Below are 60,948 nucleotides of genomic sequence, written 5' to 3'. Positions count from 1 at the left end.
CATCGGTAGTGGGGAAACTGCTAGAGTCAGTTATTAAAGATGGGATAGCAGCACATTTGGAAAGTGGTGAAATCATTGGACAAAGTCAGCATGGATTTACGAAAGGTAAATCATGTCTGACGAATCTTATAGAATTTTTCGAGGATGTAACTAGTAGCGTGGATAGGGGAGAACCAGTGGATGTGGTGTATCGACAAGGTCCCACATAAGAGATTAGTATACAAACTTAAAGCACAAGGCATTGGGGGTTCAGTATTGATGTGGATAGCGAACTGGCTGGCAAACAGGAAGCAAGAGTAGGAGTAAACGGGTCCTTTTCACAATGGCAGGCAGTGACTAGTGGGGTACCACAAGGCTCAGTGCTGGGACCCCAGCTATTTCCAATATATATTAATGATCTGGATGAGGGAATTGAAGGCAATATCTCCACGTTTGCGGATGACACTAAGCTGGGGGGCAGTGTTAGCTGTGAGGAGGATGCTAGGAGACTGCAAGGTGACTTGGATAGGCTGGGTGAGTGGGCAAATGTTTGGCAGATGCAGTATAATGTGGATAAATGTGAGGTTATCCATTTTGGTGGCAAAAACGGGAAAGCAGACTATTATCTAAATGGTGGCCGATTGGGAAAGGGGGAGATGCAGCGAGACCTGGGTGTCATGGTACACCAGTCATTGAAGGTAGGCATGCAGGTGCAGCAGGCAGTAAAGAAAGCGAATGGTATGTTAGCTTTCATTGCAAAAGGATTTGAGTATAGGAGCAGGGAGGTTCTACTGCAGTTGTACAGGGTCTTGGTGAGACCACACCTGGAGTATTGCGTACAGTTTTGGTCTCCAAATCTGAGGAAGGACATTATTGCCATAGAGGGAGTGCAGAGACGGTTCACCAGACTGATTCCTGGGATGTCAGGACTGTCTTATGAAGAAAGACTGGATAGACTTGGTTTATACTCTCTAGAATTTAGGAGATTGAGAGGGGATCTTATAGAAACTTACAAAATTCTTAAGGGGTTGGACAGGCTGGATGCAGGAAGATTGTTCCCGATGTTGGGGAAGTCCAGGACAAGGGGTCACAGCTTAAGGATAAGGGGAAAATCCTTTAAAACCAAGATGAGAAGAACTTTTTTCACACAGAGAGTGGTGAATCTCTGGAACTCTCTGCCACAGAGGGTAGTTGAGGCCAGTTCATTGGCTATATTTAAGAGGGAGTTAGATATGGCCCTTGTGGCTAAGGGGATCAGGGGGTATGGAGAGAAGGCAGGTACGGGATACTGAGTTGGATGATCAGCCATGATCATATTGAATGGCGGTGCAGGCTCGAAGGGCCGAATGGCCTACTCCTGCACCTAATTTCTATGTTTCTATGTTTCTAAACTCTCACGCCCTCACGCTCATCGGAAATTTCTCATGCTCAGTGGTGAGAAATGTTGTGATCATTTTGTGAAAACTCGGATAAACTGCATGGTCCGCGAGTGTTGGAGAGCAGGGGCTGCAGGAGGGATGGGAGCAGAACCAGCGGCCGGAGCAGATGCGGGGAGCCGGGACGGACGAGTGTTTGCCAGGGCCGGCTTGTCGCTCGCTGCAGCTCTGGCCATGGAGCACCCCGGGCCGTGCGAGTGTCCCGGGCGTCGGAGGCGTTGCGCAGCTGCCGCGAGAGTCTCTGTGCCGAAGCGCAGGGGGGTGAAAGAGAGAGAGAGAGAGAGAGAAACGGTGGAAGATAGTGGACTTCAAATGGGGGTGGTTGGAGAAAGCATCCTGCTTGCCTGCTAGATTTTCACTTACTGTAACTGCAGGAAAAATGTTCCCGATGTTGGGGGCGTTCAGAACTATGGGTCACAGTTTAAGAATAAAGGGGGGGGGGGCAGTTAGGATTGAGATGAGGACAAACTTTCTTCACGTAGAGAGTTGTGAATCTGTGGAATTCTCTGCCACAGAAGGCAGTGCAGGCCAATTCACTGGATGTTTTCAAGAGAGAGTTATATTTAGTTCTTGGGGCTAAAGACATCAAGGGATATGGGGAAAAAACAGGAAAGAGGTACTGATTTTAGATGAATAGCCATGATCATATTGAATGGCAGTGCTGGCTCGAAGGGCCGAATGGCCTATTCCTGCACCTATTTTCTATGCTTGAGTATATGGCAATAAAACTCGAACACTTGATTTTGAAGCATTCATGCATGGTGGAGGTATAATGTGGTACAGTGTGAAAACAGGCCCTTCGGCGCAACTTGCCCACACCCGCCAACATGTCCCAGCTACGCTACCTGCTTTTGGTCCATACCTCCAAACCTGTCCTATCCATGTATCAGTCTAACTTTTTCTTAAATGTTGGGATGGTCCCTGCGTCAACTACCTCCTCTGGCAGCTTGTTCCATACACCCATCACCCTTTGTGTGGATAAAGTTACCCCTTAAAAAGTTACCTCTTAAAAATACTTCATACAAAAAACATTGAAATCATACTTCTACAGTGCACTAAAACATGATTTTAATACATCAAATTTCAAAAAGTTCCTACCCTTCTTCCACACCCTCTCCCCACTCGGTTCCTCCCCCCGCCGGTCGCTACACTCCCTCGGGCTTGGTCTCTCGCAAATTTCTCAAACTCTCACCCAATGTTGGCAGCCCTGGTGTTGTCCTTTCTTTCGCTGGTTGTTTCTCGATGTCGCTGGCAAAGATATTGGAGCAAGAGCTACGATCTTTGGTTGGTCGCCAGCGCAGGGCGGCGGCGGCCGTTGCCAGGGGGAACGGGGCGTGCCCGGTCACCTGACCACTGCGTCACTTCCTGCCGGCCCGCGCCTGCGCGCTGTCCGCGGTGCCGTGAGTAGAGGCGGAGGGGCCGATCCGTACGTGAGGGGCCGAGTGGTGCTGCCTGTCGCCGCCAGCCCGGACAGCCCGGACAGCTTTCCCGTGCTCATACACTGGTAAGAAGTGTGTTCGGAGCCAGCGACCGGAATGGACATTGAACTGCGACCGGAAAACGGTCCCAAAGCGGGGAGGCCGTCAAGTTGAAAGCGCACAGGAGGCTTCCTTGTGGCCCTCGGCAGCGCAGGCGTTCAGTCTGCGGCCCCTCGCTCAGTGTCGGCGCCAGTCAGGGTGTGAAATCAAGTGGTTGGCTGTGAGAAAGGGAAACTTTCTGGGCAAGACCGAGGAAAGGTGTTGTAGCACATCTTTGGGTGAGAAGTGATTGGGGAGTTGGGAAAGCGCCTTCCCGGGAGAAGGGGTGAGTGGTGCTGGCTTTAAACACGATTCGCTGTCAGTGTTAATCAAGGATCTTTGGTGTTAATTGCCATCATCTACTAGAATCTTGAAACGTTCATTTAACTTATGTTCTCTGTTTGCATCTCCTGAATTTCTCTGCTTCTGTACTATTAGTTTTTAGTGATATTTTCCACGGCAAGGCTTTTGAAATCTCTTCCTCTTAACCATGATTTATTTTCAATTACGGTTGATAGGGTTTCATCTGTATTCATTCCATTTTCTGCGCCTTCCACCCAGATGAAGAATAGAATTGGATTTTTTCTTTCATTTTCCTCTCCACATTAAAAGTATGGTAATTTCTACCACCTTTAAATGTGATTCTGCTATTAGAACACATTTCCCCCACCATCCTGAGTGAGCCTTCTCAATAATGCTTTGATTTGCTCTTCCATTCCTCCCATCTACCCTCCTCATGTCACCTCCCCATACAAGAACAGGAAATGAAACACTGCAGTTTCACTTCCTCATTTTTCACCATCCAGGGACTCAAACATTTCTTTCATGTGAAGCAGCACTTACCTTGCATTGGTGTATTCTGTTTGTAGTTTGTTTGGTTGTTTGTTTGTTTGTCTTTTTGCACAAAGTCCCCGAGCATTGCCACTTTTCATTTCACTGCACATCTCGTATGTGTATGTGACGAATAGACTTGACTTGCTCCAGAGGTGATCTTCTCTACACTGGCAGAACTAAATGGGTGACCATTGTGGAATATTCCCATTCAGCTTGCAAGGATGAATCTTGCCAACCATGTTAAATTAGTTCTCCACTCCACTCCCTCTCTGACTTTTTTGGGCCTTCCACACATTTCCAAGGAAGTCCCAATATAAGCTTGAAGAAGAATGTCTTGCTTTTCAAGTATCCCACAGGATTTAACAGTGAATACAATTACTTTAGTTAACCAACCAATGCAATATGTATCACAATCGGCCAATTCTGATTAGTATTAGGTCATCAAGGTCTAACTATTTTCCTCCCTTCATACCGACTGTCTTTTTTTCCAACATTATTTCTTACCTGCTGAATTGCAATGTTTTGTCCCATAATTTTTGTCGAGCTTTTCTGCATTCCCTCTAACCCCCCCTCTTTCATCTCATCTATACAATTATGTTATCAGGCTTCTGAACTTGCCTTCCAGAAGCCAGGCTTCCGAATTTGTCAATGAAACTGATGTGCTGCATTGCTAAGAACTATTTGCTCTGTGTATCTTTCACTTTACTCTATTGTACTTGAGTTTGACTTGATTGTGTTTGTGTGGTATTACTGATCTGTTTAGATAGCATGCAAAAAAAAGCTTTTAACTGTCCCTCAGTCCACATAACAATAATAAAATTAAGCCTTCTCTTCACTCCTTCCACTTGTCTTTCTAACCAATTCAGTTCTGATGACAGATTATCAATTAGGGTGTCATGAGTGTTTCTGTGTCTGTAAATTATAGACCAGTTAGCCTTACATCGGTAGTGGGGTAGATGCTTGAGTCAATTATTAAAGATGTAATAGCAGCGCATTTGGAAAGCAGTGACAGGATCAGTCAGTCAGGATGGATTTATGAAGGGTAAATCATGCTTGACTAGTCTTCTGGATTTTTTTGAGGATGTAACAAGTAGAATGGATAAGGGAGCGTCAGTGGATGTAGTGAATCTGGACTTTCAAAAAGCCTTTGACAAGCTCACACACAAGAGATTAGTGTGCAAAATTAGAGCGCAAGGTATTGGGGGTGGGGTATTGACATGGATAGAGAAATGGTTGGTAGACAGGAAGCAAAGAGTGGGAATTAACAGATCCTTTTCTGAATGACAGGCAGTGTCTAGTGCGGTGCCGCAAGGCTCAGTGCTAGGACCCCAGTTATTTACAATATATATTAACGATTTAGACGAAGGAAGTAAATGTAACATCTCCTGTTTTGCGGGTGACACAAAGCTGGGTGACTCTGAGCTGCATCGAGGATGCTATGAGGCTGCAGGGTGACTTGGATCGGTTGGGTGAGTGGGCAGATGCATGGCAGATTCCGTATTATATGGATAAATATGAGGTTATCCACTTTGGTGGTAAGAACAGGAAGGCAGATTATTATTTAAATGGCGTCAGATTAGGAAAAGGGGAGGTGCAATGAGACCTGGTTGTCCTTGTACATCCGTCACTGAAAGTAAGCATGCAGGTAAAGCAGGCAGTGAAGAAAGCAAATGGCATGTTGGCCTTAATAGCGAAAGGATCTGAGTATAGGAGCAAGGAGGTCCTACTCCAGTTGTACCACACCTGGGGTTTTGTGTGCAGTTTTGGTCTCTTAATTTGAGGAAGGACATTCTTGTTATTGAGTGAGTGTAGTGTACATATGATGAAAGAATGGGTGGACTGGGCTAGTATTCACTGGAATTTAGGATGAGAGGGGATCTTATAGAAACTTATTAAATTCCAAAGGGATTGGACAGGCTAGATGCAGGAAAATGTTCCCGATGTTAGGGGGGGGGGTCCAGAACCAGGGGTCACAGTTTAAGAACAACTGGTAGGCCATTTAGGGCTGAGATGAGGAAAAACGTTTCCACCCACAGTTGTGAATCTGTGGAATTCTCTGCCACAGAAGGCAGTGGAGGCCAATTCACTGGATGTTTTCAAGAGAGTTCGATTTAGTTCTTAAGGCTAACGAAACCAAGGGATAGGGAGTAAAAGCAGGAATTGATTTTGGATGATCATGTTGAATGGCCAAAAGGCTAAATGGCCTACTCTTGCACCTATTTTCTATATTTCTCTGTTTCTATTTGAAGTAATTTTGGTTGTGACCGCCCAAATTGCTTCAAAATGCAAGCTAGGTGTAATATTGGGTGCACCTGTTTAATTGTGTGTTAGAGTAAAGCTGGTCTAATGCAACTGTACAGCTGCTGTTTAGATCATCCAGTTAATCGTTACTAATCTTTTTTCAAATTTAGCTAACGTAAACAAAATGAATTAACTATGGCCTCACAATAAACTGTTAGTTCATTGGGAGGCAGAGGAAGGAATAAATCGAAGAAAGGCAGTTGAGTACAACTTGTCGGTTTGAATTTGGTAGCTTGATTATATGGCTCGTTAGGGTAGTTAGTGTTGCAAAAATGACGGTGATATGTGCACCTTTCATGACCTGAACATCCAAATGCCCTTTACAGCAAAATAAGCATTGTCAGTGTTATAATGGAGGTAATGTGGTGGCTGTGGAACATGGCAAAATCCTGTAAAAAACAATGTGATGACTGGCTAAGCTGCTTCGGTTGAGATAAATATGTGTTGTCACAGTGGGGGAAATTATCCTTCCTCTTTAAAATATTGACATGCCATCTCTAATGGGTATTGGCCTAACTATTCCTTGAACACCAAAATATGCTACTTATTAAGAGCTTGGATATTATGAAAAATTTCTGGGGTAACTTGAGATCATAACCTTATTCGGATCAGAGTTGCTTTTGATGTGGGAAATGTGGTTTGTAATCAATTTACTGCGAAGAGTTAAGAGACAGTTACGCTGAACACTTAATTTGCGTATATATAAAATCTGTAATTTGTTTCATAAACTTTAATGTAATGAATTCAAAGATTTGTGGTAACAGATTGTAAGAAGACATAAGCAGACTGGTGAAATGTGCATATACATTATGATGCTTAATGCCTTTGTAGGTGGTTCCTTGGGATCACGGATTACTTATTTTCATTCTGCTTCTGAGGTGAATGAAGGGGTCAATGTGGGACCTGCAAACTGTCACTGATGATACCTGATGGGGTGGGAGATTTGTGTGTTAGCACTCCCTCTGACATTCCCTCTGGACCCACGTGTGCTCCTGATGTTAGTTTTCTCAATGGATGCAAAATCCCTATTATGAGTGGTTGTGGCCAGCAGTTTGCCATAGTGGGAACAATGCATTAAAAAAAATAATATAATAACAATAATAATAATACCTTTTATTCTCATTGCACATCAGTGCAACGAGATTTAGTATGCAGCTTCCAACCGATGTAAAAATAAATAAATAAACTGTGCGACGTGACCATCCGAGGGAGACAGTCCAGGGGGGATGGGGGGCACTCAACAGGGCCGGTTCAGAGCTGCTATAGCTCTGGGAATAAAGCTGTTTCTGAGTCTGGAGGTTCGGGCGTAGAAGGCCTTGTAACGTCTGTTGGAGGGAAGTAGTTCGAACAGTCCGTTACAAGGGTGTGAGGAGTCTTTATGGATGCTGACGGCCTTCCTGAGGCACCGTGTGTGGTAGATGCCCTCCAAAGCTGGTAGCTGTGTCCCAATAATCCTCTGCGCTCTGTGGACGACGCGCTGAAGAGCTCGCCTCTCCGTCTCCGTGCAGCTGAGATACCACACAGAGATGCCATACGTTAATATGCTCTCTGTAGTGCAGCGGTAGAAGGTTGTCAGCAGCTGTTGGGGCAGACCAGTCTTTTTTTATGTCCTCAGGAAGAACAGTCATTGCTGTGCCTTCTTGACCAGCGCAGCGGTGTTGGTGGACCATGTGAGGTCCTCTGAAATGTGAGTGCCCAGAAACTTAAAGCTGGACACTCTCTCCACACTTTCCCCGTAAATGGAGATTGGGGCGTATTCTCCATTATGGGACCTCCTGAAGTCAATAATCAGCTCCTTGGTCTTGGAGGTGTTTAGTGACAAGTTGTTACGTGCGCACCAGTCCGCCCGGTTCTGCACAAAAAGGAGTTTTTTAGAACATTCATGAGTCCTCGTGTGCTTGATAATATGAGAGTTTGAAATATAGTGTCTTTCTGAGCTGTCTTGTGTCAAGCATGTCCACAAGGTTGCTGACTGGAGGATTTGAAGATTTGTGTAGACAGTTGGTGATGCCTCTCCAGTATTTTGAAGTGCAAGGGTCCTTGCAGATGTCCTTGTGTTTGTAGAAGAACAAAGCATGTTCTACAACATGTTCAGAATGTGATACAATAGTTGGTGCCATTCTTGCCTCTAAAATTTTTAGAGGTAACTAAAAAGTTGAAAAGAATAACAACTTTCGACAATTACTAGCATTATCAGTGGTCGAGTTGAAAGTATTTACAATTCACCTGTTTTCTCCAATTCCTTAAATTCCTCATCAGTAGACTTCAATCAGTGCAGATTGGTAACACCAATTTGGGTATCTTTATTCTTTACACCCATGACTATGTGGCTAAACACAGCCCCAATGCCATCTATAAACTTGCAGATCGCACCATTGCCAGATTTCATTAATTGATCCACGGTGGACACAGTTCCCAACTTCAAATTCTTGGGGGGGTCATCATCTCATGTGATCTATACTGGGGCCCATCCACTGATTTAACCACGAACAAGGCATTGCAGCACCTTTGCTTCGAAGTTTAAAGACAGTTGGCATGTCACTAACTATTAACAAACTTCTATAGAGGCATTATAGAACATATTCTGACTGGTCGAAAATCATTTCCTAGTGTGGTAATTCCAACGCATAACAATGCAAGAGGCTGCAAAGAGTGGTGGTGTCTGCCCTGTCCATCATGCTCCCTCCCATTGAAATATCTACAGAGGGCAACATCTATCATCAAGAACTTCAACCCATGCCCTCTTCTCACTGCTACAATCGGGCAGGAGTACAGAAGTTCTGCACCACCATTTTCGGGAACAGTTACTGTCCTCCAGCTATTAGATTTTGAACCAACCTGCACAGCCTAAGCTCAGCAATATAACACCAGAAACCAACTGTTTTCCAATCGTGCATTTTTGTGTCTTAATTGTTTGCAGTCTTTTTCGTTTCACTGTATTGTAGAAGCTGTGTAATTTATGTATAATTTCTATTTTGTGTGTTATCTGAGTCTATACGCCTGTGATGCTGTGGTAAGCAAGATTATCTGTACCTTACTGTATTTGCGCATAGGACCATAAACTTCACTTGACAATGCATGCTCCAAAGATGAGTGTAATAATGGACAGAGGAAAAAATTGAAGAATTTAGTTGGTATTTAGAAAATTTAACGAAAAATTACAAATTGGCGTGCAAGTAGTGTTTGAAAAGTTAATGCTCACACAAGATTTTAGTGTGAAATTAGTGCGCTTATTGGTTTTGTATATTTAGAAACCTAGAAATTAGGTGCAGGAGTAGGCCATTCGACCCTTCGAGCCTGCACCGCCATTCAATATGATCATGGCTGATCATCCAACTCAGTATCCCGTACCTGCCTTCTCTCCATACCCCCTGATCCCCTTAGCCAGAAGGGCCACATCTAACTCCCTCTTAAATATAGCCAATGAACTGGCCTCAACTACCCTCTGTGGCAGAGAGTTCCAGAGATTCACCACTCTCTGTGTGAAAAAAGTTCTTCTCATCTCAGTTTTAAAGGATTTCCGCCTTATCCTTAAGCTGTGACCCCTTGTCCTGGACTTCCCTAACATCGGGAACAATCTTCCTGCATCTAGCCTGTCCAACCCCTTAAGAATTTTGTAAGTTTCTATAAGATCCCCTCTCAATCTCCTAAATTCTAGAGAGTATAAACCAAGTCTATCCAGTCTTTCTTCATAAGACAGTCCTGACATCCTAGGAATCAGTCTGGTGAACCGTCTCTGCACTCCCTCTATGGCAATAATGTCCTTCCTCAGATTTGGAGACCAAAACTGTACGCAATACTCCAGGTGTGGTCTCACCAAGACCCTGTACAACTGCAGTAGAACCTCCCTGCTCCTATACTCAAATCCTTTTGCAATGAAAGCTAACATACCATTCGCTATGCAGTGGTAAACATGGGTTATTAGAGAAATAATTTAAATCTCGGTTGAAGTGGTTCAAGAGTCAACTTGGTAATCGTGGAATATGAAATTGCAGATTTTTGAAGGAGAATAATTTTAGCCTGGATGTAGTGATATGGCATAAACTCTGCAGCTCAAGTCTTTCGTAGCATGATCAGATGAATCATCTGAATTGCTGACGTTTGCAGTTCATTGTATGGTTGCTCCGAAGAAATCAACCAGAAGCTAAAAGCAACTTGTATCAGCTGGAAAATGTACACAATCTTCAGAGTTTAGAAAAACACAGACAATGTACGCTAAAATAAATTGCAATGAAGTCTAGGTTAAATATTTTGCTTATCTATTGAATAGAAACCATTTCAGCAAATTACAATCAATTGTCATGCAAGGTTGATATGTTTATATGTGGCTGTTTAAGAAGTTTCAATGCACAATTATACACTGCAGTCCTCTGTGTTGGTACAATTCAACAATTATTATCCAACGTTCAGTTGTATAGACTAAAATTGTTTGCTGAACATTATAATCCGACAAATTTTTTTTAAACCTGATTTGAGATGCAGAGAGCAGACATTTACTGGAAGAGCACTGCAATTTTGGAGGATGAATCAAAGATAATGCATTTTTTGGGTCATCATCTCATCCCTGACCCAATTTTGGCATTGCTTTGTTTTCTAGACTTTAAATAATATAGCTGCTCATTTGTTTACACATTTGTCTTTTTGAATTTTCTTGCAGGTATTCAACTCTCTCAAGATATTGGACCAATCATACAAACTCGTTTATGTCTCAAATTATCGTCTCTGATAATAATTGTGACACATTTTCTTTCAACATATTGCAACCTACGACATGATCGAACTGAACATCCTTTCCATTATCTAAACATTGCCTTTTTACTTTTTACGAACTATCACTTGGAATAATACATCTCTCTTGTACTCTCTTCCTTTCAATGACTTCCCCCCCAATTGCCAAATCCTACATGAAAATTATTCTAAAGAAAGTTAATTTGGATAGTGACTCTAATTATCGAATGGGCTGAATGTATTATTAAAACTCATTAAATGATTACTAATGCACAGCTCGGGACAGGCTGTAGTAAATTCCTGTTTGACATTGGTACTTAACTAGACTAAGTGGGACCCGTTGGGTCCCAGCATCACACGGGAGGGCAGGTCACCAACGCAATATTCCACCTCCACCAATTCCAATACTGCTCGCCAGTGTGGTGTGGTGGGGGGGGGGGCCTGTCTGTTGCGCTAGTATGGGTGTTGCGGGCTGAAGGTACTGGTTTCCATTGGGCTAGTATAGACATTGTGGGCCATATGGATGCTTGGGCAGGCATCCAACTGTTGCAACGATTTTAAAAGCCAAGCCAAGGCAAACAATTGGGCTGCAGCTACCCGACAACCAGAATTCATTTTGTGAACACAAACTTGTCAAAAAGGAGAGGCAAACAATTGGGCTGCAGACACCCGACAACCAAAATTCATCTTGTGAACACAAACTTGTTAAAAAGGGCTGCAGCCACTTTACAGGTGACTCACCATGGAGTGGACGTGCGTTCAGTGTTATTCGCAGCTCAGAGAACCGTGACCTTCTCGCTTCCTGGTCTGGCAGAGACTGAATGAGGCACGACACTTCCTGGTTTTATAGTCCCTCCCCCTGCTGCCAGCGGGGGCAGCAGAGAGAATGGGGAATTTTGTAGAAACATTAATATCTCTCCCATTTTTCATCGATGGAAAAAATCCTCCGCACTCATACGGCGGAGGGGAGGTGGCTCTGAGCGAGGTGGCCAAAAATGACGGCCGTAGGTGGCGGCGTTCTCTCGGAAATCTTGCGTCCAGTCGGCCAAAAGCGGTCAAGATCAGAGATTTAGTAATATAGATTTCCATAGCATTCAGGCCATATTGCACAAGAGGCTTACTAAACATTTCATGAGTATTAATACGTTACTATGTCAGAGGTTGCATCTGTGCAGAATTGTGCATTTATGTGTACAAAAAGCTATGAAAAGCAATGAAAATGTGAGTATGTTTGTAAAATGCAGACATACTGTAAAGGGGTTAGATAGTGATCAACTAACTCTAATGTGATGCTTCTAAAGCTAATGGTGAGCTTTTCGCCCCAGGAGTAGTGTTGCTGGTGAAGTAGATAATTCTTCCTTGGTTTTTGAAGGCAACGAAAAGAATGGCTCCATGTTTTGTTCAGCTGCACTGCTGGAGTTCAAATCATAACTGTTGGGGAAAATAACCTATAATTGGACGCAAGATGTTTTTAAAGACCAGCTTGATTTCTATTACACAAGCTGCTTAGCAAATGTTTGTTATTCAGATATAGGTTTGCAAAAAATGGTTATTAAGACTTTTCCTATTTGTGTTCCCTACAGTGGGGATATTTGGGGATCTTTACAAATTAATGGCCACATTATCATATGATACTTTATCCAGTGGTTGTACTCGTATCACTCAATCAAAGACTTTTATTGTAATTCAAAAATACACCAACAAATGCAAATCTGAACAAATAGTGTATTTCTGCCCACACCAGAGGTTCACGTCTGTACTTTAAGTCTCTTGTCTTTGAAACTGGGTATAGAAGTGGGCCATGAATATGTTGCAGAGGTACAAAGTAAATTAGTAGAGGGCCATGGCCAATACCCTCGCTGGTACAAGAACATCAAGTGCTGGAAATGAAAATGGTATAATAGATGATAGTTAGCGCAGACATGGTTCTGACTCTCTTATAGAGAAGGTGGGTGCCTGCAATACACTGCCGGGGAGGTAGTGTCAGCAAATACAATAGCAATGTTTAAGAGGGCTTTGGACAGATGGGTGGACTGGAGGAAATGGAGGGATATGAACCATGTGCAGGCAGATGGGATTAGTTTAAATTGGGGACACAAGGAACTGCAGATGCTGGTTTACAACAAAAAATACACAGTGCTGGTGTAACTTGCGAGTCAGGCAGCATCTCTGGAGAACATTGATAGGTGATGTTTCAGGTCTGGACCCTTCTTCAGATTGTCATAATGGGAGGGAGAAAGCTGGAAGAGAGGTAGGTGTGGGACAAAGACATCAAATAATGGGTGAAGGTACACAAAAATGCTGGAGAAACTCAGCGGGTGCAGCAGCATCTATGGAGCGAAGGAAATAGGCGACGTTTCGGGCCGAAACCCTTCTTCAGACTGATGGGGGGTGGGGGGGAGAAGGAAGGATAAAGGGAGGAGGAGGATCCCGATGGGAGGAGACAGCTCGAGGGTTAAGGAAGGGGAGGAGACAGCAAGGGCTAGCAAAACTGGGAGAATTTAACGTTCATGCCATCCGGACGCAAGCAACCCAGGCGGAATATGAGGTGCTGTTCCTCCAATTTCCGGTGTTGCTCACTCTGGCAATGGAGGAGACCCAGGACAGAGAGGTCGGATTGGGAATGGGAGGGGGAGTTGAAGTGCTGAGCCACCGGGAGTTCAGGTAGGTTATTGCGGACTGGGCGGAGGTGTTCAGCGAAATAATGGGTGAATCCAATCCAAGTAATGGGGGTGGGGGGTTTATTGGGAGATGGTTAGATAAAGGATAGACATGAAAAGACAAAAAGGTGATAAAAATAGAAGAGGGGGTCAAAGTGAGAAGCCAGAGGAATAAATCTAGGTGGAAGGGGAGGGGGCGGGACGTGAGGGGAAGTGGAAAGGGTGAAATGGGTTGCATCCAGCTGATCTACAAATACTCCTTTTCTTTTCTCTACCCCCCCCCCCCTTCTCTTCCCTCTGCTCGACCTGGATGGTCACCCATTTCTCCCTGTCTCCTCTGTCTCTACCCCACTTCATCCTGTCGACTTCCACCTATATTCCCTCCCCGCCTCCATATTTTGTACCTCCTCTATCCTTATTTCACACCTTTTGCCTTTTTATCTTTGGCCTTTTGTCCAACTATCTGCCATAAAAGGAAAATATCACCTCTTTTCCAGCTTTCTCACCCCACTACAATCTGAACATGAATCCCGACCTGAAACATTGTCTATCCGTGCTGCCTGTTTTTTTTAAAGAAATTAACATTGGATGTTTGATGAATGATACCTAAGCCTGCAATGTAGAAAAATAGTGGGGGTAAGTAATTGAATTCAGTGTAGATTTGGTAGTTAAATCGTCTTGCGGGATTTTAATGAATATACAGACGGGTGGGTAAAGAATCTCGAGGCCAACAAGCTCTTTGTGTGGGTTTCCAAAGTTTCATCCATTTGACAAGTCTAATTGCCTCGATGAATAAGAAATTGAATAAAATAGTAAACAGTTAACCGTACCTGTAAAACTATGTTATCTTAAATGGATCTCAATCCATTTTATGTGTTATGTTTAGTTTTAGTTTAGTTTCCAACTACTTACACTTCTTTGCCGAGTCTCTGTTTGGTCCGGATACTACTGCTTAAACAGCTGACGGCAAGCAAGGAGTCTGAGACCGCTGAACTCAGCAGGGTGCACCTTCCCTTCGTCCGTCTACTCCCGTCAGCTGTCCAGAGTATTGGATCTCGGAAACGAGCCCCCAACAGGCCCTTCGGCCCACTGAGTCCGCACCGACCGGTGATCCCCACACTCTTGGGACAATTTACACGTACACCGTCAATTAAAGGGCCTGTCCCACTTTCACGACCTAATTCACGGCCTCTGCCGAGCTTGCCCTTGACTCGTACTCGCAGCATGGTCGTAGGAGGTCGCAGGTAGGTCGGAGGTAGGTCGTGATGCTAGTCGTAGGTACTCATGGCATCAAGTAGGTCGGGCCGTTTTTCTAGGCTGATAAAAAATGTCCACGAGTAAAAAAGGTTGTGAATTAGGTCGTGAAAGTGTGACAGGCCCTTAAAAGTGCTGGAGAAACTCAGCGGGTGCAGCAGCATCTATGAAGCAAAGGAAATGGGTAACGTTTCGGGCTGAAACCCTTCTTTATGCTGAACCTGCAAACCTGGACGTCTTTGGAGTGTGGGAGGAAACCGAAGATCTTGGGGGAAAAAAACCCACGCGGTCACGGGGAGAACGTACAAACTCTGTATAGGCAACACCCGTAGTCGGGATCGAACCCGGGTCTCGGGCGCTGTAAGGCAGCAACTCTACTGCTGCGCCACCGTGGCCACCCTATGAAATCACTTCACGCCGCCTTGCAGATAATAATGGTTCTAACATCTAAAACGGGCCAGAATTTCGCACTGAACTGCCATTTTTTAAATTTTTTAATGTAATAGTCTTTTTAGTGTATCAGTGAGTAGTTACTGTTCAGTTTTTGGTTCATAGTCATTTTTGTTTAGTTGGACCAATTCTGATTCTAGAAAACAAGCAATGTGCATTTTCTTCAGAAAATGTGCAGGTTGGAAACGAAACAGCTAACTTCATGTTGAGCAGAAATCTACTTATTTCTTCAAGGTACCTGCTAACATGGCAACACCACGACTTCAGCGAACGATGTCCCGAACGGGCGAAAGTTTATATAAGGCACTAGGATTGGAGAAAGGAGCTACACCAGAGGAGATCAAAAAAGCATACAGGTACGAAATATAATTCAATTATATTGTACATTATTGTTTGAGATCTATTAATCCTCAGAATTTTCCAATAGTTGTGAAATTAGTCCAATGGATTAGATTAGAATATCATAATTCAAACTTTAAAAATAGCGCATGCTTTATGGTGGATCAATAAATGCAGTTGGACAACCACCTATCCCTTGTGGCACTTTGCCCCTGAAACTACAGGATATGAAAAGTTTGTTCTCTACCTCACCCCCTTATAGAAACATAGAAATTAGGTGCAGGAGTAGGCCATTCGGCCCTTCGAGCCTGCACCGCCATTCAATATGATCATGGCTGATCATCCAACTCAGTATCCCGTTCCTGCCTTCTCTCCATACCCCCTGATCCCCTTAGCCAGAAGGGCCACATCTAACTCCCTCTTAAATATAGCCAATGAACTGGCCTCAACTCTGTGGCAGAGAGTTCCAGAGATTCACCACTCTCTGTGTGAAAAAAGTTCTTCTCATCTCAGTTTTAAAGGATTTCCCCCTTATCCTTAAGCTGTGACCCCTTGTCCTGGACTTCCCCAACATTGGGAACAATCTTCCTGCATCTAGCCTGTCCAACCCCTTAAGAATTTTGTAAGTTTCTATAAGATCCCCTCTCAATCTCCTAAATTCTAGAGTATAAACCAAGTCTATCCAGTCTTTCTTCATAAGACAGTCCTGACATCCCAGGAATCAGTCTGGTGAACCGTCTCTGCACTCCCTCTATGGCAATAATGTCCTTCATCAGATTTGGAGACCAAAACTGTACGCAATACTCCATGTGTGGTCTCACCAAGACCCTGTACAACTGCAGTAGAACCTCTCTGCTCCTATACTCAAATCCTTTTGCAATGAAAGCTAACATACCCGCTTTCTTTACTGCCTGCATCAGGGATCTAAACAGTCCTTCCAAATGAAGCAGGTTCACTTCTTCCAATCTTGCTTCCTGCATACGATACTCATGATGTAGCCTCCTCTGCATTGGTGAAAATAAATGCTGATTGCATTGCAGAGCCCCCACATTCATACTACACAGCTGGCTCGGTGATCCCTGTTGTCTATTGCTTCTCCATTTCAGTTCCCATTCTTACCAACATTTGCTTAAGGAATGCATATCATTGTCAGGGAATGATGTGGCCTCTGGACCGTACCTTATTCTACAATTTCAAGCAACTTGCTTTCTGCCTCAGAACTGCTTATTTCCGCTGCAAATCATCCATCTGCTCATTGATTCCATTCTACTCTCTCCGTTAGCACAGGCTGACATGTTTGGCATGTTCCACAGCCCTGCAATTTGCACCATTTCTGTTCCTTTTCCTTTTTGATTTGATTTTTGCATAATGATCACCAACTGCCCTCACTTCATAGCTTTTGTTAATTTTCTCTCTAATTACCCTCCTTTTAACCAGGCAACTTGATAACCTCAATGACTTATCCCCATAGCCATGTTCCCACAGAGATTATCCCTTTAACTTATTTGTTGCTCTTCAACTTTCTCTGTAACTTAAAATAACTTTTTTTCCTCTTTCGCAGATTTGATAAAGGGTCTTTGATCTGAAATGTTAATTATTCCTCTTTCCTGTCTGAATCTGTCTGGCCTGCTGGAGTGTTTCCAGCAATTTCTGTTTTCTATTTCAGATATTTAACTTCTGCAAGGTTTTTTATGTTCTGACTTCACGATTCTGTGGATGCCCTGGGTACCATGTAAACAAGGTTTTGTACACCGATTGCAGTTTAAGCGAGTGCACCAATTCCCATTTCTTCCAATCCCACATTTACATGATTTCCACCTTCAGGTCACTAATGGTCTTCCATTTTGGATATTTATTTCCCCCCCCCCCCCCCCCCCCCCCCCACACGCGTGGTTTTGATCTCAGCCCCTTTGTAGGTTCTGTTATAGGTGGCAATAGTGTTGTTAAGCCCTTTCACATGCCTGCTTGTTTTCCTATGCCTCAACCCTAACACCTATCTTGCACACTCCTTGTCTTTCTTTGGCATCTTCTCTACACTTTTATCCCTCCGTATTTCACTGTCACATCCTACCTGGCCTTGCCCTACAGTGGGCATTTTGTTAAACTTACCTGTGCTCTGATGCCCATATCTGTGCATTTCTGCTAAAGTTATAGTTCTTTAAGGAACCTTGGTTTAATAAATTTCAGTATCTCATGTCTAATGGTCAGTCATTGCATCTCGGCTTGCGCAGGTGAAATGAGCTATTGCACTACGAGTTAAAAATTAACTGTCAGATTCCAACATTTGCCATCTTATTCACCACATTATGCCTTAGAGATGTATTCTCAATATTACACACGAGAGGAAACTTTTCAAGATACAAATTGCTGCACAGCAGAACACACAGTTCTTCAAAGACAGCTTCCAGCAGTGTTTAACCTAATGCGCTAAGACTTTGTACATTGAGTATGCAATGGGAATTATGGCCAGGCCTGCTTCTTGAACTGCAGGTCACCTTACTGTGCATTTTACATAAATGAATCAAATTATCATGATGTTAATGCTGACAGAATACCAACATTATGACAAGTAGTGTAATTTATTTAGCTTCACCAAAACACCTCTGAAAGGTATCACTTTGGTTGTCGAGTACCTTGTTTTGCACTCATTGAAGCAAATAACAAGATGATCTTTTTAAGATGTGGCATGCATGAGTGTGGAACTGGATACTGGGCAACCTTCCATATTCTCTTTGAATATTGCCTAGAAACCTTATGTCGTTTCCCATGATTAAATTGTATTGATGTTTCTGGTTGCAGTTTTATTTGATTTAAAGAGACTATTTGAAGTTCTGGTTGGCTCTAGATGTAGCACAATTGTGACCAGATTTTAGTTTTGAAGTTTAACATTTGTTTTCCAATTAGAAAACTCGCTCTCAAATATCATCCAGACAAAAATCCAGACAACCCTGATGCATCAGAAAAGTTTAAAGAAATAAACAATGCCAATGCTATTCTGAACGATGACAATAAGAAACGCATCTATGATGAGTATGGCTCATTTGGACTATATGTGGCTGAGCAGTTTGGAGAGGAGAGTGTCAAATACTACTTTTTGATGAACAAATGTTGGTTTAAGGTTGGTTAATGTTCTTAATGTTTTATGTTTATGTTAGAAAACCATCGATCTCTCGTCCTATGGTGGTTATAGATTTCTTCATTCATCTACACTCTGTCAACCAATTTCTTTGTCGTTATTGCCATCATTCCCTTTACTCCCCATATCTGCGGAAGGATGTGACAGCGTTGGAGAGGATCTAGAGGAGATTTACGAGAATGATTGAGTTAACATATGATGAGCATTTGATGGCACTGGGCCTGTATTTGCTGGAATTTAGAAGGATGAGAGGGACCTCATTGATACTTACTGAATAGTGAAAGTCATGGATAGAGTGGATTTGCAGAGGATGTTTCCACTGGTGGGAGAGGCTAGGACCAGAGGCCATAGCCTCAAAATAAAAGGACGTAACTTTTATAAAGGAGACGAGGAGGAACTTCTTTAGTTAGAGGGTGGGAATCTGTGGAATTCATTAACATAGACGGCTATGGAGGTCGTCATTGGGTATTTTAAGAGGCAGATTGACATATTCTTAAGTTGTAAGGTAGTTGGGTTATGGTAAGAAGGCAGGAGAGTGGGGTTGAGAAGGAAAGATAGATCAGCCATGATTTAATGGTGGAGTAGACTTAATGGGCCGAATGGCCTAGGTATGTTCCTATAAATTATGATCTCCCCCAATCCCTTGCTAGGTTTTTGAATCGGATTTGGAATGTTTCCATCTTATTCTGAGGGTATTCAGTAGTTTTATCCACTCCGCCTCGGGTGCTGAGAGAGGTTTTCTGCCTTAAGTGGTCAAGCCTCGTGCCTAGTCATTCAGCTAATCTGCCTCGTAATATAGATGGTGATATGGCTACCAATAGGCTTTATTACTTAGTCATTGTTATTGGCTATAAATATTTTCATCCACATCTTATCATTTGACATTTTCATTGTTGATACGCTTCTTGCAATGCTCCGGGGAACTTAATTTGTTCATTTGTTGACTATGATATTTGATTGCTGATATTTGATCTATTTTTAATGCTGCCCCTTGCCTACAATTGTTCGTGTGTTATTCCCTGCCAGTTCCCATTCCCAACTTTCATCTTTTCTTCACTTCCTAGGCCCCCATTGGCTCATCTTTACTATGGACGTCCAGTACCCTTTTCACCTTCATTCCCCACTAGGAAGGTCTCTGAGCTCTCCGGTTCTTCCTTAAACAGAGAAACAGTTAGTTCCACAACACTAATGCTCTCTTCTGTCTTTCGGAATTTGTCCTCGCCCTCGATCACTTCTCTTTTGATTCCTCGCAAAAGCGTGTAACCATTAGCACTGGTGTGGACCTTAGCAGTGCCTGCCTTTTTGTTGGTTATGTTCAACAATCCTCGTTCTGAATGCACACTGGCACCATCACTTGCCTCTTGCTCCCCTACATTGATGACTGCATCAGGCTGCCTCCTGCACCATGCAGAACCTGTGATTTCATCAACTTTACTAACTTCCAGCCTACCATCAAATTTACCGGGACTATCATTGACACCTCTCTACCCTTTCTCAACCACTGTCTCCATCACAGGATGTAGACTATCAACTGATGTCTACTATAAACCCATTCTGGGAGTTATCTGGACAACACCTACTCCAACCCTGCCCCTTGCAAAGACCCAATCCTCGACTCTCAATTTCTCCTACCTTGTTGCGCCTGCTCTCAGTATGAGGCTTTCTTCTCTAGGACATCCGAGGCCTTTCCTTTCTTTTCTAAAGGTGATTTTTTTTCCTTTCCTACCCCCACCACTGCTGTTTCAGATAAATCTCTGTGCCCTTTAGTTCTATGCCCACTCCCTCTCTCCTTCCATCCCTCCAGAAGGAACAAGGATAGAGTTCCCCTGTTACTTTCACCCCACCGACATTTGCATCCAACGCATCATTTTCTAACTTTCGCCACCTTCAATGTGATCCTACGTCACATTTTCCCATCCCCAACCCTTTCTGCTTTCCATACAGACCACTCCCTGGTTCACTCATTCCACCCCCTCCCCCGGGTACTTTTCCCTGCAACTGCGGGTGATATAACATATACCTACACTTCCTCCCTCCCTTCCAGCCAGGGACTCTAGTAGCCCTTCCAGGTGAGACAGAGGTTCACATGCGCCACCTCTAAATTGATCTACTGCATTCATTGCTCCTGATTTGGCCTCCATTACATCAGCGAGACCAAGCAAAGACTAGGCGACTATTACAATGAGCAATTGCGCTCAGTCCGCCAAGACATGCAGGATCTCCCAGTTGCTAACCATTTTAACTCCCCTTCTCATTACCGCACTGACTTAATTGTCCTGGGCTACCTCCATATTCAGAGTGGGGCCAAACACAAACTGAAGGAACTACACCTCCTATTCCGCTAGCATAACATTGTATTCTCCCGTGTTAGGTAACTGCTAGCCCATAATAGGCAGACTTTTTGATCCCCCTCTCTCTCGACCGTGTGTCCCACTTGCATGTGCACCCATTTCTTCCTTTTCTCCCCCCCCCCCCCCCACCCCCCCCCCCATCCATATTCCTTCCGCTGGTTTCACATGTCATGCCTCATCACTTATTCTTACCTCACACTTTTTGTCATTTCACCTCAGGCCTTTGTTCAACCATCTGCCATTTTAAATTCCCCTCCCCTTAATTGTATCCCCCACCACTTGCCAGACCTTGTCCCTCTCTCACCTCTTTTCCAGGTTTCTTCTCTCTTCCCCCCCCCCCCAACTCCTATTAGTTTGGAGAAGGGTCCTGACCTGAAACGCCGCCTAGCTCTTCCAGAGATGCTGCCTGACCCACTGAGATACTCCAGCACTCTTTTGTGCCTTCGGTTTTTTTAATTTCTGGAAATCAGTAATAGTTTATATTATAGGGACAGGAAGAGTGCAGGAACAAAGGAGAAATGAGGAGCATATTTGGAGGGGCCAGAAAAGGGATGCAGCAAGATGAAAATAAGAATACCTTGAGGAAGATAAAATTTGACCTCCATTATCTTTGCATTTTGAAGGAATAGTAGAGGCCAGTCTTTCCCCCATTTACCTTATCACGAATTTTCACATCACAATCGAATCTCCCCTCAACCTTCTCTGCTCAAAAGGGATCAACTCCCAGGTTGTCCAGGCTAACCTAAATCCCTCTTCCCTGGATTTGGTATGGTGAATATCTTTCACGGGGTCTCTCAGACCAGAATTTGGTGCAAAGTTCAATTTATAGTCTATCCAGTGATGTTCAATCAAGCATGGAATATATGTTTATGACCACCACTGCTATTTTTGTGCACATTATATTTCCTATGTATAATACTGTGTGTCCTGCTTTGAAGAATATGACAGGAGATCAGCAATGTTCGTTTTTCAGCGATTGGCCTATATTTAGTACACAACAATATCCAATAAAACAAGGGTTCCCAGCCTGGGGTAAATTTACCCCAGGGGGTAAATTTTGCCTACCCAGGGGGTAAATGTGTTGATTCTGGATTTGTAAATGTTTTTCTCATTGACTGACTGTTTGGTTCTGGTATCTGTTATCTGTTCATCATTAGTTGTTTATAAATAAGTGAACTAACATTGTTATGTGCTATTAAAGTTGCCGGGGTAAACGGGACGAAAAAAGTTGGGAACCTCTGCAATGAAAATTGAAGGAAAAATCGATAGATAATAGGTTACATTTAAAGTCAAAATATTGAAGGTTTGATTGGAGTATGAAAATGGGTGTGAAATAAGTATTTAAAGAGCTACTACGGTTGAGAAAACTTGTGTCTCTAACGTTACAATATATTTTAACCTGCAGAAACCTATCCTTTATGAAGGTGCATGATTATATTCCCCTTGAAACAGGCTAGCTACAAAATTGAAAATTAAACTGCAGATGCTATATTTAAGAGGGAGTTAGATATGGCCCTTGTGGCTAAAGGGATCAGGGGGTATGGAGAGAAGGCAGGAACAGGATACTGAGTTGGATGATCAGCCATGATCATATTGAATGGCGGTGCAGGCTCGAAGGGCCGAATAGCCTACTCCTGCACCTATTTTCTATGTTTCTATGCTGGAAACCTATAGCAAAAAATGCTGGAAATGCTTGGTCAGGCTGCATTTGTGGGAAGGGAGACACTAAATATTTCAGGGTGAAGAGCTTTACTATAGGTCTCTGATCTGGAACATTAACTTTTTTTAAAAGAGTATTTACAATGAACTTACAGCACTTCATACCCTGTTATAAATGTTATAGATTCTATACTAAATGGCCTTTTACTATGTGACCCTGCAAACCACCAAGTTTCTTTCTAAGTTGGATTTTCCAATTCTTAAAATGGTGATCCTTCAAGTGTTTAAGTTATCTGCTGCTAACGTTAAGAATATTGCGTCTTTTCTCTTTTTTTATGTTCAATTTGATTGTTTCTTGTTTTTATGAAATTGAAATGCTTTGATTCAAATTCATCTTTAAATTTTGTAGCGAGGCGTCTAATGTGAAAATGCCTTCTGCACTTTTTATCTGCATCTTGGTATTTAATTGAATGGCGTGGTCTAATGAGCTAATTTATGCAAGTAAATTGTATGTGGATTTTAACTAAGAATAAGGTGATTTCCTTGGATTGCTGGATTTTTTTTCCTTTGTGCGGCAGGCTCTATTTATATGCTGTGGCCTACTCACTGGATGCTGCTGTTGCTGTTGTTGTTGCTTCTGTTGCGGAAAATGTAAACCATCAGGTGAAATGGAAGATTATGATATTATTAATCCTGAAGATTTGGAAGCACAGATTAAAGCAGAACACACTGGTGATGATGGTAAGTCAATACGGATGGAATCTATTTCAATTAACAGCCAAGAATATTTGTAAGCTATTAACTCGGTTGTGGTGATGTATGATGGAAATTACAGCAGTTAACTTTTGAAATTGGGTAAATTACTTTATTCAGAAGGACATGTTTTGTTGTATCAGAAATTATAGAGTAGTACTTTGTCACTTCCATGGTTGTCATGATGAACAATGGTCATTTTGCACAAAAACACTGCTGTATAGTTTAAATGGTACAGATGGTTTAGATCCATTGAATGTTTTGATTTGCCTATACCTCATGTTGAGGTTTTTCAGTTTCTATAATTAAATTCACAATTTGAAATTTAACCTTAAAAATAGTTGAAGTTGTGCAGCGCAAGCCATAATGCATTTTGCTCCGATTGTTATTTGGTTTTTCACACAGAGAGTGGTGAATCTCTGGAATTCTCTGCCACAGAAGGTAGTTGAGGCCAGTTCATTGGCTATATTTAAGAGGGAGTTAGATGTGGCCCTTGTGGCTAAAGGTATCAGGGGGTATAGAGAGAAGGCAGGTACTGGATACTGAGTTGGATGATCAGCCATGATCATATTGAATGGCAGTGCAGGCTTGAAGGGCCGAATGGCCTACTCTTGCACCTATTTTCTATGTTTTCTGTTTCTATGTAAGAGTGATGGTGAGAGATCACGGCAAGTTGGTTCCAGTTAAAATGAAGGGCAAGTCATGTAGGGCAAAGGAAACCTGGATGATGGGAAAAATTGAGGCTCTGATCGTGAAAAAGAAGCATGGGCTGGTCTTAGCAGCTGGGATCAGAAATCCCTGGAGGAGTTTAGGGGATTGAGGAGTATGCTTAAGAAGGAAATTGGGACGCAGAAAGGGGGCAAGAGAGAGCTCCTTGAGAGTCCAAAGAGACTTTGAGTATCTTAAGGTGAAGAAGGGAACTAGAGAAAGAATCGAACCCCTCAGAAACCAAAATGGTCGTCTGTGTGGAGCCACAGAAGATGGGCAGAGTCTTCAATGAGTATTTCTTTGTTTTTACTGTGGAGAAAAACTTGAAGGCTAGGGAACTTGAGACACTTAAAGGAGATGTCTTTTGGACAGACTTTGTTACGGTTGTGAAGGTGCCCGACTTCCTAAAGTGTAAGAGGGTAGATATCTCCTGGACCTGATCAGATATATCCAGCAATGCTGTGAGAAGCTGAAGAAGAAATTGGTGTAGCCCTAACTGAGAGATATGAATCATCATTAGACACGTCTCAAATACTGTGTGACTGGAGGGTGGCTAATGTTGGGGGTCTATTCGAGAGGGGCTACAAGGAAAAGTCACAGAACTTTCGACCAGTGAGCCTAACCTACGCGGCAGATAAGTTACTGGAGAGGATTCTGAGGGATAAGATATATATGCATTAATATAGATGGGTTGATTAGGGATAGTCACCATGGTTTTATACATGGTAGATTGCCTGATGAATGTGATTTAAAAAAAAAAAAAAGAAATAACATAAGGTTGACGTGGGCAAAGCTGTAAAGGCTGCGTAAATGGACTTCAGCAAGGCTTTTTTTAAGTAAATCGTGGGAACCTATGGGAGGTTAGATTACAGGATCTAGGGAGAACTAGCGAGATACATATTTGGCTTCATGGAAAGAAGCTGAGGGTGGTAATGGAAGGCATTTTTTGAACAAGAGGCTTGTGCCTGGTGGTGTGCCTCAGGGATTGGTGTAGGTCTGTTCCTGCTTGTGGTTTGCATCAATTATTTTGATGAGAAGCAACTCAGCATGATTAGTAAGATGACACTGAAATAGGTGGTATCAAAGACAGCGAAGATGGTTATTGGAAAATTTCAGCAAGATCTTGATCAACTGGGCAAGTGGCCTCGGAATGACCAATGAATTTTAATGCAAATAAGCATGCTGTGTTCCATTTTGGGATGTGAAAACAGGGCAGGACCTATACAGTAAATGGAGAGAATTGTAGACCAGAAGGATCTCAGAGTACAGTCACATATTTTCCTGAGGTAGATTGGGTGGTAAAGACGTCTTTTGATACTAAGCCCTTCATCATTCAAGGTATATTGAGTGTAGACATTGGGACATTATTTTACACTTGTACAAACTTTGTTTTGGCCCTGTTTGGAATATAGTGTTCTATTTTGGTCATCCTTCTATGGCAGGAATGTTAATAAGCTGGAAAGAGCAGGGAAAAGATTTTTGATGAATATTTTGATTGCGAACTAAATGTTACGGTGCACTGAATTGTCCTCAGACCAGGGCATTAACTAAGCTAATCTATTGGTAAAGTGTAAGAACAAAAGTCCTGGTTAGAACTGCAATCTTCAAAGTTTAGGCAATTCATTATTTCAATATCCATTCATATTAAACATGTTCATCATGAAGTTCTAAACTGACCTTAAAAAGAGTTCTTAAAAACTCTGTAGCAGATCAGTAAGGGTACCAATGATAGGTAGACACAAAATGATGGAGTATCTCAGTGGTCATGCAGCATCTCTGGAGAAAATGGATCGTTTACTTTTTGGGTCGGGATCCTTCTTCAGACTGATTGTAGTAATTCTGCACTCAAATTGGAGCAACAGCACCTCATATTTTGCTTGAGTAGCTTACTACCCAGCGGAATGAATGTTGAATTCTCCAATTTTAGGTAACTTCTACAAATACCTCCCACTCCCCTCCCTCTTGCTCCTTCTTACCCCTTTCCTCCTCCACTAAAAGTCAGTTAACCTGTTCTACATATCGCAACAATGTATCCCTCTTGGGCTCACAACTGTTTCTTACCAACAGTCAACCTATCAAGGAACCTCCTTGCCTGAGGTAATCTGTTTCCGCCCCAATAAGTGAGTTTGGTATTCCGAAAAATGCAAGGAATCCTGGGATTTGTCAAAGGTCATTCGCCATAAAGAAAAGGTGAACTGGCTGTGTATAAAAGTGAATTAGACTGTATAAATTGTTATCTTTATTCATAATTTCTGTATAAAATTATAGTTAATCTGAGGAACAGGGGTGCCAGGTAGCGGGAGAACGGGGTGAAACAGCGAGAGAGAGAGAGAGGGGGCAGATGCAAGTGGGAGATGGGAGAACGTGCCCACAGATCTGCGCCTCATCCGCAGCCAGGATCGAACCCGGGTCTCCGACACCGCAAGCAATGCCAAACCGCCACTGGACCGCCTGCCTCCCCTCCCCCAAGTGTCCCATCCCCGCCTGGGGGACGTCCGGGGCAAATCCGGACCGATGGGACGGCAGTGGCCCCAAGCCCACAGCCAGCGGGGGGGATGAAGCCGCAACTCCAGCTCACTAGGATCCCGCTCCGTGACAGGCCGGGGGCCGCCAGTCGCACCCCCTGCCCCACCCAGCAGCCGCCCGCGGAAGTCGAGCACCAGCCATCAATGGGGATACACACAAAGCGCTGCAACAACTCTGCTGGACATGCACCATTCCTGAAGAAAAGGAATGGGTGATGTTTCGGGTCGAGACCCTTCTCCAGAGATGTTGCCTGACTCGCTGAGCTACTGCAGCACCCCGTGTGCATCCCCTCCAGTCACTTGCGCTCGGCTTCCCCCCCCCCCCCCCCCCCCCCCCCCCCCCCCCCCCCCCACCACCAGCTGCAAGCCCGAGCCGGCGCCCTGCCAACCTAGGGCCACCCTGGATAGGGACAGGACACCCGGGAGGGAACGGGGATGGCCCAGCTGCAACTCAACAGCGCCCACGGCGCCAGAGACCCGGGCCCGACCATGACCATGGACCCTGACCCCACGCAGCAGCATGATCCCGCTCACTCCCTGAAGCATAAAAATGATAAAATCGCCGTAGCTTTGTACAAAGGAACAATAAATACAACAACTAATTCATAGTTTGAAAGCAGTATTTTCTTACCTAGAAGAATCAAAGCTGGAAAATACGGATGAAACAAAGTTCCAGCTGCTCAGCTACCAACAATGTTTATGGCGAGTGACCTATGACCTGGGCATGCGCAGTCGGAATACCGAACTCGCTTATTTGTCCTGTGTTTTGTTTTCTTCTTTGGTTCCAATTTCCCCCACCTCACTCTTCCTATAGCAATCAGTCTGAAGGGTCCTGACCCAAAATGTCACCTATCCATTATCTCCAGAGAAGGTACCTGAAACTATTTCCACTGCATCCGCAGGAGATGTAACACCTGTCCCTATACCCCCTTCCTCGACTCCATCCAGTCATCCCGAGAGTCCAATCAGGTGAGGCAAAGGTTCATGCACCTCCTCCAATCTCATCTACTTTATCCGCTATTCTGTGTGGATTCCTATATATCAGCGAGCCCAAGTGCAGACTGAATGATTGTTTCACTGAACACCTTTGCTCAGTCTGCCTTGGCCTACATTATCTCCTGGTTGCCAAACAATAACACCTCTTCCCATTCTAGCTTTTTCTGTCTATCTTCGGTATGAATATTAATTTCTCTAACTTCACAATAGACAGTAGACTGTATTGTCGTAATCCTTGCATTCCCTCTCTCAGTCCCTCCCCCATCCTAGTCATTCTACTAGTTTCATTGTCACCCTGCTTAGTTACACTGTGTGTATCCACTCGTTATCGCCTCTACAGCCAGCCATGGACCATTGTGGACTGCATTTCCTTGATCATCTGGCTGGCTTTGAATTGGTCCTTGCATACCTTTCATTTGTTCTTTGTATCTTTTCATATCTCTAGTTTCCCTCTCCCCCTGGCTCTCAGGCTGAAGAAGTGTCTTGACCCGAAAGGTCACATATTCCATTTTTCCCGATACGCTGCCTGACCAGCAGAGTTACTCCACCATTTTGTGTCTATGGTACAAACCAGCATGTGCAGTTCCTTTTTATTACAACATAAATGTATTCTAGTAAAAAAAAAATTGGCATCTTGGAATAAGCTAGTAAATGAAAGTTAGCATTGATTTGTTTAAGGCAATTTATAAATTTGATAGCTTATTGATATAAAAAGATTTTGTTGCTGTGATATTATGTGTTTATGGTTCTTGGAAAAATGTTTGCAATTATCAGGTATTCATAACTTGTGCCTTACCAGCTAAATGGATGGCGGTAGGATAAGTACAAAGAAAACATACAACATAGAAAATTACAGCACAGGGATAGGCCTTCTGGCCTATTGCGGCAGCATACAATACAATACAATACAATACAATACAATACGGTTTATTTGTCACATTGCACAAAAAGTGCAAGTGAAATGGATATGTCAATGATAAAGAACACACACAAAAACACAATAAAAATTTAACATAAACATCCACCACAGTATTCATAATTGTGGTGGAAGGCACACAATTTGGCCAGTCCTCCATTTTCCCCTGTGGTCGGGACCTCAACCCTCCGCAGCCGCTGCTGCGGGCGTCCAGATGGTAAGGACAAGGTACGAGTCCAGGTAAGTCCAGAGTCGGCTCTTCCCCACCAGAGACCGCGGCTTTAAGTTGGTGTAGGCCGCAGGCCGGCGGCCGAAGATTTAAAGTTCCCTCCACGCCGCAGCCAGAAGCACCGCAGACTGCAGGGCCGGCGGTCGAAGCTCCCCTCCAGGGGTGATGTTAAGTCCATACCGCGCCCGCGGTAGAAGTTGGCCGCGGGCCGGCGGTGGAAAGCTACTTCTTCCCCCGGTCCCCCCCCCCCCCCCCCCCCCCCCGAGGGATCCCGGGCTATAGACGCCGCGCCAGCTGGAGCTGTGCAGACCGCTTCAGGCTGCCGGCTGCTGTGGGCCAACGAAACGGAGCGCTCCCCTCGAGCGAGCCCCAGCGAGGGCTCGCCCGCTCCGCGTTGACAGTCCACGCTGCACCCGCCGCCGGAGCCCCGACCAATTGATCAATCTAACACGTGAAGAAGGTTTGATTGACAGATAATAGTCAGGTGGGGAGGGAAGAGTGGAGATAGCAACAGAAATTGAAAGGTGATGTGGAGAACGAACACACTTCCCACATATCACCTTCTAGCCTCTGTCCTCTCTCCACCCTTCCCTTTCTACCTTATCTGTAATCTGCAGTCAACCACCCTCACCAGTCTCCACATATAACTTGCTAGCTCTTGCCCTACTCCTCCTTCCACCTTTTTATACTGACTACTTCCCCCCTAATCTTTCAGTTTTGATGCAGGGAACAAACCGTAAATGTCCTGACCCATTGAGTTCCTCCAGCAGCTGTGTTTTTGCTTCAGTTTCCAGAATCTGCACATTCGTGTGCCATCAATTGGAACTGTGGTAGTCAGTTCAAACTGAAGTTAGTCCCGGATTGCAGCTCATGCAAAGTTGGAATGAAGAAGTCTGTGACTTGGACATTCTTACATTCATTGGTGGTACATCCTCGTACGCTTTGGCATATCAAATACTATTTCAGATTTCTCATGATGATTATTTAAGTATTCTGCATTTTCGCAGTCTTATTTGAATGACCTAAAGCTTGGCAGAACCTGCTTGTGATGATCATTGTTGATGCATGTTTTATAATGGTGGTCATCTGAAAACAGTGCCATGCTTTGTCGAAGGTGAGCAGTAAATGTAGATATAGCGGTAAAACTTTCAGGAATTTCTTTTCTTGAAAGTTTGTTTCCAAGGGTACATTCATGACTTGTTTCTTTGTTAAACATTGGATTGATATGCAGTTGTTTTATCAATAATTAAATAATTTAAAATGCATTGATTAACAGAAGTAGGTGCAATTTTCTGAGATTGTGTTTTTTTTTTAATTCTTTAGGGGTAAACGTTGTTAACACTCAACCAGAAGCAAGTTCGCCATCAGAAAATGCAAATAAAGAACGGCAGGTGAGAGAGAATTTGAAGGTTTTTCACTATGAATGTCCTAGAGCTTGCAAGCTAATGAATTCTGCATAACAGTACTTTAAAAATTGTATCATTTCCCTTCCACCTATTAATCATTTTGTGACTGAAATGCTGCATCTGTTACAACATGTTTAATTGACCGTGTTATTCTCAAAAATCTGTTTGTACATTGGTAATGTCGTTTATCAAGAATGCATTAGATCCCTCAAATGCCAAGAGTGCATATTTCCTTGACCTCCAATCAGAAATTGTCTGGGTTTTCTTTTATAGATTTCAGACTAAACTTGCTATGTAACATTTTTGCTATTTTCTCTCAATGAAAATCAAAATAGTTCAGTTGATGTAATAGCAAGATGCCCTCTCACAGCACATTACTGCAATTATATTTCTTTAACATGACCATTTTCCTTGCGTACACTTAAGTTATACTTTGTGTGAGCTCTTCAACTCAACTGAACCTTGTTTTAAGCAAACTGTCAAATCTTAAATTCAGATCTAGTAAAGTAAACTGTTTATTATATGCTGATTATCTCTTTTACACCTGAAAGGGTTCAGGTGACGGTAAGACCTAAATATCCTCCACACCTGGAGGGATCACACACTGAGGCGATGTGGATAGAGCTAAAAAAAATTGCTGCAATACCTCTAATGGGATTGTACTAAAGGTGTCCCAATAAGCGAGTCTGGTATCTTGATAGACGCAAGGAATCATAGGATTTGTAAAAGGTAATTTGGGATTTAAAAAAATGTGAACGCAGTGCTGTATGAACTGTGTATGAATTGTTAACTTTTATACCAAGGAATTCATCTAGAATTCTGTCAACTCAATAGCTTCCTTTCTTGTTCTGCTGTTCACACACTACTTACACAGCCCCATTTCTACTTCAGTTCATTAATCTACAATTATGAAATATTCAAAAAGTTCAAGAATTTATTATTTTCATTTAATCCTTAATGTGTTTGCTACTGGAATAAGAAAATATTACTTGTGTTTGAAATATTTTCTTATCTTTATTCATAATTTATGTGTAAAAATATATTTAATCTGAGGCAGGCAGCGACTGTGTCAGTGCGATGTGGGCTGATGCTTTACCTACAGGTGATGTGAATGTACCGTTAAGGCAAATATTCATCCCCGAGGAAAACCGAGTACAGGGTTGGCCCTGTGAAGGAGTCGCCAATCCAATAGAAGACATTTAACTGCAAAATGCCAGCCCTTTACTATTGGATAGATTGAGTGGAGGCTCTGTGCTGCTCCAAGTTTGCGGTAGTTGCGATGTGTTTCCACCAGCCATCTCGCCTAGTGCGCGTTGGCCAGCACAGTTCGCCAGCCCTTGTTAGCAGAGGCTCTTTGTGTAGGTGTTACCCAAAGCCCAAAGGCTTTGTGGAGGTTCTGCGTTTGGATTGAGCACGCAGTGAGCTAGCGAGATGACTGTCAGATCAGATCAGCCCAGGTGGCCGAAGGGCAAATTTTAATGGGTAGTTATGAAACACTTCCATCTGTGTGGCATCGCCAGCCCTCTCCCAGCTCTCTCTCTCCCAGATCCCCCACCCCAACTGTCAACAAAGTCTGACTGAGAAAATGCTCCCACTTATATTACGGGTTGGCTCCACGTTCGCCCACTCGCTGGGGCGGGCGGCACCTCCTTCAAAGTAGGCGAGAACAGGTCCAGACAGCTGGGGAGCTGCGACCCACCCCTGAGTGAAGCCTCTAGTTTGGCTGCGGTTCAAATGACTGAAAATTCGCATAATTATCACCGCCCGGTCACCCGGACCCGGCTCCCAACTGTGTGCCCTGACAGACTGGAACCAACCCCAGAGGTTAAAGAGACAGCATCTTTATTTAAGCCAACCCACCTCGAAAGTTTAATCAGCCTGTTCGAATCCAATCTGAACTTTCCAACCTAACCCCCACACATCACATTCTCCTTGTTTCCTTTGATACAGGAAAGTTGTTTACTTAGGATTGTAATGACTCGGGATTTGATAATTGACAGGTTCGTTCCAGGCATTCTTGCGTTTTCAAGGCTGGTGCTGTATTGAGTCAGCGTTAAATAGATACAATTGTGGATTTGTGCAGCCTGCTGTAGCCTACTACTGACATATTTGACGGATTAATCTATACATAACTAATACTCTGATCTGGTCATCTTCCGGTTTGCGCGGTGTTTCTATTTGCGCAAAAATGGTACACGTTAGTGCTACGATTTTTCGCCAGCTCACCAACCTTTCATTGTGCTGCGAGTGCACCAAGTTTCGTTACGATTGGTTTAATGTAGTAAACGTTAGCGAGCTTTAAAAATCTTAAAAACCACGCGTGTGCAGATTGACCTCTTCTCCAGCCAGTCAGCGCCGCGCGGATTAGTCTCTTCTGTCACTCCCTGGGACGGTCCGCCCCTTCCTGTGCCACTGCGTCTTTACTGGAGCCGAGGATGGCCGGCGGAGGTCTCCAACCGGACACAATTTTCGGAGGGACCGGAGTCGGCCCGGCCCTGCCCGGAGACGGAGATGTCGCCGACGTCGCCAAACGGAAAGTGGAGACTCTGATCCCGGCAGAGAAGAACTACCAGCTAGTTTATTTATGAATCTCATTGAAATGAATACACAGGTCCATACACACACAATAGCTCAGCTGGCGAGAATGTTTATCCCAAATGACCTATGACCTGGGCATGCGCAGTTGTAATACCGTACTCGCTTATTGGCAGATAAAGGAAGAGGGAAGTAGACAGATTATGGAAAAATGCAAAAGAAACAGGGTTGTTGCAGTGGAAGACTTCAACTTCACAATGTTGACTGGTACTTAGTGCAAAAAGCTTAAACAGAGATAATTTGTTAGGGGTATCCAAGAGGTTTTCCTGGAACAGTATGTGGATAGTCCAACTCGAAAAGGGACCATGCTGACATTGTACTGGGAAACGACAATCTTTATGTTTAGAGATAGAGCGGCGAAACAGACCTTTTGGCCCACCGAGTCCACGGTGACCAAACTGTTCACTAGCTCTATCCTACACACTAGGGACAATTTACAGAAGTCAATTAACATACAAACCTGCAACATCTTTGGAATGTGGAAGGAAACCAGAGCACCCAGAGAAAACCCACATGGTCACAGGGAGAACGTACAAAATACATATGGATAGCACCCGTAAGCAGGATCGAACATGGGTCTCTGGCACTGTAAGGCAGCAACTCTATCACTCTATCACTGCAACACTGTGCTATACTTCCATTTATTTTTAAGTAGAAGATTATTGTGGGAACGGTGATCATAATTACATTAGGTTTAAGATGGTTATGAATAAGGATAAGCTGGACCTTTGGGGAAGGTACTAAATTGTGATAAGGCAGATTACAGCTTTATTAGGTAAGAGCTAGAGAGTGTAATTTGGGTGCATTGTTATTGGGTAAGTTCACATCTGACATTTAAAGGCCAGCTGATCAAACTTCAGGGCTGACATGTTGAAGTAAGGAGGAAGGGCATGGATGGCAAGGTAATAATGGAGCCTTGCATGACCAAAGAGGTGGTAAATTTGGCCAAAAGAAGAAGGAATCCTATGTAAGGTATCAAAAGATGAAATCAGATGGGGCTTTTAAGGAATACTAGACTTAGTGGGACTTGTTGGGACAAGGGAGGCCTGGTACCCCAATGCAACCCATTCCCCAATGCAATATTCCACCATGGTGTGGGGGAGGGTTGTTGTGGGGGAGGGGGGCTGGGTATGGGAGAGGGGGCGGTGTGTGGGGGGGGGGGGTGTGGGGGATATAGTTGTGGGGGCGGGGGGGTTGTGGGGGAGGTGGTGGTGGTGTGGGGGAAGTGGTGGGGTGTGGGGGGGGGGGGGTATGGGTGGTGGCATTGGGGGGAGGGGGGGGGTGTGGGGGGGGGGCAGTGATGGGGGGGAGGGGCGGTGTGGGGGGGGGCAGTGTGGGGATGTGAGTGTGGGGGGAGGGACTCCACTTAGTGTCCACCGGCCCGCGGCACCACACAGCACCTCCCGACTTCACACAGCGGTTTTCCCGACTCCACGCAGCAGCTTACTCGACTCCACGCAGCAGCTTACTCGACTCCACGCAGCAGCTTACTCGACTCCACGCTGCGGATTACTCGACTCCACGCTCCACGCAGCAGCTTACTCGACTCCACGCAGCAGCTTACTCGACTCCACGCTGCGGATTACTCGACTCCACGCAGCAGCTTACTCGACTCCACGCTGCGGATTACTCGACTCCACGCAGCAGCTTACTCGACTCCACGCAGCAGCTTACTCGACTCCATGCTGCGGATTACTCGACTCCACGCTGCGGATTACTCGACTCCACGCTGCGGATTACTCGACTCCACACTGTGGATTACTCGACTCCACACTGTGGATTACCCGACTCCACACTGCGGCTTTTCCAACTCCACATAGCGGCTTTTCCAACTCCACATAGCGGCTTTTCCAACTCCACTCTTGCGGACTCCATCAGCACGGCTTGTTTACTCAGCCCCGCCTCTTGGGGCTTTATTTTCCAGTGGGTGTCGGAAGGGGCGTTACCTTCATGGTGCCTGACAGGCGAGAAGACCAATCTGCTGATCTCATGATTTTTTAAACCTTCATACCTTTTCTCATATTTCACCGATCGGAATATAAATTGGTGCACTTGGAGCAGAAGAGAACGGTGAGTAGGGTGGCGAAAAAATCCTAGCAATATGGGGTAGCGCTTTTTGCGCAAATTGAATTACAACGCAGACCAGAAGTGGTCAAGATAATAGTTTTAGTTATAGTATATAGACAATAAGCAGGAAAAAAAAGCCCATGCAGGCAATGGGAAAGCCCAAAAGAGGCTATGAAATTGTAATTTTAGATTCGATTAATAAAAATCCTAAGGCTCTTCGGGCATGGAGAAGGTAGGACTGCTCAAAGATAAAGGAGGGAATTTATGCTTCGACTCGGAATGTAGGCAGGGTATTAAATGAGTACTAAATGCGTACTTTGCATCTGTATTCACCAAGGAGAAAGATGGGGAGATCAGTGTGAGGAATGCCAATATGCTCAGGCTGTTTCAGACCAAGACTGAGATGGTGTTGAGGCTCTTGAAGTGCATTAAGATGGATAAACCACAGGAGCATAATGGAATCTATCCCAAGTTATTGTGAGAGGCAAGAGGAATTGCAGGGGACAACTAAAATATTTATATCTTTACTTTACTTTATTACTTTATTGTCATTGTAGTGGTGCATACAACAAAATCCAGGCGCATTGCCTGAACGGAACGAGATAAAATATAACAATATAATACTAGCAAAAAAGTGAGGAAAATAAAAATTGTTCATACACACGTGCACATACTGTGTTAAAGAGGGAACTGCAGATGCTGGAGAATCGAAGGTTACACAGAAAAGCTGGAGAAACTCAGCGGGTGCAGCAGCATCTATGGAGCGAAGGAAATAGGCAACGTTTCGGGCCGAAACCCTTCTTCAGACATACTGTGACACATACATACAGATTCACACACGCATACACATTATGCCTACGTATGCACCTTTACCAGAATATAAGGTATTGCACTCAGATGGTAATTGTCAGAATATAAGAATAGTATTATAAAAATAAATCTTATAAACGAATATATTAGAATTGCACAAAGGTAGGTATTGTGCAGCATAAATATTAACTATGGGGGGGGGGGGTGTTTCAGTGCAGAGTTCAGTTTGGTGATGGCCTTAGGGTAGAAACTGTTTGTTAGTCTTGCGGTGTGCGCTTTGATGGACCTGTAGCGCTTTCCTGAGGGCAAAAAGGCAAACAAGTGATGGGCGGGATGAGATGGGTTCTGTAGGCAACGAGATCTATAGATGTCTTCTAGGGCAGGCAGATGTGTGTTGGTGATCTTCTGGGCTGTGTTGTCGTCTCTCTGCAGAGCCTTGTTGTCAGCCGCAGAACTGTTGCCAGACCACACCAGGATATCATGTGTCAGGACACTCTCAATGGAGCAGTGGTAGAATGACACCAGCAGCTGTTGTGGCAAGTTGACTTTCCTGAGTGTTCTTTGGAAGTGAAGCTGTTGTTGTGCCTTCTTAACCAGAGAGTTTGTGTTGGTTGACCACGTGAGATCTTTTGAGATATGGGAGCTCAGGAACCTGAAACTGGAGACTCTATCCACTCTTTCTCCATTTATTTGCAGTGGGGGATGGTCACCCTGCTTCTCCCTGAAGTTGATGATAAGCTATTTTGGTTTTTTGGTGTTGAGTGCCAAGTTGTTTTCTGAGCACCAGCTTATTAGCTTCTGTACCTCCTCCCTGTAAGCTGACTCATCACCCTCAGTGATCAGCCCAGCCACTGTTGTGTGGTCTGCAAATTTAATAATTTTGTTCACGTTGTGGGATGGTATATAGGCATATGGGATGGTATACAGTCATAGGTATAGAGAGCGTAGAGGAGGGGCTCAACAAACAGCCTTGTGGAGCCCCTGTGCTCATTCACAGAATTGTAGAGTGGTGGGGCCCCATCCTGACTGACTGCGGCCGGTCCGTTAGGAAGTCCTTTATTCAAAGGCAGATGTGTTTGAAGCCTAGGTCGGAAGGCTTGGAGACCAGTCTGCTGAGTATGATTGTATTAAATGGCATATAGAAAGGGTGACATTTTATTGATAAATATTCCAAGTCTGAAGAGCAGTGGTTATCAATGACCTTTACATTTGATTGTATTAATCAACAAACAGCAGCCGTGCGTATGCTCCCCTTGTTCTAGATGGAGCAATACAGTATGGAGGACAATGGCTCTTGGCTCTGAATGTGTATTGGTGTGGATCCAGTGTGGATGGGAGAGCAGCCTGGATGTGCTTAAGGACCAGTCTCTCCAGGCACTTCATGGTTATTGGTGTTTGTGCGACAGGCCTGTAGTCGTTGAGGCAGGGTATGGCTTCGGAATTGGCACTATTTTAGATGTTTTTAGACATGTGTGGACAGTGCACTGTGCTAGATAGATTAAAAATGTTTGTGAACACGTCAACTAACTTAGCAGCGCAGTCTTTGAGAACCCGGCCTGGAACTCCGTCCGGACCAGCTGCTTTCCGTATGTTGACATTACGGTGCGTGTGACATCGGCAGTCTGTATGATGAGTCTCATGGTGGCCAAAGAAGTGGTTGCGCTGCTCTACCAGTGAGGCACTTCTGCTGGTGGATGTGGTGGTGTTGTTGTTATTGTAATTGGTGATGTGTCGTATACCTTGCCATACACGACGAGGACCTGAGTTGTCAAAGTGGCTCTCAATTCTTTGCTAAAGCTGTTATAGTATTAGCATCTGGTGGTATGTATACAGCTGTGATTATGGCAACCGTGAATTCTCGTGGCATATAGAAAGGGAGTCATTTTATTGATAAATATTCGAAGTCCGAAGAGCAATGGTGATCTATGACCTTTACATTTGTGCACCAGTTGTTGTTTGTATATCCTCCTTCCCGGCTCTTACCGGAGTCTCTGTTCCTATCGTAGCGGTGAGCTGCACAGCCTGCTAGCCTGAAAGCCTCCTACGAGATCATTGGGTTGAGACACATTTCCGTAATGATCATAACGCAGCAGTCCTGTATGTAGTTCTGCCAGAATGTGATAAGTTCCAGCTCTTCCATCTTGTTGGCAAGTGATCTTGCATTCGTGATGAAAAGACTTGGCAGTGGAGGTTTGCGTGGATCTTTTCCTAGCCTAGCATGGATGATTTCCAGTCTGTTAGAATCATTTTCTTGGCTGCCACCATACCAAGCATCAGTGCTTGTTGTTCTTCAGACGTGAAGTACAAAGCAGTCTCTGAGCATCCAAAAAGTGCCAGTTCTGGATCAGGGGGAATATCTTTTCCATAGACCCCTGCGAACCACTTAAATATTTCAGACCAGTATCTTTGTATATGAGGACAGAGCCAGAAAATATGTGTTAAAGAGCCATCTGCACTTTTGCTTGTCACATAATGGAGAATAGATGGATAGATTCGATGTAATTTGGTCTCTGAGTAATGGAGTCTATCGATGACTTTAAACGAAATCAGTTTATACCTGACATTGAACGAACAAGTTTGGATTCTGGTCAAACCTTCATTCCAAATGTCGTCAGACACCTCGAAATTCAGCTCAGTAGACCAGTCTTCTTTCAGATGGTTAGTGGATACAGAGGTGGTGAATAGACGCACAAAGCAAGATATTAGATGTTTGTAGTCAGGAGGAAGCTGCAGCAGCTCGTAGAGTGGGCAACTGTCAGGCATGGTTTGAAAATTTGAAATTTGGTCTTTAACGTAGTGCTTAATTTGGAGATAGCGAAAAAAATGAGTTGGAAAGGGTCAAATGAGATGGAACTGAGTGAAATCCAGGTTAGCCGCGAAGTGGTGTTGGGTAAATTGAATGGATTAAAGGCCGGTAAATCCCCAGGGCCAGATAGGCTGCATCCCAGAGTACTTAAGGAAGTAGCCCCAGAAATAGTGGATGCATTAGTGATAATTTTTCAAAACTCTTTAGATTCTCGAGTAGTTCCTGAGGATTGGAGGGAAGCTAATGTAACCCCACTTTTTAAAAAGGGAGGGAGAGAGAAAACGGGGAATTACAGACCAGTTAGTCTAACCTCGGTAGTGGGGAAACTGCTAGAGTCAGTTATTAAAGATGGGATAGCAGCACATTTGGAAAGTGGTGAAATCATTGGACAAAGTCAGCATGGATTTATGAAAGGAAAATCATGTCTGACGAATCTTATAGAATTTTTCGAGGATGTAACTAGTAGAGTGGATAAGGGAGAACTAGTGGATGTGTTATATCTGGACTTTCAGAGGGCTTTCGACAAGGTCCCACATAGTGGGGTACCACAAGGCTCAGTGCAGGGACCCCAGCTATTTACAATATATATTAATGATTTGGACGAGGGAATTGATTGCAACATCTCCCAGTTTGTGGATGACGTGAAACTGGGGGGCAGTGTTAGCTGTGAGGAGGAGGCTAGGAGGCTGCAAGGTGACTTGGATAGGTTGGGTGAGTGGACAAATGCACGGCAGATGCAGTATAATGTGGATAAATGTGAGGTTATCCACTTTGGTGGCAAAAACAGGAAAGTAGACTATTATCTGAATGGTGGCCGATTAGAAAAAGGGGAGATGCAACAAGACATGGGTGTCATGGTACACCAGTCATTGAAAGTAGGGATGCAGGTGCAGCTTGCAGTGAAGAAGGCGAATGGTATGTTAGCATTCATAGCAAAAGGATTTGAGTATAGGAGCAGGGAGGTTCTACTGCAGTTGTACAGGGTCTTGGTGAGACCACACATGGAGTATTGCGTACAGTTTTGGTCTCCTAATCTGAGGAAAGACATTCTTGCCATAGAGGGAGTACAGAGAAGATTCACCAGACTGATTCCTGGGATGTCAGGACTTTCATATGAAGAAAGACTGGATAGACTCGGCTTGTACCCGCTAGAATTTAGAAGATTGAGGGGGGGATCTTATAGAAACTTACAAAATTCTGGACAGGCTGGATGCAGGAACATTGTTCCCGATGTTGGGGAAGACCAGAACAAGGGGTCACAGTTTAAGGATAAGGGGGAAATCTTTTAGGACCGAGATGAGAAAAACATTTTTCACACAGAGAGTGGTGAATCTCTGGAATTCTCTGCCACAGAAGGTAGTTGTGGCCAGTTCATTGGCTATATTTAAGAGGGAGTTAATAATAATAATAATAATAATCTTTATTGACTTTGTACAAAACAACAAAATTTTGTTGGAGCAGTCCTCCAGCTGCACAGGAATATGAGTATAAAAATATGTTTAAAAAATAACTATTAAAAAATTAGACTATAAACATATAGGAGTATGGGCGGGTGTGTGAGAGAGAGGGGGGGGGAATCAGTGTGGGAGGGGGATAGAGTTCAGTAGTGTCACAGCTCTATGGTAGAAGCTGTTTTTTAGTCTTGTCGTGCGGGCGCTCAGTGTCCTGTATCGTCTTCCTGAGGGCAGGGGGGTGAAGAGGCAGTGTCCAGGGTGTGTGCTGTCTCTAATGATGCCCTTGACCCTCCGGATGCAGCGGGTCCGGTAGATGTCCTCCAGTCTGGGGAGCTGGGTGCCAGTGATCCTCTCAGCAGTCTTAATGACGCGTTGGAGAGCTTTCCTGTTCTCTGCGGTGCAGCCAGAGTACCATACTGTGATGCAGTATGTGAGAACTGACTCGATGGCTGACCTGTAGAAGCTCACCAGCAGCTGTTGTGGGAGACGTGCCCTCTTCAAGCACCTCAGGAAGTGAAGCCTTTGAAGTCCTTTCTTGGCCGTCGCCGTGATGTTGATGGTCCAGGTCAGGTCGTGGCTGATGTTGACCCCGAGGTACCTGATGTTCTGCACAGCCTCCACTGTCTCGCCGTTAATGGTGATGGGCTGCTGGACGAAGGTCTTCGGTCTCCTCCTGAAGTCCAGGATCATCTTTGTTTTCGCTGCGTTGAGGATCAGGTTGTTCTCATGGCTCCAGCTCACCAGGTTCTCTACCTCTGTCCTGTAGGCGGCCTCGTTGTTACTCGTGATCCTGCCTACCACGATGGTGTCATCTGCTAACTTTAATATGGTGTTGGCCTCGTGGGTGGGTTTGCAGTCGAGAGTGTAGAGGGAGAAGAGGAAGGGGCTCAACACACAGCCCTGTGGTGCACCGATGTTCAGGGTGATGCTGGAGGAGACCTGCCTCCCCATGCGCACAGTCTGTGGTCGGCCGATGAGAAAGTCCAGGACCCAGCTGCTCAGGTGTGTGTTGAGGCCCAGGTGGTCCAGCTTGGTGACTAGTTTATGGTGTTAAAGGCGGAGCTATAATCTATGAATAGCATCCGCACATAACTGTCCCATTGGTCAAGGTGTGTCAGGGTGAAGTGGAGGGCCAGTGACATTGCGTCCTCCGTCGACCCGTTTGCCCTATAGGCAAATTGGTGGTGGTCTAAGGAGGGGGGGGATGCTGTTCTTCAAGTGTCCCAGTACCAGACGTTTGAAGCACTTCATCACCACCAGTGTCAGCGCCACTGGCCGATAGTCGTTGAGGGACCTGATGGCTGATTGTTTTGGCACAGGGATGATTGTGGCTGTCTTGAGGCATGTTGGGACGGAGGCCTGCAGCAGGGAGGTGTTAAACAGGTCCGTGAGCACCGCAGTCAGCTCCCCTGGGCAGTGCTTCAGAACCCGCCCTGGTACTCCGTCAGGTCCGGTGGCCTTGTTGGGGTTGATGTGCTGTAGGGTCCGTCTCACGTTGTGGGGGCTCAGAGTCAGCACCGGTGGTGTGGGTCCCTGCTGTGCCCGTATGTTGTCACTGCTGTTGGCGCAATCAAACCTGGCAAAAAACAGTTCAGGTCGTCAGGGAGGGATGAGCTTTGTGTGTGTGTGGAGCTGTTGTAGCCGGTGATGGTTCTGATGCCCTGCCACACGCATCGGGAGTCTGAGCTGTTAAAATGCTCCTCGATCCGCTTTGTGTAGCGGTGCTTTGCTTCCCTGATGCCCTTCCTCAAACTGGACCTTGTTGTTCTGTAGGCCTCTGCATCACCTGAGTGGAAAGCTGCATCCCGGGCCTTCAGCAGACCAGTTAGTGCCATTCATCCATGGCTTATGGTTGGGGAGTGTCAGTATTGTCCTTTGTGTGGTGACACTGTTCATACAGAAGGTGATGTAATCCAATACTGATGAGGTGTAGGTGTTGAGGTCTGTGTGGTTGTTGTGAGTAGCAGCCTGTTTAAAGATGTCCCAATCAGTGTACTCAAAGCAGTTCTGTAGCCTGTCCATGGCTCCTTCTGGCCAGACCATGATGGTGCGAACTGTTGGCTTTGTCCTTGCAATGAGGGGTCTGTATGCAGGTGTTAAGTACAGACTGATGTGCCGTTGTGGCTAAGGGGATCAGGGAGTATGGAGAGAAGGCAGGTACTGGATACTGAGTTGGATGATCAGCCATGATCATATTGAATGGCGGTGCAGACTCGAAGGGCCGAATGGCCTACTCCTGCACCTATTTTCTATGTTTCTATGTTAAATTTTGATTTCAGCTGATTAAACGAAGCAAACCGTTTGTCTATATATAAATCTCTGAGAGTCGCAAGGCCCTTGTCCCTCCAGACAGCAAACGCCCCATCCATCTGTGATGGCAAAAAGGACTGGTTGTGACATATGTGGGTGTAAATAGAGACATTTGACAATGTACTGAAACTTCTTATCTGATTTAAAATTCAAATAGAATTTCTCACCATCCAACTTGTGTGAGGATTCTGGTTTGGAAAAAAGCAAAGTACAGAAGGAGGAATGTTTCACTGCTGTGCTTTCAATGTTTAGCCACAAGGGGGCATTATTATTATTATTCAAAGGTTCATCTGGAAATCCCCATTGCCAGTAAATTAGAGCTCTTGCATTGGCTGCCCAATAGTAGTGCCTAAATATAGGAAGGCCCATGCCTCCCTCATTTTTTGGCTTTTGAAGATGCGCCTTTGATATACGGTGGGCTTTATAGCCCCACATAAATGGAAGGATAATGGAGTTCAGTTTTTTAAAAGAATGATGAAGTAAGAAAAATTGGGAGATTTTGGAATAAATATAAAAATCTAGGAAGAGAAACCATCTTGATAGCGTTAATACGCCCCACTATAGACGGGGGTAAAATCCTCCACTTCTCTATGTTCAGTTTTAACTTTGTAATCATATCAGCGTAGTTGAGTTTAAATATAAGTTTGGGATTTAGGGATATTTTGAGTCCTAGATATGTAAAATGGTCATATACTATCTTAAATGGTAGAGCCTCAAGGAAATCTGAATCTATACTGATAAAACTCGCTCTTACTACAGTTGACTGTGTATCCGGAAAGCTTGCCAAATGGTTTAATAAAATCTAACAAGGGAGGAACAGAGGCTTCTGGATAGGAGAGATATAATAATGTGTCATCGGCGTAAAGCCCCACACAAACTTTCCACGTTCCCCACCTTAATACCCCTGATGTTTGGGTGACTCCTGATACCTATTGCGAGGTGCTCCAGAACAATATCAAAGATTAAGGAGGACAGAGGATCCCTCTGTCTGACCCCACGTTGTAAGTCAAAACGTCCAGATTCATCATTATCAGTGAGGATGGATGTTGTCGGACAAAAATACACCATTTTGACCCACGCAATAAAGGAATCCCCAAACCCAAATCTTTTAAGTGCCTCTAACATATAGGGCCACTCTATCTGGTCGAATGCTTTTTCGGCATCTAAGGATAAGATGGCCGTCCCTTAAGCGTCACACTTAAGTGACAGGCAGAAAATATATCAGTGACCACCAGGAAAGGGAGTAAGTTGTTCTCCAAAACGTCACCCATTCTCTCATTGAAATGCAATTTGATTGTTCCTGAGACATCCTATCCTTAACTCAATATATATATATTTTTTTCCCTCGTGTTCAGTCCATCTTCAACCTGCTTATTTATTTTATACTCCATGGAATATTGCATTGAAAAAATTACTAATTTTGTTTTTTTTTCATGCAGGCGTAAATGTTGACTTCATCATTCATCCAGTCTGAATCATTGGAATCTTAATCAACTCAGCTGTTATCAGACCAAAAATATGGCTGCAGGAGTGATAACTAGAAAAGGAGAATCCAGGATGTGTTTCAACTAAACATTTGAGGGTTCTGAAGACTAATTTTAATTGAATGTAACTGGGATGTAATGTAACTGAGATTATGATGGTTTCCTAAAGGATCTTCACATGCAACCAATGCATTTGTAAATTTTTGTACACTGTTTATGTTGGTAAATTCAACTACAGAGCAACTGAATCATTCTTATGGGAAATAACCTATTTTAAACAGACTCATTTCGCGTTTATTTTTTTTTAAGTAGTTAGGTCTTGAACAGAAATCATAACTTTATACTTCAATCCACTGATTCTGTAAGTGAATAGAAAAGGTAAGAATTTTCACGTTGCACTGATTTTGGACTTTATAATGAATAGCTGCTGGCAAAACACTGCTCAGTGTAAGACTTATGAACTGTAGTTTTGGCTGGAGTACACTTTTACTATGTTTACCACCAAAGTTTGTCTTGTTCAACGTGTATAAACAGTAGTTATATCAAATTTTATTTGGGAATAAAAGTGTGTCTTTAATATTTCTGATATTGAATTAAAAGTAATTTAATGTATAAGGGCATTTAAACCTTTCGATAGGGAGCAGGTGTGTAATGTGCAGCAGCTATAATTGACCAGGTAGATGTTTTTGTTTAAAAGGCATAATTTATTAGAATTAAAGCCTAATGATTTTTTTTTTTACATTTTACGGGTTGCTGGCTCTGTCAAGCTGTATTCATCTTTAAAAAAAGCATATATTTGGCCTTGTCGTACTGTTCAGCACAGCACTTTTATTAATGATTGAAATTTGTGCCAAATAGTTAATTAAGTGGATTCAGTTATCAGAAATGTCTGTGAAAAGTTAAGTTTGTATATTATAATCCCAAATCCCTGGGTACACATGTACAGTATCAGCTAAATTGAAAATGCAAGTTTGCCATTTGACTCCTATGTCTTATTAAAAACGGTAGTCTGACCAAAAATATTCTGTCACTTAAGTGTAGAAGATTAATGTTGACCTTCAGATTTACAATATATTTAGTTGTGAATCTCGTGCTGCTATTGTCAGGATTTGAATTTTCTGGAAGTCATTGTTTCACCTCCTTTACCATATTTCTAAATAGATTTTATGGTGAGATCATAAAATCTTAGAAGTGCAGATTTCACCAGAAATAAAATTTGTTGGTTATGCATTAAGATTCTTTAACTAATGGTTCCCAATAAATGAGATAAAATGTAGTGCAAAAACATTTTGCACTTTACAGTGTAATCCTTATAATCTGTTGAAAAGTCATCCATTGTTCATTTTTGTTTGGTGTGTCCAGTTCGTTTGCAATGTAGGGTCAATTTTTAAAAACTCATTCACAAACACAAATGGTGAAAGTGAATTTCCATAATGCACCGTGGCTGCAACTGAGCGAGAATATTTGATTTAATGGACCACTGACTCTAATGTGATTTTTTAATTTTTTTTTTTTTAACTGACTTCATGCATACTTACGGCCAAATTTTACAGATGCCATATATATAAATATTACAATTGCACATTAATTGGATTGTTTAATTTTTCTACAGTGGTCATTCAAAAAGACAATAAAGCACTGGAATTTATGGTGTTTTAAAAATATAGAGCATAAATTACATCCATAACCTCAACCTTGCGTTCATTTTAGTTTTGTTAGAATTGGCGACTACTCTTCCATATGAAATTGGGATGTTCTTTTACCTGTAAAACTGGTTTTCATTCCTCAATTTTGGTCGAAAGCAAACAAATCTTTATATTGCTTGTAGACTTTTCATATTTTTTAATAGTTTCCACAATTTAGTCTTGTTAAATGAGTTTTGAGCTGTCACTAGATTTAATCATATTGTGCATGCCAACTAAAATGTTTTTTTACAAGCATTGTAAGAGATTAATCAATGTAAACAACATATTTGAAAAAGTGTCGGAATTGGTAACTATTTTTATTGATTTGGGTAAATGTAAATTGAATTTATGCTTCATTTATAATGTAATGACTGATTTTTTTTAATTGATCATTTTGTTGTGTTTAAACTTATTATTGTACCCAAAGGATCTGTGCACATATTTTAATGTATATGTTTACAGCTGTCAAAATTCAGCAATGAAAATAGTTTTATGTTAAGCTATTAACAGAACAAGCATCATTGAAAAAGCTCTTAAAGTTGCAGTTTATTATTGTATCAATTTTTTGCAGTCACTAAAAAACAATTTAGTACCCATTTGAAAACATCACTGAATTAGTTTCAATTTAAAGTATTTAACATTGCAGAAAATTTAAACTTGAGCAACAGATAAATCCAATTTATCTAAAGTCTTGATACATTTTAGAACTTCTGTTCCAATGTAGATACTGGAATGTCTTTCAAAATGTGCAACTTTATTTTGTATTCTAATCCGTGGCATTTAAAAAAAAATCTGGAGCTCCCACTCCTGCTTCTTAAGATGAAGATGGCCCAACAAATGATAATATGCCTGCATATCTTGTTACCTGATCTTCCTTTAAGCACCAAACAGTAGGCATATTTTAAATTTATGTGACTAACAAAAAAAAAGTTCTTATGTGTGGAATTGTCGAGTATGTTGGCCAATATAGCTTATCCTTAATTTTCCATTATGTTTTTCATCTTCTAGGATTTATGATTGTAAATTATGAAGCAGTTAAATAATTACATTTGATGGCTATATTTTGGCAGATACTGAATGTGACAGATGTCTTGAGTAAAATCTAAGAAGGGGCCATTTAGCACCTTGAGTCAAGTCCGCTTTTCTGTTCTCTAACTCCATACATTCTTTTTCATTTTCTTTTCGAATTTAATCCTGGCCCATTTGTAATGTATGAAAACAAAGAATCATGTACTCTCTGACAGGGCTTATGTTTACTGCACATGTTCTCCACCATGGGTAAAATCTTCTGTGTTTTATCCTGCTTTAAAAATGGTTAAAACAGGTCAGTGTTTAAATGGTTAGGTATTGTAATGTCTTCCTTAAGATCTTGTTGTGACTAGCACAATGAAGACACGTCCGACATCTTGTAGGAAAGGCTTAATCTGCAATGACTGAAACTTCCAGAAGATCACATGACCTCAGTCATGAGGCACAGGTACATTTGCCAGCTTCTGCTTTTGGCCACAAGGGGCCCTGGCATTGACATTACATATTACATTACATATACATCACATCTCCCCCTTCACTTTAATTACATCACATCTCCCCCTTCACTTTAATTACATCACATCTCCCCCTTCACTTTAATTACATCACATCATATCTTAATTGAGTCTGCTGTTTTTCACTTTAACCTCAAACTCTAGCAACTCTAACAAAGGGCCTGTCTCGTTGCCTTTTGCTGCGACTGGGTGACTGGCTCCTGCCTCTCACTGCATCTCGGCGCATCGTATCTTCTGGGGACTTGCCCCTTCTGGGAGACTATTTCTGGCTTCTGGGAGACTGGCTCCTCTGTCCAGGTTTCTCACCTCTGGGAGACTGTCTATAGGTGATCTATCCATGGCTACACAGGGGTCTATCCACAGCTATAGAGCTCCATCCTGGGCTACAGGGCTATCCTGGACTAGACGTCTCTATCCTGAACTTACTCTCCACCTGGTCTCGTAGACTTGCTCCATCTAGAAGGGGCCCTTCAAAAAAAAACTTAGATAGTCAATACTAAACAGTCAATACAAATATTCTCGTTCTTTCAATTTCTTGCATCATAACTCTTGGCTTCTTAACTTTTACTTCTTCACTTAACTTTTACTTCTTTGCATTTGAATTTCAGCAAGTTCTATGTACTTCTTGGCTTCTTTGCAATCTTTTTGAATTTCTTCTTGAATTTCTTTGCAGCCTTTAAACTGTTCGAGCTGCGGGCTCTGCAGGGCTCCTTGACTCTCTCGAACATGGCGGCTGCGGCTGTTATTGCCACATGGACGCGGGCTCCGATCTTTGGTGATAGTCCGGGGCAACGCGGGTGGCGGAACTCGCCCGAAGTCAGTGGCGGCTGCACAGCCCTGGAAAACGTTCCAGCTAAGTTGGCACCGTCACTGTCCTGCTGGTTAGGCTTCTAGCTACGCTCTTCCGTGACACTTATTGCCCCACTTGGTTTCCTTGCGCTCTTGCTTCCCGTTCCAACTTTTCTTTTTCTTCTTTTTCAGCTCAGTCTCTCATGCTTTTTCTTCTTGCATGAAGAATGGTCCCGGAGGCTTGAGTCCTTCCATTTTTTTACTCTGGCACCATGTAATGTCTTCCGTAAGACCTTGTTGTGACTAGCACAATGAAGACATCTTGTAATCTGCAATGACTGAAACTTCCAGAAGGTCACTTGACCTCAGTCACGAGGCATAGGTACATTTGCCAGCTTCTGCTTTTGGCCACAAGGGGCACTGGCATTTACATTACATATTACATTACATATACATCACAGGTATTAAGCTGTAATTCCTCAGTTTTGATTTGGCTGAACGTTCAAATGTTCTAACAAAGAGGATTTTTTAGTTTTAGCAGATACCTAGTACTACTTTATTTTAAAGCATTCCATATTTATTTGGATAATTTATGACCAAAATTAACTCTTATTACAGATCATCAATATTTTCATATATTTTTCACCAAACATATTTTGCTGTTAATATTGTTGTTGTAACCTTGAAAGCTTAAAAAAGGTTCATAATGTCGGATTAAAAACAAATTACATTGTTAAAGTAATAATCGACTGAGAGTTTTAAAATACATAATGTTCTAGCCAAACTAAATCAAAACAAAACGATGTTGGTTTGTTTAGCATGAGAAAACATGTATCATGAGGAACAAAAATTGTTAAACAAGATTAATTAACTGTTTTTAAACTTAATTTTATAAATATTATCTTTCCTTGATGCATGATGTCAATTTAATTTTAATGCATGGATTCTCTAGCAAAGCATGAAGTGATGGAGAAACTCTGCAGGTCAGGCAGAATCTGTGGTGGGAAAGGACATATGATTTTTTGGTTCGGGACCCATCATCAGTCTATAGAAAGGTCCCGAACTGAAATGCTACTCGGTCCATACCATCTGACTCTGCTGTGTCCTACTGCTCCCCCCCTCCTACAGGGAACCCCAGTGATGATGGGTCTTCCCCTTCCCCCTCTTTTAACCAGGTTACCCCCGACCACACCCCACCCACATAATAGTCCTCACCTCCCCCCCCCCCTTCCTCTGGACACCCACCATCCCCCCCCCCCCCCCCCCCACCAGATCTTGCCTCAGCCTTTGTCCCCTCCCGGCCCTCCTCTGACCCCCCCACCCATGTTGTGGTTTCACCATCTCCCCTGACCTCCCCCTTTCTGATACGGAACGGTCTGTCCTCAGCAGAGGCCTTACCTTCGTTCTCCTCCGCTCCCACAACGAGTTCCGTGCCGTCACGTCGTAGAGCTTTACTTCCGTCGCCTCTGCCTCCGTGCCTTTTTCTATGGAAAGGATTCCTCACCACCCAGTGATGACCCCTTCTCCCGTCTCCACCGGTCCCCCTCTTGGACTCCCCAGAATGGCCTTCTACCCTCTCTGGACCTCTTTATTTGTAACTGCTGGCGTGACATCAACGGTCTCAACTTTTCCACTCCCCTTACCTACTCTAACACCCCCTCTGAACATACAGTCCTCCGCTCACTCTGGAGCAACCCTGACATTATAATCACCCCGCTAACATTGGAGGTGCTGTGGTAGTCTGGCGCGTTGACCTCTACTTGGCTGAGGCCACGCGACAACTCTCAGACACCTCCTCCTACTTATCTTTGGACCATGATCCCACAGATGAGCACCAGGCCTTAATCTCAGAAACACCATTGCTGATTTCATCACTTCTGGCTGTCTGCTTTCCACAGCTTCCAATCTTATCATTTCCCAGCCCCGCACAGTCTATTTTTACCTGCACCCCAAAATCCACAAACACAACTGCCCTGGCAGACCCATTGTTTCAGCCTGCTCCTGTCCCACGGAAATGATTTCCACGTACCTCAACTCCATTGTATCCCCCCCCCCCCCCCCCCCCCCCCCCCCCCCCCCCGGTCCAATCTTTCCCGACCATGTCCGAGATACCTCGCATGCCCTTCGTCTCTTTAATGACTTCCGTTTTCCGAGCCCCCACTCCCTCATTTTTACTATGGACATTCAGTCATTCTACACCTCCATCCCCCACCAGGAAGGCCTTAAAGCCCTCAGTTTCTTCCTCAACCGCAGAACCATCCTATTTCCCTCTACTAACATTCTACTCTGCATTGCGGAGCTGGTCCTCACCCTCAACAACTTCTGCTTTGACCCCCACTTCGTCCAACTTCAAGGCGTAGCTATGGGCACCCGCATGGGCCCCAGCTATGCCTGCCTCTTTGTAGGGTATGTTGAACAATCCCTGTTCCATGCGTACACTGGCCCTATCCCCGAACCGTATCTCCATTACTTTGATGACTGTATCGGTGCTACCTCCTGCACCCATGCAGAACTCAAGGACCATCAACTTTACCACCAGTTTTCATCTTGCACTCAAATTTACTTAGACCATCTGCGACACATCCCTCCCCTTTCTTGATCTCACAGTCTCCATTACAGGAAATAGACTATTGACTGACGTCTATTACAAACCCACTGACACAACTTTCTCGACAAAACTTCCCATCCTGCTTCCTGTAAATACTCTATTCCCTACTCCCAATTCCTCCTTCTATGCCCAAGATGAGGTATTCAATACTAGAGCTTCCGATATGTCCTCATTCTTTAGGGAACAGGGGTTCCCCACTCCCATCATAGATGAGGACCTCACTCGGGTCTCCTCGGTACCCTACAGCTCTGTCCTTGCCCCCCCTTCCCCCTAGTTGTAACATAGACAGAGTCCCCCTAGTCCTTACCATCCACCCCATCAGCCGTTGCATATAACAGATAATCCTCAGAAATTTTACGCCACCTCCAACGGGATCCCACCACTAGCCACATTTTACCATCATTCACCACCTTCCTCAGAGACCGTTCCCTCCGCACTCCGTGGTTAACTCATCCCTTCCCACCCAAACCACCCCCTCCCTAGGTACCTTCTCCCGCATCCGCAGAAGATGCAACACCTGTCGCTATACCTCCTCCCTCGACTCTATCCAGGGACCCCGACAGTCCTTTCATGTTAGGCAGAGGTTCACTTGCATCTCCTCCAACCTCATCTACCGTATCCGTTGTTCAAGATGTGGACTCTTATACATCGGCAGGACCAAACACAGACTGGGCGATTGCTTCGCGGAACACCTTTGCTCAGCCCGCGTGAACCAACCTGATCTCCCGGTTGCTGGACACTAAATCTCCTTCCCATTCCTACATAGACATTTCTGTCCTCAGTCTCCTCCATTGTCAGAGTGCGGGTAAATGCAAATTGGAGAAACAGCATCTCATATTTTGCTTGAGCAGTTTGCAGCCCAATGGTATGAATTCCCTCACTTCAGGTAGCCTCGGCATTCCTTCTCTCTCTATCCCTCCCCCACCCAATTCACACTAACTTCTCATATCACCCTTCAAACAACTGACAATGGCCTGTTTCCCTTTTCATTGTTACTTTTTTGCATATCTTTCATTCCTTGTTCTTTATCTCTCCACATCACTGTATATATCTCGTTTCCCTTATCCCTAACCAGTCTGAAGAAGGGTCTCGACCCAAAACAGCACCCATTCCTTCTCTTCAGAGAATCTGCCTGTCCCTTTTGTGTACATCTTCGGTTTAAACCAGCATCTGCAGCTCCTTCTTACACCCTCCACAAAGACGCCTGACCTGCTGAGTTCTTCCAACATTTTGTGTTTTGCTCAAGATTCCAGTATCTGCAGTTCCTTATGTCTATTTGGATTCTTTTTGTTAGAAAGTTCAAAGATCAATCCAAAAATGCCTGCCAATTTTCATCATCTGGAACTATAGCAGAAGAGGAAAACAGCTTCTGACAGCTGTGTAATAAGCAGTCCATCCAGTAGAATATTTTAGTACTTTTCCTTAATTTCACATTTCATGGTTAATTTTTTTAACTTATTTTAATCATGCAAATTGTATAACCTAAAATCCAATAAAACTTTAATCTGTAAGATATGCTCTTAAAATTAGCTTTATTTTTTGTTTTTATACAATTTTCAGCTCAATTGGCTTTAAATTTGCCAGATAAAATCAGCAGCTGGTGGAAATAATTGCTATATTTAAAACATTGAGGCTATTGAATAGTTCATAAATGAAACCTTTTAAGAAAAATGTTCCTGGTTGTAAATGTCCAGATCATTCATGGAAGATGGTAAATATATCTCATTGATATAGTTAAAGTCCATAAAGTAAAGGACATAGTTAAAGTCCTTTCATTCTGGGTGTCTATGGCACGAATTGAAGCTCAACTTGGAATGTGTTTTCAAGAAACAATATAGCTGTTTTTGTAACAGAGCCCAATATTAAAACATGTTAAAATATCCCAGTGCTCTCTCAGGGCACAAACATGCTCCAAAGTGTAATCTAACTTCTGCTTACTAAAATAACAAATTATATTGGCCATATTTAGAATGCATCAATTCCGGAGTATCCTCGCTCCTCTTTCCTTCCCCAGGTTGCAGTGGCATCATTCCAAGTAGAGAAGACAGTACCGGTGGGGATGGAGGGGTAAGTGCAAGATGAGGTACAAGTCCAGTGAAGTTTTTACAACTTTGGGATCCTTTCCACTGAGCTGAGCATTTAAAACGTGTAACAACTGAACTCGGGACTGCTCATGAATAAGTGGTACATGTACATTGAACTGCCTCTTGGTCATGCAAATTGAAATTTCAAAACAAACAGGGCTTTTACTGTTTTATAGCCACAACTGAAGTCCATATTGAAATGATGTAAAAATAATTTCACCAATTATGTAAAACATCCCAAAATAGGATTTGTGAATTACAACCTTTTGTCTTTGATGTTCTATGTGAGCAGTTAATTTTAGAAACTTGATCACCATTATATTCACCAAAAAAATGACAAAGATGGCCTGGAGTACAATAAAGAAAAAAAACAGATCCAAGGAATCTGAAATAAAAGCAAAAAATGTTGTAAAATCTCTGATCCAGCCAGGCATGTTGGAGGAGACACGGTTAGTGTTTCACAAGCACCCCCTCGCACTGAAACTGGATAAAGTTGGAGATAAATGGTATTAAGATGCAGGGAAAGATAATGGTCTGTGGTGGATTAGAAGACAGGATTGATGCAAGGCAAATAGAGTCAGTGATGAGCACTTAAAACATAAGATGGGTTGAGAGCATGTCTGATCATTATCTGAAATTATTGGCTGCAAAAATTTTGAGTCATGAGCTGTATTTTTCTTGAGATTAAGTACTGTTTATTGACCTTCATTGGAACAATGCAGAAGATTGAGGAAGGATAAAAAAATTAGTCAAACATGTCTGGGAGATTGGGTACATGTAATTTGGACTTCAAATTGTTGCTGCTTGTTGGTCACTTGTCACTGTAATTCTACATCCCACTGCCATTTTGACTTCTGCTTACTGCACAGTTTCAAAGAAGGATAACGTAAGCCCAAAACAAAAGTTTTTTGATCAGGCATATTTTGTTTCGGGACCCAACATCTAATTATTAATATCAGAATAATATGGCCGTTTTCATTTTCAACAGCTTTAGATCCATCTTTAGTGTCATTATTTAACCTATTCCCTCATGCCTTGCCCCATCACCTCCTTTGTCATTTAGCCTCTCTACCCTCAAACCCTGCCACAGATCTTCCCTTCTGTTTATTCCTCTGTTCCCTTTTCTCTTAATCTTAAAATTTGATTATCTAGCTTTTTCCAGGTCTGGTGAAAGCCAATTGATTTGAAAAGTTACATCTGTTTCTCTATTCATAGGTTCTGCTTGGATTGATGAATATTTACAACAATTTCTGTTTGCAAATCTAAGATGTGCAATTAATCATCTAGGGAGCCATTGTCTGAGGTACTAAATTCTAGACAGTAAGTGAGGAATGTATGTATAAACATAGCTAGAAATATGTCCTTTAAATAACTGGTAACAATAAATGATTTTCCCATACAAAGCCCTATGCATAGCATTTGTGGGACTTGGCTCTGAATAATGTCACATATATGCTAATGGTTGGCCATAATCAATAAACAAACTTGTATATGCAATTTTGAATTTTTCATTTTTTAGAAATGAATTTAATTTTGAATTACAAGTGTAACGCTATGCAATATCAGTCTGTTTGCCTCTTGAATTTTTAAATGTGTATGGGCATGTCCATGTAACTATGTTTTGTTTTGTCTTTCATATTGTCTGCTTGCAATAGCAATGGTACATGCTTGAGAATCAAGTAATTCATAAACTGACAGTTTCCTTTTAACCTTTTTAATAATATTTCTGCCAGATTTTAATGTACTAACGAGCTCTTGGGAGCTGGTTTACCTGTTACAGAGCAAATGGGTTTGTACTTAAATCAGCATTAAACCAGTGAAGCACTTACACAAATGGAAATCTTTAAAAATATGTCAACAGATCAAAATTCAGATGAGTCAACATTCTCAACAAAAAAATATATTCTGTCCACATAGCAATGAAGAACTGAAGCTTTTGCTATGAAACTTATTTCCACAGTATGCTTTCATAATTATGTATAATTTTACATTAAAAATTGACAGGTGATCATCAATTGCTATGTTGCTATTGATGCTTTCAGAAAAGGATGCTGTCTTGTTTACTTTTCCTATCCCAAATGTATCATGCTCTTAACTCGTAATATGTCTGTTTGTCAAAATGAGGAACATGCCCCTCATTAAGTTAGGCCTATATTTAATAATTCAGGAGCTTGGGGTAATTTTTCATTTACTACATAAAGGGATAGTTATAATTTATAGGGGATTATGTGACATTGCAATATTAATCTTGACTGGGCTGTGTTTGAATTTAATGTGATCGAATTATATTTTGTACAATTTTGTCTCAATACTTGACAATAAACCTGAATTTATAAGATGTTGGCTGGTATGTCGCATTATGGTTTGAAAATTTTCCAAGTTGAAAAGAATGATAAAGACTACTTTCATCAAAATGACCTTTTCCACTTGGTTTTGGTGAATCCCTGACTTGCCCGAGAGATTTAGATTGAATCTTGTAGAATTTAGGACCATTTAAAAATGGTATGGTTGTGAGCTTGCCACCATTATGTGTGTGCTATATTTTGATTTGCGTGCTCAGGTCTACATTACTTACTATGAGCTGACAGATATTTTGCTTCATTGGGGGAATGAATTGGAGGGTCAGTGAACTGTTTTTTTTAATGTAGTGAGGAAATTCTCCAGCATGTAGTGAATGTAAAGATTGTGAAGCTCAAAAGGAAGTAGATGACCACAAATGAGGGAAGAAGCATTGTGGACACAATGAAATGCAGATGCTGATTTACAAATAAAGACACAAAGTGCTGGCATAACTCAGTAGATTATGTAGCATTTCTGAAGAACATGGATTGAAGAGGAGCTGTTACTGAGAGACTTAAGGATGTGGAACAGAGGGAGCACAATCACTTTTGCAATAGTTAAAAGCGCTTGATTAGTATACTGCCATGTGCTATGGTAAAGGATTCAGCTGATTGGAAAATCTTCTGCAAGGGATGTTCCACATAGGTGATCTAAAAGGATAGGGTGACATTTTACAGAGGAGGTTTGAATTGGGTTTGGGTCAAACATTTATAATGCTAATTTTGCCAAACACCATACATTGACTAGCAAGAGAAAAATGTATGTTGATGCAGGATAAAAGTGGAAATTGTGGATGGGAGATTCAGATTTCCAGGATATGGTTATATGGTTATCTTGGAGATTGGGAAGAACATTGACAATATAGTGCCGACTTAAACATTCAAAGTTAAGTCAAGAGTGTTTACTTGTTATATGTACAACGGGTTTATAAACATAGTACTCAATAGATAACAGAATAAACAAACAATTAGTTCAATGAATACAATATTCAATGTAGTGCAAAAGGAAACAAAAGTCTAAAGTCCCTAGTGGAACCAAGACAGTTTGTAGTACGAAGTTTAGTTGTGGTGAAAATTTGGTGTTTTTCAGAAAGATGAGCGAATGGAAGCCTAGGTAGATTGGATATGGGAAGGATGTTTCCAGTTTTGGGAGAGGCTAGGACCAAAAGGCACAGTCACAGAATAAAAGGACGTACCTTTTAGAATGGAAGGTAGACAAAAAAAGCTGAAGAAACTCAGCGGGTGAGGCAGCATCTATGGAGCGAAGGAATAGGTGACGATTCAGGTTGAGATCCTTCTTCAGACTGATCTTAAACATTACCTTTAGAATAGAGATGAACATTTCTTTAGCCAGAGGGTGGTGAATCTGAAATTCATTGCCACAGACGGCTGTTAAGGTCTAGTGATTGGGTATTTTTAAAACAGAGATTCTTGACTAGTAAGGGCGTCAAACATTATGGGGTGAAGGCAGGTGAATGGGGTGAGAGGGAAAAAAAGAGATCAGCCATGATCAGATTTCCAGATCATCCAGGAGCCTATTTCTGCTCCTATTGCTTATACTCGTGTAATAAAGGCACAAACTAACCTGCAGAACTCTCTGCCATTGAATCTGTGCCTGAATTGACAAGTGTTCAACTGGAGTAACCCTTACCAAATGAACAGCAGAAGACCCAACATTTTGGGTTCATAATGTACATCTGAGCTTCTGATCATGTGCCACCAATTTTCTGTTAGCATGTGATCAGAAATGTTAATTACCTTCTACATTGTTCAAATGCAGCTGAAGGAACAATCAAGTGCGATACAGCTTTATTCCTCAAAATTAAGTCCAATAATTTCAGATAATTATCCTACATCTTCTGGACCCGTTTTCTGTTTCATCAATTGCTAATCTCCATTTGCCTTGCACTGAACTAGAATAAGAGAACAATTGTGAAAGATTTAGGATTGCAGAAGGAAGAGTAGGAGAACCTGTACATTGAACAATTAAACATGCACTCGCACCAAATAAAACATTACTATAGGAACCTGTATAGTTCTAGGCTGCACCTATCACTTTGAGAGATACATGGAGTGTTCTCTATTTCAGTCATAGTCATACAGCATTGGAACAGTCACTTCCATTCATCCTGTCTATTTCGATCAAGGTACCCACCTGTGCAAGTCCCATTTGCCTGTGTTTGACCCATATCCATTGAAACTCTTCCTGTTCATTTACAAGACCTACTCAGGCCCCACTCTTACAGGTATGTTGATGAATGTATTAGTACTGCTTCCTCCTCTCACCCGTGGTGGGTGCTTGAAATATAATCATAACATGTTTAAAGAAATATTTAGTGTTTTTTTGCTCAATCTAACACCAAAGTCTTAAATATAAATAAGCAATCTATGAAGACATGGTAGAACATAATTTAATTTAACTTAAAACATGATTAAAACAATTTAACAAACTAACATTTAGTTTAAAAGTAATATTTATCTCTAAGGCAAAGAAACCCGATGGAAAATGTGATCCAGTTGACATATCAAGAGAAGATCGAAGAAAGGGGTCAAAGAAAAACTTGCTGGCCCATTCTAAGTCACGTGAGTGACCAAAATTATGAAAAATTGTGGAATACATCTCTTCTAATTCTGAAAGCAGTACAGGTATATTGTTTTGTACTGTATATACGATTCATATTTTTTTCGGTTTATCAAGCAAAATTTTTATGTTATGCTGACAATGTTTGTTTAGGGTCAGAGGTCAAATATGACTGGTCACGTGTGTGACCTCACAGAAGCATTTTATTACAAACTGAATTTTTAAAAGCTAGAATGTTCATATCTTTAACAAACATGCATTATAGTTCTTTAGGAAGGAAAATAGTAATGAATAAGATTAATCTCTTATAATTTTTTTAAGTATTACTTTATGTGATGCCATCTTGTCACGTGTGTGACATTTTGGTTCACTTTCCAATGAATGGCCCTTACAAACTGAATTTTTTAAAAGCTAGAATGTTCATATCTTTAGCAGACATGCATTGTAGTTCTGTAGGTAGGAAAATAGCAATGAATAAGATTAATCTCTTACAATAATGTTTTAATGTAATACTTAATGCAATGCCTTCTGGTCACGTGTGTTACATTTTGGTTCACTTTCCAAAGAATGGCCCTGCTACAGATTGGAAGATAAGCTTGGACTTTCAGAAACCCTTTCATAAGATGTCACACAAAATACTATTATTAAAACTGCAGTAAGCCTGAAGGAAAAATACAGAATTCGGCAAAAGCGGAACAAGGGATTACCACACGCACGGAAACTAGACGAGGCAGCCAAGAATCATATAAACAAATTGTAAGACCTTCAGCAGATACATATGAATGAAAAAAGTAGCAAAAATGCACCTTTGAAGATTGAGACTGAAGAAATCATTACAAAATAAGGAAATTAAAGGGAAATTAAAATAATTCTGATCTAAAACGAAGAAGAAAATGAGGATACATCTGTATTGAGGTCAACTGTCTCAACACTCCCCTGCCTGGTTCATCTGCCCATCATTCACTGCAGCCTTTTCCCCCACCCTGCCAATCTGGTTCCACCTAATATCTACGAGCTGATGTCTCTTACATCTCCATAGGTTTGTACTCTTTTTGAATTTGGAAGTTTGTGAGATGATCTTATTGATCGAGCAGATGCAGAGACAGCTGGAATATCTGGAACCAGGAGTTAGTCTTAAAATCCATCGGAGATGAAAAGTCGTTTCCTTAATCAAAGGATAATAAAAGCTAGAGTTTTCAAACCAAGAGGCTACGAAGACTCAGTGAATGAGTATATTAAAGATATAGATCATTTAATGTGTAGATATTAATCTATTGGTTGTGAGTCCAGAGAAATGGTACTGAAGTAAAAGTGAATAGGCATGTTCTCATTGAAATGGAGGCTTGAAGGACCAAATGGTCTACTCCTGCCTCGGTTTCCTATGATATTCTACCTGGCATTTTTATTGCAAATTTTTAGCATTCACTCCACACTCCAAATGGAAAATGACATTGCATGACATCTTTTCCAGACTATTTACCTCTATCGTTCACCTTTTACCATGACCTGGTCATTTAATTTCTCTTCCACCGTATAACAAACTTTCCTTTTGTTCAATCTCCCCTCACTATTGCTGCACAATTTAACCCTTGTCTTATCTCTATTTCTTTAATGAATGGGTGTGGATCTCCAACATTAGCTGGTTGTCTTGCACTTGCTGCCACACCGACTGAAGAATTGCCGTTTCATTTCTGGTTGTATTTTTGAAGATTTTTTAGATGTATTTGAGATAATGTCATGCCTTTACTACAGTTTGTAATTGAAGAAAAAAACATGAGGAAATGATACTTCAAGTGAAGGTAAAATGGAAGAGGTTAGGATCTGATAGCCCCAGCGAACTATGAGCACTGCCCACAAAGAATACGGACAAAGAAAAAGTGTGGCTGAGTCAGATGGAGGATTCACATCTTTCTCCACTCACTAAAATGGACAAAAAACTAGAAAAACAGCCAATTGTGGGCAAGGATGAAATTAATAACCATAAAACAAAACTAATGAATTCCATATTAAATGATTCTGCATTTTCTGCCTGAATCTCGCAATCCCTTGAAAATATATATCTGTACCCAAGATTTCTTCATATATTGTCAGAAATCTTATTCTTTTAGGTATTCCTTTGTTGTCACCTGAATGTATTTTTCTATATTTGACTGCACCTGTCAAGCATACTGCTGTGGAACATGATAATCATTCATTTCTCCATTCTTCGGTCAAGCAAATGTATTTATTCTAAGAACTTTCACCACGAGGAGAGGAGGAAAGGCACATTACCTCATCTGGTATGGTCTACTCTCTGTCTGATTATACTATGTATGGTTTTGTAGACATTTCTAGAGATAACAATAGACAATAGGTGCAGGAGTAGGCCCTTCGAGACAGCACTGCCATTCACTGTGATCATGGCTGATCATCCACAATCCCCAGGTTTTGCACACCACTGTCTCTCACCTTGACAGCCAGAAGGGGGGGGGGGATATATGAGGATGCTATTCATTAATTTCAGTTCAGCTTTCAACACCATAGTCCCCACCGGAATTGCTGAGAAGCTGCTGGAACTGGGACTGAACACTCCCCCGTGTGCCTAGGTCCTGGACTTTCTCACTGCCAGGCCCCAGGTGCTCCAACCCCCTCACCCTGAACACAGGATCCCCCAGGGTTGCGTCCTCAGCCCTCATGACTGTGTGGCCAGGTTCAGCTCCAATTCCATTTTCAAGTTTGCTGATTACACAATGGCGGTGGGCCTGATCTCCGATAGCGATGAAAAGGCCTACCTGGAGGAGGTGGCTGACCTGGCACTCTGGTGTCAGAACAACAGCCTCCTCTTGTATGTCACTAAAACTAAGGCGCTGATTGTGGACTAGAAGGGCACAAGAACCGAGAACGTACACACCACTGGGGATAAATGGGACTACTGTGGATAGGGTGAGCAGCTTTAAATACCTGGGCATAGCTGCCAAGTAGTACGGATTTCCCGTATCTTGTACGGATATACGATTTTGCGTTGTTAAATACAGATTTTTTTTTAAAAACTACCATGGATAATCATAACAATGAGTCACCGCTGCACCAGCCATGTTGCAGCAAACTCGCTGTGGAATTTTACATTTTTAAAAAGCTCGAGTTTAATGAGTGCTGCAGAAAGATTGGAGTGGTTTATCACTTGATTCCTCTGAGACGAAAACGGGGTGGAAGATTGCAACCTTCACGTGGTCCGCCCTGTTTCGACTAATGCAATCAACTCGACGTGCACAAACGGAAGATCAAATAGAACAAGTTGTCCAACAACTTTAGGCTGTGCATGCCACACAAAAGAAGAAGACGAAAACGATTTGTTAACTACCGCTGTTCGCACTTGCACTATGGGAATCCTAACCCAAATTAATGGAAAAGATACTTAGAGATAATATATATATAAGCATCTGGATAAACAGGGTCTGATTAGGAACAGTCAACATAGATTTGTGCCTGGAAGGTCATGTTTGACTAATCTTCTTGAATTTTTTGAAGAGGTTACTAGGGAAATTGACGAGGGTAAAGCAGTGGATGTTGTCTATATGGACTTTAGTAAGGCCTTTGACAAGGTTCCTCATGGAAGGTTGGTTAAGAAGGTTCAAC

General features: G+C 42.7%; 1 protein-coding gene across 2 annotated transcripts; it reads left to right on the top strand.

The window, feature by feature from the left end:
• Positions 1-2,768: 2,768 nt before the first annotated feature.
• Positions 2,769-45,992, top strand: dnajc5ga (DnaJ (Hsp40) homolog, subfamily C, member 5 gamma a). 2 transcript variants are annotated; one of them, XM_055635503.1, is made up of 6 exons: positions 2,769-2,919; positions 15,394-15,515; positions 18,403-18,616; positions 23,223-23,385; positions 30,095-30,162; positions 43,659-45,992. In XM_055635503.1, exons 2-6 carry the CDS (start codon positions 15,406-15,408, stop codon positions 43,662-43,664), a joined length of 561 nt encoding a protein of 186 aa, XP_055491478.1. In that variant the 5' UTR covers positions 2,769-2,919; positions 15,394-15,405; the 3' UTR covers positions 43,665-45,992. The 2 variants fall into 2 exon arrangements, with proteins under 2 accessions (XP_055491478.1, XP_055491479.1); XM_055635504.1 differs by lacking the exon at positions 2,769-2,919 and adding an exon at positions 3,071-3,218.
• Positions 45,993-60,948: the final 14,956 nt, after the last annotated feature.

Source organism: Leucoraja erinacea, chromosome 5, assembly GCF_028641065.1.
Source record: "Leucoraja erinacea ecotype New England chromosome 5, Leri_hhj_1, whole genome shotgun sequence".
NCBI classification, from domain to species: domain Eukaryota; kingdom Metazoa; phylum Chordata; class Chondrichthyes; order Rajiformes; family Rajidae; genus Leucoraja; species Leucoraja erinaceus.
This window is presented reverse-complemented; position numbering and strand designations above follow the sequence as displayed.

Coding starts and splice junctions, on each gene's coding strand:
- dnajc5ga (XM_055635503.1), top strand. CDS start 15,406: ATGGCAACACCACGACTTCAGCGAACGATGTCCCGAACGGGCGAAAGT. Junction 18,617..23,222: donor TGAACAAATGTTGGTTTAAG/GTTGGTTAATGT, acceptor TTTGTGCGGCAG/GCTCTATTTATATGCTGTGG. Junction 23,386..30,094: donor AGAACACACTGGTGATGATG/GTAAGTCAATAC, acceptor TTAATTCTTTAG/GGGTAAACGTTGTTAACACT.